Here is a 61,183-nt window from a genome sequence, read left to right on the forward strand (position 1 = left end):
GGCCCTTGTTATGATCTAATTTCTTTTTTTTTAAATAATGCAATATATTTTTATAAGTTGCGCATAGGGTGAACGCAAATCGGATCGGATCGAATATGGTCAAAATTTTAACCTGATTCGCACTAAAATTATCGGATCAGATCGGTTTTAATATCCACAATTTTTTAGTTTAGATCGGATTGAATATCGAATATACTCGCAAAACATAAAAATACTTTTTAAAAGCTTATTTTTATTAAAAAATTAATAAAATCTCGTTTTTCTACTCTTTTAAATATGTTTACTTTTAAAATAATATTAAATATATTTTTTTAAATAATAAAAATAAAATAATATAACATATAATAATTATTAGTTAAAATAAAACATAAAAAGAATATTAATTTTTTTTTTGCGGATTCACAGATATACGGATACCTACATAAAATACGCAATTCGATCTTAATTTATTAGTGTGCGGATCTGATCCATATCCATAATTTTCAGATAAACACTACAAATATACGATTCAGATTCGATCCATAAACATTTAGCAGTATGGTTTTTTTTTTACACGATTTTTTTTCTTTTAGAATATTGTTTCTTTTTTGTTTAACGTTTTTTGTTATGGTAAATAAATTATAGAAAATTCTTATATGATAGATCTTCGTTCTGTTGAAATTATATAAAAAATTTCTTATATGGTAGATCTTAGTTCTGTTGAAAATTTGAAATGTAGATCTTAGTTCTGTTGAAATTATATATTAATTATAGATTATTAACGTTGATATTATTCATTTTTTCAAATGTATAATTTTTTAGTTAAATTTTAGTCCCTTCACCATAATCCTAATTCTATTATCATTAGTCACTTATACAAGGTGTTCGGCAGTTCACACAACTCTAACATGTTAATATTACAAGGAGTTAAACTCCAAAGTGGTCCATGAGATTCACAAAATGTACCGATTTAGTCTCTGACTTTCTAATTGCACTAATTAAGTTCTCCAAATTGAAAAAAATGTATCAAGGTAGTCCCCCTCATATTTTCCGGTCATATTCCTTGCCGGCGAGAGTGACGTGGCGAATGAATGCCACGCTGAAGTGTCTAACGGTTGGTTGATGTGGCAATTGAAAGTTTAAACCCCAATTTAGTCCCTGATCCCCTTTTAAACCCTAACTCAGAACTTCTTCGTCTTCATCATCATCATCATCTTCTTCTTCTTTCCTGCTCATTCTCGTACTCATTGCAAAGAAGGTCAACGCCAAGATCAGAAATCTCAAAGCACCACTTCAAGCTGAGGTGCTCTAATCTGCTGCAACCAACAGCGATCCTGACAACCTAATATCAGTGACACCCAAGCACTTGTCCATGTTCACCTCCCTCAACCTCGTGCCGCACGAAATGGCCGCAGCCTCTCTGTCACTGAAACCCCAACAATGCGACACGTCAACGGCCTCCAACAAGGGACACGCACGAACCAGCTGTTCCAGACCCGAGTGGCCCAAACCGGTGGCTCGACTCAGCACCAGCCTCTTAAGCCCCCCGAGTCCAACCGGGCGATCCCTGACTCAGCATAACCTTGACGGCTCCGTCGTCGATCCGCGGGCAGAGGGAGAGGTCAAGTTCCTGAATGTTGCGGAATTTGTGGAGCAAGACGAGCAGGAACTCGATCCATGGTTGTTCGGGTGAGGGATTCGACCCGGTTCAGGTGCTTGCAGACGAGTCGCCATGATTTTCGGTCGGCGTCGGAGTGGAGGTGGTGAAGGACTCGGACGAGGAGGTCCTCGGTTAATACGCAGAGAACGGATTCAGACATCATTAAAAAAAATAATAAGAAAAAAGAGAAGAGTGAGTGCGGTTTAGTTTAGGCGAGAACGAAGAGGAACAAGAGGCGGAGGTGGAGAAGGGGATGGAGGATGCGTTTGAAGAGTGTGGGGAGAAGGGAAGAAGAAGAAGATGATGAAGACGAAGAAGTGCTGCGCTCCTTTTGAGTTAGGGTTTAAAAGGGGATTAGGGACTAAATTAGGGTTTAAACTTTCAATTGCCACATCAACCAACCGTTAGACACTCCAGCGTGGCACTCATTCACCACGTCACTCTCGCCGGCAAGGAATATGACCGGAAAATATTAGGGGGACTAGCTTGATGCATTTTTTTCAATCTGAAAGACTTAATTAGTGCAATTGAAAAGTCAGAGACTAAATCGGTGCATTTTGTGAATCTCAAGGACCACTTTAAAGTTTAACTCATATTACAAGCAAATTATTTTTTTTTTAAATCTTATAATAACCGTAAAATTCATTTTTACAAAAGGTTTTTTTTCCAATACTTTTGTCATTGTTAATGTTGACCGTTACATTGTTGTTTCGTGAATCATTCAAATCATAAATTGTCAAGATTCAAGAATAATAATAATAAAAAAAACAATATCACTTTATTAATAACAAACTTAAACTTTATCTCTGCACACTAATAATTTCGAAAAGTGATTAATATTTACTTGTATTTATAGTTTTATACTTTCTTTGTCATTTATTCATCACTTCTCTATTCTTTACAATAACGTATAAATATTTTAGTACCTCATTTAACTGTAATAATTTTGTTAAAAACTCATAGTGTCATAATTTATACAAAATAAAATAAAAAATTAAATATTATTTTTCTTGTTAAAACATTATAATTTCTTTCTTACATTTTTGTAATTGTATGTCTAATAGCCAATGAATTATAGCTCAAATGACATAATCTTTCCCTACTTAATTAAAAAGTTGCGGCCTATCTTTGGTAAAAAAAAAAATTATATGTCTGATATATGTATAAAAATATAAATTTTATAATTATTAAAATTTAAAAATTATTTTATATATGCTATAATAACATAATATGACCAATTTATGTTTATGTATATTTATTAAATTAAAAGTATAACCAAAGTTTACTCGATACATTTATCATGTCTATCTATAAGTCCAATTTCACATTACACCGTATTTTCAAACTGCTTACTTTGCTCAGCCCAATGTACAGAGGTGTACGTGGATCGGATCGGATTGGATGTAGCAGAAAATTCGATCTGATTTGCACAATTTCTATCGGATCTAATTGGATATGATATTTTCATTTTTTAGTATTGGATCCGATTCGATCCGATCTGTAAATGTGCGAATCGGATCAGATATATATCGGATATATCCGTATAATTGAACATTCTCTTTTTAATCATATTTCTATGTAAAAAATTCAATAAAAATATTTCTTTCATACTTTTAAACTTATTTATTCTTAAAATATTTTTAATCAAACTTTTCCTAAATAACAAAAATAAAATAATACAATATATGAAAAATAATTACTAACTAAAACATACAAACAAGTAAATATAAGATCAAACATATATATATATATATATATATATATATATATATATATATAGATATATATTATTGTGCGGATCGGATATGCGGATGTAGAGTAGAGATCCGCGATCCAATTCGTAAAAGGTGCGGATCGGATCGTATCCGCAATTTTCGAATTAGAAGCGGATATTTATCGCGGATTTGCGGATACGATTCGATCCATGAACACCCCTACCAATGTATGAAAGAAATCTTGGTGTCATTAAAATTTTAGGTATTGATAATCTTTAATTTTGTAGGGACAAATCACTGAACAATTACAGTGTTGCTAAGAAAGCTGCTACACGACTGAGAGAGACCAGAAAAAATAGAAACATGTGTCACTATGATAGGAGTTATGGCACGTATACAGAGTGTGTGAACTCTCTCTCACTGTCTGTTAATTCTGTTAAGCTCTACCTTTTTTTCTAAATTCAATTAGTTAAAAACTATTAGAAGGTGCTAGAAGCTTCCTCTGTTCACTCTCATTCTCTATAAGTAATAATTTTTATCACTTGTAATACTTAGCTTCTTCAACCAACTCTCTGATTCAATCAATGAAATTCTCTTCCCTTTTCTTTCTCTATTTTCTCTCTTGATTCCCTTTCTTCATTAAATCCTTCTTCTCCTTTAAGTTCACCCTCTGTGGTCTGGTACCTTTTATGATATCAAAGCATATGGTGCCACAGCTTCCGTAAGATCCAAGTCACAAGAACAAGAAAATCAAAGCCACATACAATGGCTCAGGGATTTGTCGCAATACCAATTTCAATGAAGCTGGATGAGGATAAATTTTTGCAGTGAAAAGACCAAGCATTCTCAACAATTGAAGGAAATGATATGCTGAGCCATGTCACAGGAAAAGGAATTCCTCAACAATATGTAGTTATAGATGATGAAACCGATATAGTGTTGAATCCACAGTATCAACAGTGAAAAAGACAAGATGTATTACTCAAATCATGGCTCCTAGCCTCAATGAGCAAGCCATTCACTACACGAATGGTTGGATGCACTTACACACATCAAGTTTGGAAGAGGTTGGAGGATCACTTCACCTCTCAAATCAAGGCAAAGGTAATGCAGTTGAAGCACAAGCTTAGTACTCTTCAGATCGGAGCATCTGTGACAAAGTATATACTTTCGATCAAAGGCACAATTGATGCACTACTCTCTGTAGGAGAGTCAATTAATGAAAGCGGTCATGTAAATGCAATTTTGCATGGCCTAACTGAAGAGTATTCCTCAGTGTATACCTTTGTGTTAGCAAGAGCTCAAAGCATATTAGTGGCTGAGTTATAAGCGCTGCTACTCGCACATGAGAGCATGCTCGCTAGATTCAGGAAGACAGAATAGTTTGTACAAGCCAACATCGCTCATTTTGGCCGAGGAGGATTTAGAGGTGGCTTTCGAGGAAGAGGAAGGAGAATGTTTAAAGGAGGCAGATGTGTCTTCAATGGAGGATAGTTCACAACCGGTAGAGGTCAGTCCAATAGAGGAGGAATGATGCATAACACAAGAGGTTAGATGATTGAGAAACCTTAGTTCTAGGTTTGCAACAAAATAGGTCATACAGTAAGGACTTGCTGGTATAGATACAATGAAGATCCATATGAAGGAGATTATGAAGGTAGAGGATATAGCAATGAAGGATACAACCATGGAAACAATCAGGCTTATAGCAATGAAGGATACAGCAGTGGAAATGAAAATAATTCAGGCTATAATAATCAGATCTCTCAGTAGATTTTGCAGCCTCATGCCAATTTTTGTAATGTTCTAGCAACACCGGCCACAGTTCAGGATCCAAATTGGTATCCCGATTCAGGAGCTACGCATCATATGACTCACAATGAGCAGAATCTGTTAGAAAAGGAGGAGTACTATGGCAATGAACAAGTCATAGTTGGTAATGGAACATGTTTGCAAATTTCCTTTGTTGGTAATTTGTGCATTAAATCTGATTTGAGCTCTAGGATGTTATACTTTGGAAAATTGTTACGTGTGCCTGAAATTACAAAGAACTTGATGAGTGTATATTAGTTCTATTGTGACAATCAAGTCTTCTTTGAATTTCATGATGATAGGTGCTGCATATATAAAAACAAAAGACACTCAGGAGACAGTGCTTCAAGGCATTGTTCACAAAGGCCTCTATAAGTTCACAACTCTTCAAAGCTTACAGTCCATACAACCACCAGAAGCTTTTACTGCATCAGTAGGAAATAAAGATGACTTGCTGATTTGACATGCTAAACTAGGACATCCAAACCATAGTGTTGTGTCAAAAGTGCTAAAGACCTGTCAAATTTCACTTCCAGTAACCAAAGTTGCTTGTTCAGCTTGCTGTGTTGGCAAATCTCATCATTTACCCTTTCCTCTTTCACAAATTGTATACAATCATCCCTTAGAACTTGTACACTCTGACATTTGGGGGCCAGCTCCCATTGCTGATAATAATAGACATTGGTATTTTGTAATCCTCATTGATGCGTTTTCAAAATTCACATGGCTTTATCTAATCAAATCTAGAGCTCCATTAAAATCAGTATTTAATCACTTCCAACAAACGACTGAATTACAATTAAACACAAAATTAAAGATGTTGCAAAGTGATAATGATGCTGAGATGTGAGCTTATCAAAGCTATTGCAGGCTAAAGGAGTTGTTTGCAAGTTTTCATGCCCTCATGTCCATCAGCAGAATGGAGCTATTGAAAGGAAGCACTGTCATGTGGTTGAAATGGGACTTACCTTACTTGCAGATGCATTTATGTCTACAAAATTTTGGGGAGAGGCCTTAACCACTACTACAAAGCTAATAAATATGTTGCCAACCTCAGTCTTAGATGGCATGTCTCCCATTGAAAAATTGTTTAGCAAAAAGCCCTCCTATGAACAGCTTTGAGTTTTTGGCTGCCTGTGTTTTCCTCATCATGGAGCTTATAATAAGCATAAGTTGGACTTCAGATCTTTCCCCTGCACCTTTATTGGCCATGGAACTTCTCACAAAGGCTATAAGTGTCTCACTCAAGATGGAAGAGTCATCATCACTCCTCATGCTGTGTTCCTTGAAGATCAGTTCCCCTTTCAACAAGCAACACATCACACTCACAATCAACCTGTCTCAGACAATCAGGATGCCTCACCTACTGTTCCAACCATTCCAACCATTCCAAGGCCTCTGCCAAGCTCAACTGAGGCTAGGTAGAATCACCCTCAGAAAACAAGTCTTAGGGATCAAGCTTCAAGTCAGCAACCTTCTGCTAGCAATACTTCCTCTCAAGTTAGTTTCTCAGTCATGCATTAGTAGGCAATAGTCATACCCTCCACCAGCTCTCCATTCAGGTCTCAAATGCCAATAGCAGCCTCCTCAAGTCCAATTCCAATTCCCATCAATGATATTAAAATTCTGCTGCCAATTTTTGAAGATCCAGAGCCTGTTCATCCAGTTGCAGCAGTGAACTCTCACCCAATGGTCACCAGGAGTAAAGCTGGCATAGTCAAGCCAAAGGTTTTTCTTGCTAGTGTTGAGCCAAGAACAGTTGAACAAGCTCTCACTTCTCTAGAATGGAAGGTAGCTATGGATGTAGAATATGCTGCCTTGATCAAGAACAGAAATGGAAATTAGTGAGTCTTCCACCAAATAGAGGAGCAATTAGCAGCAGGTGGATATTTAGACTAAAGTATAATGCATATGGAACTTTGCAAAGATACAAGGCGAGGTTGGTTGCTAAGGGTATGCTAAAAAACCTAGCTCTGACTTTACAGAAACCTATAACCCTCTGGTAAAACCTACTTCTATTAGGCTCATACTATCTATTGTTGTATCCAAGTCTTGGCCAATTAGGCAACTAGATGTCAATAATGCATTCATTCATGGTGACTTAACAGAGGAAGTTTACATGAGGCAGCCTCCAGGTTATGAACAAGGAGATATTTTCTTGGTGTGTAAACTCACTAAAGCTCTCTATAGGTTGAAGCAAGCCCCAAGAGAGTGGTACCATAAGTTGGCTGGTGGCTTAAGAGAGATTGGTTTCGTGGCCACAAAGTCTGATATTTCAGTCTTCATTAAATAACTCAGTGGACTAAAGACATATGTGCTTGTGTACGTTTATGATATCATAGTAACCGGAGAATCTCCAAAGCTTGTGAAGGATGTGACAGCAAAACTGAATGATAAGTTTGCCTTAAAAGACATGGGAGACCTCCATTATTTTCTTGAAATCCAAGCAAACAAAACTTGTCATGGAGGTTTGGTGCTTACCCAACAAAAGTACATTAGTGAGGTGCTAAAGAAAGCTAGCATGGTGGGCTGTGCTCCTTGTCACACTCTTCTGCCTTCCACAGTATAGGTCACAGCTCTTGGAGAATCAAGCTTCCATGATCCGTAGCTATATAAACCAGTCATTGGCAGCCTACAATACTTAACCATAATGAGGCCTGAGATATGTTATAATGTTAACAAGCTTTCTCAGTTTGTTCAAGCTCCTCTAGAGTCTCACTAGAAATTGGTGAAACGAGTGCTGAGGTACCTCAGTGGAACAGCTAGCTATGGCTTGCATTTAAAATGGGAGACTTCCTTGGAAATAACTGCATACAGTGATTTGGACTGGGCTGGGGACCCAAATGATAGGAAATCCACCAATGGATATTGCGTTTTTCTTGGGACGAATTTAATCTATTGGGCGTCAAAGAAGCAAACGATAGTGGCCAGATCAAGCACTGAAGCTGAGTACAGGACTATGACAGAGGCGTGGTAGAGCTAACTTGGATAAAGATTATGATGATTGAGTTGTTGTATCCTCTACCAGAGGCACCAATGTTGTACTGTGACAATTTGAGTGTTGTTTTACTTGCTGCTAATCCCATCTTTCACTCCAAGTCTAAACATTTTGAAATAAACTTGCACTTTGTTCGAGACTATATCAATAGTAAGGCAATTTGGGTTAGTCACATTTCAGGCTTAGTCCAGGTAGCAGACATCCTCATAAAGGCAGTGCCCTTTGAGAGCTTCTTTCACTTTCAAGGCAAGTTGAGTGTCCATGATTAGCAACAATTCACCAGTAACAACCATTGCTCAGTTACTAATAAATCAGAATGAAGATAACTAGAGATGATGACGATAGGAGTTATGGTGTTAACCAATGTTCAGCTATCAATAAAGCAGATAACTAGAGATGATGATAGGAGGTATGGCATGTTTAGAGAGTGTGTGAACTCTCCCTCACTGTCTGTTAATTTTGTTAAGCTCCACCTTTTCTTTTCTGTTATTTAGGTAGTTAGAAACGGTTAGAAGGTGCTAAAAGCTTCCTTTGTTCACTCTCATTCTCTATAAGTATTGACCTTCATCACTTGTAATACTTAGCTTCTTCAACCAACTCTCTGATTCAATTAATAATATCCTCTTCCCCTTTCTTTCTTTGTTTTCTTTCTTGATCCCCTTTCTTCTCTGATCCTTCTTTTCCTTCAAGTTCACCCTCTGTGGTCTGGTACCTTTCACACTAAAAATCTATACACGTTAGCTCTGTATATATAGATGTTTTTTTGCATCTATATAGTAGCGCTTCCCTTAATATACGTGGCATAACCATCCACGTCAGCGTGCTACGTGTCGCTGACCGACACGTCATCATATCGTTACACATGGCCAAACCATGAGGTACACGTGTCACCAAAGGTCTACGTCATCAAGCCACATCAACACGTCGTTAATGAAAAATGGGCCAGGGACTAATATGGTACAATTTTTTCAATATCAGATACGTAATTGGTACAATTGGAATCTCAAGGATGATTTTAGTATACAGTGTCAATCTCATAGACCACTTTGAAAATTTAGTCTACGTTCATATGGTATTAGAAAGCTTAGGTTCTTGATCAAGACTCATGGCCATCGTTGCTTTCACCACCTCCAAAGGAGCGCTTACTCCACTACCAGTTAAACTTGATGAAAAGAATTTCGTTACATGGCAACAACTTGCCCTCTTTACCATCCATGATCAAAGCCTCGAAGATCATCTCCAAGCATAAAAAGTTCCATCTCAATATGCAAATGATGCTGCTAGGGCTGCAGGCACTATTTTTAAGTCATACATTGATTGGAGAACTCAAGATTACTCTATTTTATCCTAGCTCCTTGCATCTGTGGATGCTTTCTTCAAGAGTTGGATGGTTCATTGCAAATTTATGCATGAAGTTTGGACCAAACTTCAAGAATACTTTGCTTCTTCAACTCGAACCAAGATCAAGCAATACAAGGTAGAACTAAAGGCTCTCAAGAAGAAGAATTCCCCTACTGCAGATTATCTTGCAAAAATCAAGAATCTTGTAGACTCCTTGTGTGCTATTGGCTATCCTGTCACCATCGATGAATATATTGATGCAATTTGTGATGGTTTCTTTGAGGAATATGGCCCCTATATCACCACAGTTACCTCTAAACCTGATGCACTTACTCTGGGAGAAGAAGCTCTTCTCATCTCTTAAGATGTTATGTATGAAAGATTTAAACAACTCACTCTTGGACAAACTCAAGCTAATCTGGCTCAGCAATTACCTACTACTCCATCTTTTCAACGTGTCTATAATCCTTCCCGTGACAGAGGAGGCCGTTATTCGTGTGGTGGTCGCTCTAATTAGCAACAAGGATCACGCCTTCAATGTCAATTATGTAATAGGTTTGTCATACTGTTCTTTCTTGTTATTTTCAATTTGACCTCAATTACTATGGATCTTCTTCCTCTTCCTCTCAATCTCGATCTGAAAAATGTTTATTTCTTGGGTATGCACCTCAACATCGAGGTTTCAGGTGTATGTTAAAAACTGGTTGAATTTATCTAACCCAAAATTTTGTCTTTGATAATGGGTGTTTCCCTTATTCTTCTCTTTTTTACATCATCAAAACCTCCTGCCACTTCACCTACTACTTCCTCTAATTCTATCTTGTTCTATCCTCTAAAACCAGATTCACCTTTATCATATTCTCTCCCTCCTTCCTCTCATTCACCATTATCTCACACTACCCCTTCCATTCCATCATCTCCTACACTACTTTCCCTTCCCCCTACTATTCCTGTTGGTGGCACTGATGTTCCATTAACACCTTCTGTTCCCAAGACTCCCTCTTTTAACATCCATCCTATGATAACACGATCAAAGGCTGATATCGCTAAGCCAAAATTAAATTTCTCTGCTACTATCACTTTGGACTTGACTCAACATGTCCCTAAAACTATTAAATAGGCACTGAATTCTCCATAGTGGCTGCAAGCAATGCAAGAAGAGCTTACGGCTCTTCATCACAACAACACATGGACCCTTGTTCACCTTCCAACTGATGCTACTATAATTTGGTGGAAGTGGGTCTTTGCAATTAAACGAGCACCAAATAACTCGATTCTTAAAATACAAATCTCGTTTAGTTGGCAAAGGATTTCATCAAATTGAGGGTATGAATTATGATGAGATTTGTAGTTATGTGATTCGCCCCTCTACCATTAGACCTGTTCTTACTATTGCATTATCCAAAGGATGGAAACTTTGCCAATTTGATTGTAATAACGCATTTCTTAATGGTTTGTTGATCGAACAGATTTATATGGAGCAACCTCTTGGCTTCGTGAGCTCCGATAGTGCTGCTGTGTCCCGATTGAACAAAGCTCTCTATAGTCTCAAATAGGAACCAAGGGTCTGGTTTCTTACTTTAAGCTTTACTTTAAATCGTTTTGGTTTTTCTAATACAAAGGCTGACCCATCACTATTTGTTTGTTTTAGTTCTGCCTCTTGTGTTTATATTCTTGTTTATGTAGATGACATTCTCATTACAAGGAATGATAACACTGAAAACTCATCATTGGTTCAACAACTGAAGACCTTTTTTGCACTAAAAGACCTTGGCAACCTACATTACTTCTTGGGTCTTGAAATCTCTTATCCCTCTTCAACTGAACTACACATCTCACAACACAAATATATACAAGGTCTCCTCACTAAAACTGGAATGACCAACTCAAAGAGTGTCCCCATTCCTATGCTAACTTCAGAGAAACTAGCTCAGGGGTCTCTTCCTTTTGACAAGCCAATTCTATATCGCTCAGTTGTAGGAAGCCTACAATATGTGACACTCACACATCTTGAAATTTCTTTTTTCAGTGAATTGTGTGAGCCAATTTATGCAAAATCCTCTACAACATCATTGGATCGCTGTGAAACGCATTCTGCATTACCTCTCTGGCCGTCTTTCTCATGGTTTACTCTTTTCTTCAACTCCTGAGTTTCATATAATTACTTTTTCAGATAGTGACGGGGCTAATGACTTGGATGATCGCAAATCCACCAGTGGTTTCTGTATATTCGTCAGATCCAGCCTCATCTCTTGGTCAAGTCGAAAGCAAACGACAGTGAGCAGGTCATCAACTGAAGCGGAATATTCGTGTTTGGTTGACACTAACGCAAAAATCATGTGACTTCATAAACTATTACTGGAATTAAAGATTCCTCAAAGCATTCAACCAACTATTTTCTGTGACAATTTGAGTGTCGTTTTACTCTCTGACAACCCAGTGCTACACGATCGCTCAAAGCATTTTGAAGTGGACCATCACTTAGTGCGAAATCGTGTTAATAAGAAACTTTTATATATTGTTTATATCTATTATTCATCTCAGATTGTAGATTTGCTTACAAAACCCCTATTCTAAGCTACATTTGAGGTTTTTTGAACCAAACTCAGGGTTTCTCCAAAATTCACCATGAGTTTGTGGGAAAATGTTGGATAATGTACTAGTCGTTATTATTTGTTATAACTGACTTGAGAAAATTTTGCTATGTCAATTATTCTAGAGAAGGACTCAGTCAAAGAGCAAATGCACTGCACTATTATATATACATGTATTACTCACGGTTTGTAACTAAGTTTGATAATAATACAATTCTATAATTCAATTTCATTCTCTCAAAGTCTCATTCTCTGAAGCTACGTTCATAGTGACTTTGATATAAACTTGATGAGTTTGGAAAACTCCAAATTAATTTGATGATGATCAAACATTATTAAAATAATTAATCATAAAATTATTAATTTGATTTTTAATTCACATTTGTTAATTAATAATTTTGTTGCTTGCAGATTTCATCAATGGGCATAAAGAAAGTATGAAGCCCAAAATAGTTGGCAAAAATAATCAGCCTTGTACAGAAAATGTTTTAAAAAAAATTGTGGCTGAATTATTATTGTGTTAGTTGGGCCAGATTTTATTGTGCAAGCCCAAAATAATTCTTGATGCATGACCAACAAAGCTTGGTCCGAAATTAAAAAGAAGGAAGAAAGCTAGATTGCATGCTTTTCTCGGTTACCTACTCCCACTAAGAAATGGATTTCAAATTCAATTAATTTGGTTTTAATGCCTTGGTAACTGGAAAGAGAAAGTTTGAAAATGATTTGATGGCATTAATTGACTTTACACGTTACTAGGCAAAGGGGTTTTGGAAAAAGGAAACTTAATTCATTTTAATTTCTTTCTTCAATTACATTGAAAGGTTTTCTGCATTCTCCCTCTTCTCTCTCTCTTCTCTCACCAGTTTTGGTCATGTCAAGAAGAAGAAGAGTAAGTAAGAGAAATCATGGGAGGAGATAGGAAGAAGCAGAAGGTTAGGGTGATGGCCCTAGCAAAAGGAAGATCTACAGTATGGTGTGGCTGAGATCTTTGCCACAAATGGTAAGATGTGGTGAAGAAGATTCAGGATCACCATACCTAAAAATGGTGGAAAAAATCCATTTCGGTCAAAGAAAGAAGATCTCTTGGGTATGGCTCGTCTCTACTTTTGATCAACTATCACAGAAGGTAGCTACTGTAGCTACGTGAAGGAAGAAGTAGAAGATAGAGCAGATGGAGTTGTCAAGCATCAAGGACTCATCAAGGGTCAGAAATCATTCTTAGGGAGCAAGTCAAGATGGAAGGCCCAGATTGATGAAGCTTGGTGAGAAGGGATGACGAAGAGGTAATTGCATGTTGGATTTTGCATTCGGTTCCCTCTCCCTCTCTCTCTCTCTGGCCGAATCGGTTTTAGTATTGAAGAAGAAGAAGTTAGCTCGGTTCAACCGTTTCAACCTTGAAGGCTTCCCCTTCTATAATAAGGGTGGACAGCCAAGGCTTGAAGCAAGGAGAAAAGAGTGAAAGCACAGAGTTCTCATAGTTTTCCAAGCTAACAGAAGTTCTTCTCCTTCAATGTGTTTCATGTTGTAATTTTCTGTTTAGTTTTGTCTGTCTTGAGTTTTATGGAAAAAGACAAACAGTGAGGTTTGTATGAAAAAGTCATAGAGCGGAAAAAGACAGAGTATACAAAATTAAAAGAAAAAGCCATAGATGTCCTTAGAGGTCCTTTGTACATCTGTGTTGTGTTTCATGATTCTGTGAGAATCCCCTTACAAGTTGGGTTAGCACTTAGCAGTTGAAAGCTTGGTAGGTGACCAAGTCAAGTTCAGGATTAGGGTTAGATTCTGGACTTGTCCCGGATAGGAAGGGTAGTTCCTAGGGAGAATTGGTGTTTGTAATCAAGATGTTATAGTGAAATTCCATCATTGTTGTGATGGAGACTGGATGTAGGCTGCATTACACTTGGCAATTGAACCAGGATATTTCTTGGTGTGATTCTCTCTCTCTCTCTCTCTCTCTCTCTCTCTCTCTCTCTCTCTCTCTCTCTCTCTTCTATTCCATTTCTGATTCTGCTGCGTAGGAGACAAAACTGAGAAATATCTCTTATCTGGTTACGAGACAAAATAAAAATGTCTCTTGACTAGGTACGAGACAAAAATAAGAAAAATCTCCTGAAGCTAGTTCAAAGGACAGAAAGTATCACTCAGCAAAAAGGGGCTAAGATTCAACCCCCTTCTCTTAATCACTGATAACAATCAAAACTGATAGAAAAATAATATAAGTTTAATAAGAAAAAGATATTCTAAAGTAAAAAAAAAAATTATAATAGATTAATCAGTATTAAATTTATAATTTTCATCATGTGTGAATGTCATTATTTTAATTTAAAGATGATTAAATTCTTATTTTACCAATTTTTTTTCCTTGGAAAAACTTAATCCAAGCCTAACAATATATTTTGGTTGTTGTAGCCCTAAATAAGGCAATAAGATGAACTTGTTTGGGCGCCATTATTTTGTTAAAAAAAGATTTTTTTTCAATGAAAAAAGATTTTTTTTTTTTAGTGTGTTTGGTAAATTTCTAGTAGTAAAAGTAAAAGCACTAGAAAAATAAAAAAAAAAAACATCTTTTTTGAGAAGCTGTAATTTACATCTTTTTTTAAAAATCTTTTTTCCTTAAAAAAATATTTTTCATTTAATAAATAAACAAAAAAGTACTTTTATATTGTTATATCCAAACATAATTGATAGATAAAAAGATCTTTTTGCATGAGATATCCAAACATAAAATTACTTTTACTTCTCCATAAGATCTTTTAAAAAAAGATAACTCGAAAAAATATCTTTTTTTAGAAGATCACCCAAACAAACCCTGGATGTGTCTAAATGCAAGAACATGAAAAACATGAATTATTAGCAGAATAATAAACTATATGTCTAATTACTTAGTATAAGTATATTGTAAAATTTTTCATAAACTTAAACTTGCTTATTCGATTAATATATGTAAAATTACACATACACAAATATATCATTCGATACACCAATATTTAAATTCACCAATCTTTAAAAACGTGACATAACAACGTGCTCTGTTTCTTTTCACCCTAATTCTTATTTGTTCATAAGTAAGCAATTCAATGTTTCAACCAAGTAAGAAACCTGTTTAAGTTCCTTGAAGAAGCACCTCTTTCTCCAATGTTGTGCTTTAACTTCTCCATGAGCTTATGAGACCTTGGTGTTGTGTTCTCATCATCAAGCAGTTGATCCACTTTGGCTTTAATCTCACCACGTGAGATTAATCCATTTTCATCCAAATCAAATCCCAATCCAACCTTTAATACATCACAAATGTATCTTTGATTGAAAAATTGGTCAGCAAAATAGGGCCAACACAAGAAGCGAACTCCATTAGTCAAACCTTCCACAGTTGAATTCCAACCACAATGACTTACAAAACAAGCTATGGCAGGGTGGCTTAGCACCTTCTGTTGAGGAGCCCATCCAACTATTTTACCTCGATTCCCCTTAAATTCGTCCGGAAAATATATCTTATTCTCGCAATTGGGATCTTGACGAACAACCCAAAGGAAAGGTCTGTTCATCAGCTCAAGCCCAAGAGCTAGCTCAGTAAATTGTTTTTGGTCGAAAAGAGCAATACTACCAAATGCTACGTACACAACAGAATTGTTTTGTTGTTGATCAAGCCAATTCATGCATGACAAATCTTCTTCCCAGAATTGTCCCAAGGATCTTGGAGCTACACTTTTATTATTATCATCACAGGTTCGGGATAATGGGCCTACTGGCAATAAATTTGGCACACAAGAAAATGCTTGTGGTTCAAGTTCATATGTACTATTGCACAACCACCAGTCAGTTACATTATCTGAATCTCGGAGGCAGTGCAACACATACTCAAACAATCTCTCTTGAACTAAAGAGTCAAACAAATTTAACCACCATATGACTTTGATGTCCATTGCTGGAATACAAGAGGATAACCAAAAGGTCTTTGTTGTTGATGTTGGTGACCCTGCAATTGTAAAAAATTAGAATAAAAAAAAATGACGTGTTTGATATATAGGCAATCAAAAATATAGATAATATTTAACTTATTTTTAATATGTATTTTATTTTTAATATGTATTTTATATAAGTAATTGATTTAAAGTCTGATTTTTTATCTACACTAGTATGATTGAAAGCAATTTGAGTCAAAGAATACTTGTCATTATTTTTAAATTAAAAATATTATCTTAATTTTAAAATATTATAATTTAAAGGATTTAGCTAACATGTGTCTTTAAAGTACATGATAAGATTATTATTAATAGAAAATTTTAAATTTTTTTTAATAAATACAAAATAAATACATTAAAAATTTAAATTTTTGTATTTTTAATAAAAAAAATTTTAATTTATAATCTTAACATATATTTTTAAGACACAAAATAAATAAATTTTAAATTAAAAAAAATTGAGTTGATTTCCAATAATTATTGTTATGGATAACATTTTTTACATTGTTAAATGGAAATGGGATCAAAATCATTAACCACATGAGTTAATACTTATATTGGTCTCTAAAATTACACTTATGCGGTTGCACCTCACGTTATCTAAATTTTGATTTACTTAATTTGGTCTCCAATTTAGCACTCATAACTCATGTTATTTCTTAATCTTATTTTTGTCATAGAATTGTTAATGGCGTGCTAAGATGAACTAAAAGTTACCTACTTACTTCACTAGATTTTTTTTAGGGAACAAATTAAGGTAAAAAAAAATTATTTGTCATGTCAGGTAGTCGTTATGAAGTCTAGCAATACAGTCGTCAATTTATTTTAGCACGTCATTAATATTCTATGATGAAAATATGGGACTAATACGAATCACGAAAACTAAGTTCAAAGATTAAATTGAGTAAATTAATATTTGAGAAAATAATAAATAGGTGCTTGACCTTTTAGTTTGCAAAAATTTAAGTCTCCAAAAATTTGAAAATACATTTAGAGTAAAGGACATTTTTGTCCTTGACCTTTTTTTTCGCGGACATTTTCGTCCTCAAGCAATGAAAAATACATTAAAGCCCCTGACCCTTGAAAAATGTGGACATCCATGTCCTTCCGTTGAATTTAGCCGTTTGCACTGAACGAAAAATGCTGAGCTGGCATACGTGGCGCTGAGGTGGCACGTAACGGAGGCCAGGTGGCATGGAGGATTTCGTAGCAGGACATATAAGTCCTTGGAGACAAAAACGATGCCGTTTCGTCTCCTCCTCTCCAAACGCAGTTGAATCCCCATATACAATACCCAGAAGACCCATACACAATCCCAGCCCTCCTCCTCCTCTTCTTCTTCTTCTTCTTCTTCTTCTTCTTCTTCTTCTTCTTCTTCTTCTTCTTCTTCTTCTTCTTCTTCTTCCATGGCAGTTTCATCGTGCCCTTACTTCCTCTCTCGTCTCACAGACCTCTCACTCCACAACCCTCTCCACCTTCCAAATGAAACAAAAAAATAGACTAATTGTAATACAAAGCTAGTATCACCATCAACAAAAATAATAAGAACAGCCGAGCAGAACCAATAGAGGTTATTAGCAAATGCAGCTAGCTAACAACAGCAGCAACAAAGCTACTAGCTACTCAGAAAACTGAAACTCCCAAAAGGCAAATTGAACCATAGAATTCACCTTCTCATATTGTCAAATGAGGACTTTGGCAAGAACGCGTTTGCTTTCTTACTAAGGTCATGAAAATGCTACTATTGAGTGGGGACACTATTATTGTTATACCACCTTCTCAATGCTGATTGCACTACACTTCTATTAGCCAAAAACCCAAATGTTGCTCTCAACATTGCCAATCCATTGTAACCATTTGATGCTTCTGCTGCAGCAGCCACCTCCTCATTTTCTCTGTGAAATGTATCACATCATTTGCTGCATGATCATGATCAATTTGACTCGCATTCAATGCTTCATAATCACTATTATCAAAACTAAATGCCAAGGACTCCCTATGTTCATGCACCCACTCCACAACCATACTAGTAACCTTCCTGCATCTCCTCACCTTAAACTTAATCAAATTGGGGCAACCAGAAGCAAGAGCTTCAATTCCCACATTGGATATAGGACACCCCTTAATGCAAAGCTTCTTGAGCGCAACACACTTGTTGGCAACACACTCAATCTCAGCGTCACCAACGGTATTAAGCCCACAAAGTGCCAACCTCTCCAAAGCCTTGCATTTGGAAGCAATTGCCTCAAGGCTTGAAGATGTTGGATAGATACCAATCAAAGCAAGTTCCTGCAAGTTAATGCAGTGTTTGGCAACAAAAATCAAAACCATCATCACCAATCCTATTGGTTCTCCACCCATCAACGTGAAGCTTCCTCAACATCCTGCAGTTCTTAGCAACTAGATTGAGACCCACATTTGAGCACTCAGCGATTTTCACAATGTGCAAAGTGTCCAAACCCAAACACTTAGACAAACCCACAAGACCCACATCGCTAACTTGAATCTTCTCAAGGTGAACATCAACCAACGCAGTGTGGAGGTTCCCAATCTTCTCAAGGGTGTCATCCCAATCCCCCAAATATCCAATTATCTTCAAAGATCGAAGCCTTTTCGACCCAATCATAAGGGGTGCGAAGCTCTGGCCATTCACGATCTCCTTCAAGCAAACAGAAGTCACCGACATCGTCCGGAACCAACCACCTCCTCGCCATCGTGGGCCCCACGCAGCCGCTTAACGAAGAGCTCTTCCAAACCCTGGCAACGGCTAATGACAGCGTTGATTCCCTTAATGCCGAACACGCACGAAGCGCAAGATAGCTTCTTCAACGCCTTGCAGTTTTCGCCAACAACGGCCATTCCTGCCTCCGTTATCTCACGGCATCCACGGAGTTTGAGCCACGTTAGGTTAATGCACCGGAGCGAAATCAGGATCAAACTTTCGTCATTCACGCTCGTTTTGGAAGGTGGAGAGGGTTGTGGAATGAGAGGTCTGTGAGACGAGAGAGGAAGAAAGGGCACGATGAAACTGCCATGGAAGAAGAAGAGGGCTGGGATTGTGTATGGGTCTTCTGGGTATTGTATATGGGGATTCAACTGCGTTTGGAGAGGAGGAGACGAAACGGCGTCGTTTTCGTCTCCAAGGACTTATATGTCCTGCTACGAAATCCTCCATGCCACCTGGCCTCCGTTACGTGCCACCTCAGCGCCACGTATGCCAGCTCAGCCTTTTCCGTTCAGTGCAAACGGCTAAATTTAATGGAAGGACATAGATGTCTACGTTTTTCAAGGGTCAGGGGCTTTAATGTATTTTCCATTGCTTGAGGACGAAAATATCCGCGAAAAAAAAAGGTCAAGGACGAAAATGTCCTTTACTCATACATTTAAGTCTTTGACCTTCTCAACACTTGGACATATCGATCCTTCTGTTCACTTGAGTCTATCAGACTCAATAAAAAATCAAATGTAGTTTCTGTTGTACTAACCTACGATACAGATGTAGACTTGGAAGAAGAATATTTAAAATGAGACAAAATAGACTTAGAGATCGATGTGTCTAAATTTTGAAAAAATAAAAAATTTAAATATATTTTTAAATTTTTAAAAATTTAGATGTCCACCGATCAAAATTCAAAATCTATTTGTCCTTTTCTCTTAAAATTTTGAGAATGAAATTAAAACTCGAGGCAAGGAGGAATTTGAGTATTAAGTATTAACTCAAAGTTGGTTATAAAAAAAAGAAGTTAGTGAAATGTAATATTAATAAATTACCATGAGTGTCTAGGATGCCATCAGCAATAAGCTTGGGGACGTTATACTGCAACACAAACATTGATGCTGCCGCAGGCCAAAAGAATGCACCTTTGATTCCCACTTTCTTTGCAACTTCCAAAGCCCAACCCATGAACACATCAGCAACAACGCAAGTTACTTTAATGCCCTCATTCATTTGAAGATCTTCTATCAGCTTCTCAAGCTTTGAAGGCATGGTCCTCAATATGGAAACAGATAACTCTCCTAAATTGACTCTGTCATGTTCAGGTCCCAACCCATCTGGGATTGACACCAATTTTATTGGTGAAGATGAACCATTGTTGTTCTCCATGGATCTCACCACTCTCTTATGGTTGAAGTCTGAGTTGACAAAGATGATATTGCATCCATGATCAACCAGCTTATGTGAAAAGCTCATCATGGGGTTTACATGCCCCTGAGCTGGATATGGAATAACTAGTACTGTTGGAGTGCTAATCATGATGATTATGTGGCTTTCTTTCTTTAATTTCTCTGCTCTAATGAACTTGAAGCTTCCAAGTATTTATAGATGGAGCAATGTATTTAATTTGTATACGGACTTTAATTTCGTGTTTATTTTTGACTTTTTGTTTTCTTTTTGGCAGATATTTTAGAAACACACTAAATTGGTATCAAGAACAGATGATAATTCATTTTGGACATATAATTGTCTATCTGGAAAAGGCTAAGATAGCCATGATAAATTAATAATAACACAATCTTCTACTAGTTCCTTTATAAACTATAGGAGAAAAGGAGAGAGTATCTTAGATTTTCAAAAAATTTAAGTCTAGAGAATAATGAAGTATATAATTGTAATATCTTTTATCCATCTTTTTAAATAAGAGTTTTTTTTTTGTTTCTTTAAATTTTTTGTATAAGGTTTTTTTTTTAATTTGTTTATACTTTTTTTTTTCTTTTAAGGGATAGGAAGAATTAAATTTTATACTTTTTATTATAAAAGTTGATAACATTCATAAAATTACTTTTTTCAAAAACTTAAATTAATAGAAGAAGACACATAAATAGTTATTATATATCTAATAAAAAAAATTTAAGTCATTTTCATAATTTATATTATGACTGGAGTATTATTTTGGAAGAGGTAAATACTAAATCAGTACTCAAAAGATTCTAACGCTAATAAAATGATATTTTATTTTTGTTATTGACAAAATAACTACCGAAAAATTTTAAAATTTGACAAAATCACCCAACTGTGAAAGGATGACGTCATAGTGAACGAAAAATGTTGAAATGGTCGTTGGTAGAGAGATCCGATGATGGCATAGAACCCCGACGACGTTTCCAGTAACCTTTTTCTTGGTGTTCTCTTCCTCTTTTTCAAGACGCATCCCCTTCCGCTATGGTAGTTGAAGAAAAAGGCCGGCATGCTGCAAGTGACAGAGCTTGAAACAAAATTTTGAGGGGGGAGGAATTTAACATAAAAATTTAATAATAATATTTATATTAAAATAAAATTTATAAATATAATTATTTTTTAAGTTTGTTACTAACAAGATAATAAATAAATTCTACTGATAAAAAATATAAAATAATTTATAATAGTACTCTTCGAGTCTTTAGTAACTTAAAATCTTCAATAATTGAATCAGAACTAAACTTTTCAGCAATTTATAATATTTATTGAATTTTTTATCAATTTATACAAATACAATAATATCAATACTTATTAAATATTCTAATATTTTTTATCATATAAAAAATTAAATTAAATAAATAATAAAATATAAAATAGTATTAAATTAAATAAATAAAAATTACTTAATTTTTTATATTTGAACTCAAAGATAGATAGAGTGTTGCTTGTTAAATAAAGAACTACGAAATGCAAATTGAGAAGCTATTTTTTTTTATTTGATTTGATTGTTAGAGAGTTAAACCCCATTTTGGTCCCTGACTTTTCAATTACTACAATTTGATTCTCGAGATTCAAAAAAGTGCATCAATATAATCCCTCGTGTATCTTCCGTCGCTGGAATTCAACACTGTTAGTGGCGTAGCTCAAGTCTTGTCACGTTAGACATATTAAAACGACGTGGTATGCATTTTGGTGCTAAAGAAGGCACTAAATGACGTCGTTTGAGGGTTTGAACAATACTAAAACGTTATATCCCTCCCTTTTGATATTGTTCAAACCCTAAAATGACATCATTTAGTGCTCTTTTAGCGTCAAAACATGTACAACGTCGTTTTAATATGTCTAACATGGTAAGACTGAGCTATCTCTCTAACGGTGTTGAAGAGGGACTACATTTGTGCACTTTTTTTTAATTTGGAGGACCAAAGTGTAGCAATTAAAAAGTCAGGGACCAAATTCGCAATTTCAGGGACCAAAATAGGGAGTTAACTCGATTGATTGTGAGATGATCTTTTTTTTTATTCTTACATTTTTTTGTTAGATAAATTTTTTTATTTGATTTGATTTTATCTTTTAATTTTGATGTGTTGTGAAAGTCAACAAAGGTCAACCCATATCAGTTCAAATTTAACATATTTTTAATGTTTAAAAGTTAAAACTAAAACCTATTATGCAATAAAAGTAAGAGGTGTATTTGAGCTACCTGAACTATTTTTTTATTTTTTGAAAAAGTATTACTAATTTTTTTATAAAAATTTGGGGCCATGGCCCGATACGTCTCCACTAAACTCTACCCCTACATGCCGCTGAACCTCGCCGCATTCTTCGTGTTCGTCGCTTCTTCTTCAACACGCCGCTGCATCCCTTTCTGCCAGACCACCATGGCAGGTCGCTGCGTCCCCTTCCGTTATGACAGTACTTCGCCGCATTCTCGTGTTCTCTGCTTCTTCTTCTTTAACATGCTATTGCGTCCCTTCGCGTTCCTTCCGTTATGGCAATATTTCACCGCTGTGTCCTCTTCTATCATGGCAAACCAGAAACAGTGAAGTTTTTTTGTCATCATCGAAACTCTTTTTGGACGGCCACATCAATGTTTTCTGTTCACTATGACGTTATTCTTTTACGGTTAGGTGATTTTGTCAAATTTTAAAATATTTCAAGAACTATTTTATTAATAACAAAAATCAGGTACCATTTTATTAGTACTAAAATCTTTTGAGTACCGATTTAATATTTATCTCTATTTTAGAGTGTAAAAAATATGAATAATTTTGGATGATCATCACTTATATTTATCTATATTTTTAATTATTTTGGTAATATATGTGCGTAACGATAATAAATAAATACTTATTTAAAATCAAAAGAACAATAACAAAAAGTTACCGCTAGAAATTAAAATTTTCATTTAAAAGTAAAAGATAAATAAGCTTCTAATTATCTTTTATAGAAATATATTCTTAACCAAAATTTAATACTCATTAACCAAGTTACTGTCACTGCTTTTGTTTCAGAAATATAGATTCAAACTCGGATTTCGAAACAATTCGTGGTTCAGATCGACGGAAATATCAAGGAAGTAACTTTACTAGTGTAATTAGTCAAACAAACTTTATTTAGAAAGTTGTTACAACGGATTTAAAAACAGTTATAACTTACTTTTCGTAAGAAAAAATACGAGGAACTAATATAATTGATGTATAATATATACAATAAAAATATTTTTGTAATTAAAATTAAATAATAATTATATTAATTAATTATTATTTATTTTTAATTTTAAATTCAATCTAAATAAATTATCTATTATACACCTTGTATAAATATTTTATTGGTTTCTAATAAAATTCTGTCCGTAATATATATATATGAATTGAATCATTCTCATCATTAATGTTAGTTTTGGAGAAATTGTTGAGCGAAAAATTTTTAATAATTTTGGTTATTATTTAAATTATATAAATATTAAATTATTTTTTATAAATAAATTTTGTTAATTTATGCATATAAATTTTAAAAAATATAAATATAAATTGTATTAATTTATGTATATAAATTTTGATAAATATATATACAAATTATATATTTTTTGTATATAAAATTTTTATAAATATATGTATACATTATTACTGATCAAATACAAACTAAAAATAAAAATATTTGATAGTCATGTAATATGTTTTTTTTTTTTTTTTGCATATTACTCAAGAAAACTATTCTCTGTTTCTCTAACTCTTTGTTTGTTCTATTATCTTTCTTTGTTCTTCACTTTGCTGAATTCATTAGAGTCTTCAAGACTCTTTTAAATGGAAAATGAATGCCTTGGTGTTGAAAAATCCAAAAGTTGGTCTATGATATATCCAGCAACTAATAACAACTTTAGTAATCAATTTCTTCTAAAGAATTCCTCATTCATTTCTTCTTCCTCTGAAAATCTGTTGTGGGAAGGAGTCCCTTGTTTTAAAAAATCTTCACGTAGCTTCCACATGACAATAAAATATCATAAAAGCTATGTTGTTAGATAAAACTACATAATGATTATTATACATGCCTAATCAATAATCAGCTTGTGGTTCACAATAAAATTCTTGATATATGGTGATTAAATATGTGTTCTATTAAGTCTCATGGTTTTTAAAAGAGAAAATTTCACATTTTTTTTTCGTTAAAATGACATTCTCATCTCTTCTATTTGTAAAATGTACATTTTTCTTTTATAATTTTTAAAAAAATTTTTCTTTAATCCATTTAAATTGTGTTAATTAAGGCTAATTTTATCTATTTTTTATAAAAAAAATTGTCTTTTTAAAAAAATACCCTTCAATAAAAATTTTATTTTTTTGTCATTCAATTTTGGACTTTTTTACTTAAATAAATGAAACAGAAATCAATTTTACTGGATTCTCCTAAAACAATTTTCCAAACGTATTTTTCCTATTTCTAATATTATCTAAATCGTTCTAGAGTGATAAGGGTTATGAAATATGTTAAACATGGCACTTTAGGACGATTTATTCATATATTGCCTAATTCGAAATAGCCATAAATCATGCCCGGGTGTTCATGGTTACAACTTGAGTATAAATAATCGTGCCACCCTGGTAGGATTTACGTGATTTTGAATTAAACCACTAAGGTCTATCACGATTAATGTGCTTCTAGAACCCTAACAATTATGGCGCAATTTATGTTATCTTTGCCAAACCTAATAGGCCTGCCACGATTCACATGCAACGTAGTAAAAATTCACAAAATTCTTATTAAAAAATGTTCTAATATGCTTATTCAAACTAATATTCATCAACATATCAGTAAAATAGCCATGACATCAACCAACTCAACTAAATTTACATTTCGATGACTGACCTCTTTGTCGATAAATTCGGCAAGATGCGCAATACCATTAAGGCGGTACATATCTCCGTGGTTGCCCGCCATCCTTCCTAAATTCCTCCTACTCCACTGCACAACCCACCCTTTGTGTCTCACTATGCTGGACAATGGTGGATTTGGACCGTCGTCAGTGAACGTCCAAAGCCTTCGCTCACTGCCACCTCCTCCACAGTGTGGGCTGTCTTCCTCCCAACCCTTCTCTTTCAAAGCTGGCTAAATATGGTGACTCCTCCTACACCAACGTAAGTCGTCGCTGTGTGTTAAGGGAAGACTCAAGCAATAACTCGTTGCAGCCACCTTAGGATAACTCTTCAAGCATTAATCGTCTTTGGACTTTAAGGATCTTCAAAAAGATCATAAATCGTACCAGACTACCCAGGTTACACTTTTGAACGTGAATTATGGCAGGCTTTTGTGCTTTAACCCAATTTCACGTGAATCATGACAGAGAGGGGCGATTTATGTCTAAATTTAACCCTCTCAGTCCTGTGATGATTTACACATATTTCTCCTAGGCAATACATAAATAAATTGTCCTAGGGTGACATGTTTAACATATTCCATAACCCTTATCACCCTAGCTAGGACGATTTACATAATATTAGAAAAAGAAAACACATTTGGAATTTTGTTTTAGGAGAATCTAGTAAAGTTAGTTTCTGTTTCATTTATTTAAGTAAAAAAGCCTAAATTTTGTTTATCAAAATACCCTTTAATAAATTATTTTTTTATTGATTAAATTATATTTTTACCAACATATTTTTTAAAAATTTAATAATTAAATTATTTTTTTCTAAGATACCCTTCAATAATTTTTTAATTATTAAATTATAATTTTATCAAAATTTTCGTTAACAATTATTTTTATATTTACTATTAATTTTTTTATATTAATATATATTATTTTAATATTAGACAAAAAATTTTTGGTAAGATTATTATATATTAATTGTTATACATATTAACAGTAGTAATATTTTTTATTTAATGTTAAAATAATATATATTGATATCAAAAAATTAATAGTAAAATATAAAAATAATTGTTAACAAAAATTTTGGTAAAATTATAATTTAATAATTAAAAATTTATTAAAAGGTAGGTTAGAAAAAAATAATTTAATTATTAATTTTTTAAAAAAATATTTTGATAAAAATATAATTTAATCAATAAAAAAATAATTTATTAAAGGGTATTTTGATAAGTAAAATTTAATAAAAAAAATAAAATTTTTGAAAGAATATTTTTATAAAAAATAATTTATTTTTTCTTGAAAAATGAATAAAGTTAATATTAGTTAACACAAAAAATTTAAAATGAATTAAATAAGAGGTTTTTTTAAAGCTACAAGAGAAGAGAATATACATTTTATAAATAGAAGAGAGAGGTGTGTCATTTTAGCATCTCACAAGAGAGAAAAATAAATTTTTTTCTTTTTAAAAAGACAAATATAATTATATGACTAGACTATGTAATATTTTATACTGTTAATATATCAAAATTAAATTGATAATATATACATAAAAATAATTATATGTTAATTATCAATCATAAAATATTCCTGTACAATAAAATGACAAGACTAATATATGATGATTCAAGAAGCACATGATTTAGGCAGGATACGGGCAGGGTCCATGATCTTGAAAGTGAGAGTTTTATTTTTATATAGATATTATATTATATTATATAATATTGATGACAAATATTTCTTTTTTTATTTTTTGTATTAAAAAAAATTAGAGACTTCAGATTAAGAAATTAAAATTTGAAAAATAAGAACTATAAACTTTGTTTGAGGCTAAATAAATTTGAGTATCAAACAAATATTCGTATATTATTTTAGATGCATATCGTTTCTAGTTTTGTACATCACTCGATCTCTTCAATTATTTTCGTTTGGGATCATATGAGATGATGGCTTTAGGGCCACAAAATTGGGTGTAATGGCTGGTATATGATAGCTACGTACCTCCCTTTTATTGAATTGGTATAGTAGAATGTTTTAGAATGAATACATTGACAAAGTAAACAAATTAAAAAAAATAAAAGATTTTGTTATCTTTGAATAAAGATAATTGAATTTATATATGATAAAAGCTACAAAAATATTTTATAAATATATATCATAAATTAATTATCAAATTAATAATCATATTTGTATTATTTGAATAAAGTATAAATTTTATCATTAAAGTTTTTAAAATTTTAAAGATATTCTTAATATTTAATTTAATTTAATTTAAATATTTAAATAAATTTTAAATTTATCATTAATATTTTAACCGTCAATAAATAGTCATTTTTTTCTTTAATTTTGTTTCTATATCATCATCTACTGTACCACCATCCCATCGTTATTAATAATACTTTAACACCATGTTGAGTTAAGAAATTAACTAATACAATTGATGATGATAAACATTATTTTATTGGGCAAAGTAAATAATTAGTGCTGATTGTTAATAATTATATGTTGATAATTATTTATAAAATGTTGCAGGCCAAAACTTATTATTGCAGTAGCCCAAGAGGATGAACATAAGAAACAAATCTGGTGGGCTAAAATGCAAGCGAAGCCCAAAAGAAACAAAGCATAGAAAGCAACGGCTGAATGAAAAAAAATCTGATCCAAGCCCGATTGCCTCTCTCATTCAAACATCTCCAAATCACTCTCACCTAAAAGCAACGTTCAAGCTTAAGCAAAGGTTAAAGGTAACCCATTTCCTTATACATGCACCTCAGTTTCTTCTCCTCTTCCCAACTATCTACTAGTCCGAAAATGGAATTCATGGAAAAGTTGATTTCTGCTCCCACTGCTGTGTATCTACGGTCACAAGTGAGTCTTGGATATCTGTTTTATGCTTTCCTATGGCTTTTGGTCAACAAGAGAAGGTCAGAAGCAAAGTCCCTAATTTGAGTAAAAATGGGAGAAAGTGAACGGTTGGGTTGGTGAAGCATATTGCTCAAGAAGTTGATATAGGAAGAAGAACCCAGCAACATGCAAGGAGATAAAAGAGGTTTGCTGTTCATTCAGAAAGCAAGGAGAGATAACCAATGTTATTGAGGTTTTTTTTTGTGAAGAGTTCCCTGAAGAAGTTCCTTTACTTGGATAATGCTTTCTTTCAAAGAAGCATTCGGCTAATATTGAAGAACAAAATCAGAGACGTGCAAGTCTGGTTTATCACATAGCAAAGAGGCTATTAATGAAGTCAATCTCCTTCATGTTTTACAGATTGTAATGTACTTTTCAATGTTTATCTTTCTGTAATTTCTTGAGTGAAAAGGCATATTGAGAGAGCTCAAGAAAAAGCCATGAGTGAAAAAAGGCAGAGTGATACACTTGAGAGAAAAGCCTAGAGTTATTTTCAGATTTCTTTAGGTAAGTTTGTGTCTTGTATCCTGTACCAGTGAGGTACCCCTTTCTTAGTTAGGTTAGCACTAAGAGTGAAGAGTTAGGTATTAGCATAGCCAATGTTAAGTTAGGTTAGAACTTGAGTGTGAAATGATTGTATCAATCCTGTGGAATTGGTGTATGTAATACTTTTAACTATAGTGGAAATTCTTCCATTGTTGTGGAGGAGACTGGATGTTGGTTGCATAGCACATGGCAACCGAACTAGGATACATGCTGGTGTTAGCTTCTCTCTTCACTGCTATGTTCTGTTTTCTGATATTCATGAGACAAAAATAAATTGTCTCATAAGATTTTCGCTGCTGAGTTCAAACAGAATCAGAATTGAAAGTTTGCTTTAAAGGGTCATTTTAGTAACTCAAAAGAAAGGCATAGATTCAACCCCCCTTCTCTAAGCCTACTACAACCTTCAATTGGTATCAGGAGCTAAGGTCTCAAGAATCAAGCTTCACCTCTTGGAGCAAAGATTCAATGGCGAACAACTTGGGCACAACCACAGTTGCCTACACCCTCACTAAAGGCCAGTCAAACAACCGGCCACCTTTCTTCAACGAGAAGAACTATGCCTACTAGAAAGAGAGGATGGGGATCTTCATCCAATTCATTGACTACAACATATGGAAGATTGTTGTGAGCGGTCCCAAGATCCCAACAAAAACAAGTGCTGATGGTGTGGTGACTCCAAAAGAAGAAGCTGAATGGAATGAAGATGATAAGAAGAAGATGGAGCTGAATGATAAAGCAATTAACCTTCTTCACTGTGCTATCAGCTTTGAAGAGTACCGAAATGTGTCTAGATGTAAGACAGCCAAAGAAATATGGGAAAAACTCTAGCTTACACACAAAGACACTAAACAGGTCAAAGAAACGAGAATTGATATGCTACGAAAAGAGTACGAAATGTTTAACATGAAGGATGGAGAAAGCATTGATGAAGTGTTTGAGAGATTCTCAATCATAATCAACAACCTTGATGCTATGGGTACAAACTACACAGAACAAACCCTAGTAAGAAAACTCCTTAGAAGCCTCACAAAAGAATGGGAAACCACTGCCACTGTCCTAACCGAGAGCAACAACCTAAGCACTATAACCTATGATGAGATGAGAGGAAAACTTCTTGCTTATAAAACCACACACATAAACCCAGACTCAAAGAAAAAGGGAATAGCCCTCAAATCAAAAATAGAACCAAAAGAAAGTGAGTCTAGTAATGGTATTTCAGATGATGAGCTTATATTTTTTGTTAGGAGATTTAGAAGGATGATGAAGAACAAGGGCAAGTACAAGGGTTCAAACTCAAAGGAACACAAGATGGACTTAAGTAAAGTGATGTGTCATCATTGCAATGAGGTTGGACATTTCAAGCTAAACTGTCCAAAGCTCAAGAAGGAGGACAAGGCAAAGAAAGAAAGGAAAAGAGTGCTCATGGCAGCTTGGGAGGATCTTGAGAACGACTCCAATGAAGAAGAAGATTCTGAAGGTGAAGATAAAGACTGCTTCATGGTTGGAAACAATAATCTTGATGAGGTAAATTACTATGACTTATCTATAGATGATTTACATGCCATTATTGATGATCTCACTCTGAATACCTCAAAACTGCTTAATAAGTACAATAAATGCATATCTGAAAAAGATGTGTTAAAAGTTGAAAATGATTTTTTAAAAGAAAAAGTGAAGAAAACTGAATGTTCTTTGGATATTGTTGAAGAAAATAGATTTTTAAAATCTAAACTTGAAAAATTAAAAGGAAAGCACATTGTGGATCCTTCTCAAGAGTTGATTGCTGAAAATGAAAGATTAAATGATATGATTAAAAGGCTGAATGGTGACTTAGCAAAATTTGCTCAAAGTTCTAGTAACTTGGACAAATTACTTGCAAGTCAAAGACTATTATTTGAAAAATCTGGTTTAGGTTATGTAACCAAGGAAAGTGCAATTTTTAATGATTCTTCTATGAAATTTGTGGCTTCTTCATCAAATACTAAATTCACATTCAACAAATATGGTATTGGACATGTTCCCATATTTAAAGAAAAATTTGATGAAGTTTACACAAATGAAACTGAGCCTTCACCAAGAACCGAATCTACTTCAATTAGGCCAGGTTTTGGGTTCAATTCAAAAAATGAGGTAGCTTCCAAAAACACTATATTTTACAACAAAACCTCATATTCGAAAAGCCCTAATGTTCCAAAAAATTCTGGTTGGAACACTTTTGCAAAGAGGAATAATTTCAACAAAAATCAGTTTGTCAAAAGGAAAGCACCTCTTCCAAAAACCAGAAAATTTCAGCACTTTAATCATTTTCAGAAATATGCACCTGAAAATCATTATTTTAATTGCAAGAAATTCGGTCATTCACATTCACAATACTTCATTGAAAAGAGAATTGTGGGAAACCAAATTTACAATGTTGTTTGTGATTTCAATGCACTTGTGCAACCAAGATGGATTAACTTCAAAGGATCCAAATTAATTTGGATACCTAAGGTTACTTGAAGTCTCTCATGCAGATTTGCCTAGCATCCAAGAACAAAAAGGATATGTGGTACTTACACAGTGGATGCTCAAGGCACATGACTGGGAGGTCAACTTACTTCATCAAACTAAACAAGTATGATGGAGGTTTTGTGATCTTTGGAGATGATGGTAAAGGTAAAATAATTGCTGTTAGAAAAGTAGGTAATGAACACTCTACTTTCATTGATGATGTATTTTTGGTATGTGGGCTGAAGAACAATCTTTTGAGTATAAGCCAGCTGTGTGATTTAGGTTATTTAGTGACTTTCAAAAGACTTGAATGATGTGTTGTAAATGAAAAGACAAATGAAGTGCTATTTGTGGCCAAGCGTTTTAATAATGTGTATGGACTTACTTTTGATGAACTAAAGGATCAAAATGTAGCTTGTTTTCATTCTAAAGAATCTGAAAAGTGGCTATGGCACAAGAGATTGGGTCATGCAAGTATGTTTCAAATAAACAAACTTGTAAAGAAAGGCTTAGTAAGAGGTCTTCCCTTGATAAGGTTTGACAAAGACATCACTTGTGATGCTTGCCAAATGGGAAAACAAACAAAAAATTCATTTAAACCAAAGGAAGACATCTCTACTAAAAGGCCACTTGAATTACTACATATTGATTTGTTTGGTCCAACAAGAACTCAAAGCTTAGGTGGTAAACATTATAGTTTAGTAATTGTGGATGACTATTCTAGGTTTGGTTGGGTTTTATTTCTTGCACACAAAATGAAGCCTTTTCGGCCTTTGAAATCTTTTGCAATAAAATTCAAAATGAAAAGGATTTAAAGATTTCTTCAATAAGAAGTGATCATAGAACCGAATTTGAAAACAATTTATTTGAATCCTTTTGTGAGAAATTTGGAATATCTCACATCTTCTCTTGTCCAAGGACATCACAACAAAATGGTGTTATGGAAAGAAGAAATAGAAGCATACAAGAAATGACAAGAGCTATGCTTTGTGAGAGCAATGTTCCAAAATTCCTTTGGACTGAAGCGGTTAACACAGCTTGCCACATTTTGAATAGAACAATCATAAGGAAATTTCTGAAGAAAACCCTTATGAACTTTGGAAAGGTTACCCACCAAACTTGGACTACTTGCACATCTTTGGATGCAAATATTTTGTTTTGAATAACAAGGATAATTTGGGTAAATTTGATCCAAAGGCATATGAGTGTTTGTTTGTAGGATATTCCACAACTAGTAAAGTATATAGAGTTTATCATCAAGATGCTAGGATTATTGAGGAGTCTATACATGTTACATTTTGTGATACTAACTTGGTTCAAAGTATTTTGGAAGATTGTGATGCAGGGAATCAAGCTCAAAAGGACAATGAAACTGCTCAAAACCATGAAAATGAAAATTCTGGACAAGCTGAACCAGAAACTGCAGCTGCTGAAAATTCAAGAGACAATTCCATTTTGTCTCATGAATCTGAAGAAGATCCTAAAACCAACAGTATCCAGAATCCCTTGGTATCTGAATCTGCCTCCAAGTCCAGCAGATCTCATGAATGGAGATTCCTGAAGAATTATCCTGAGAAATTTGTCATTGGGGATGTCTCTCATGGGGTTAAAACTCGGTCTTCAACTAGAAAAGGCAAATAAAGGGACAAATATTGTCCTTCTCTCTCAAATGGAGCCTCAAAATGTCAAAGAAGCCCTCAGTGACCCTTCTTGGGTAAAAGCAATGGATGATGAGCTTCTTGAGTTTGAGAAGAACCAAGTGTGGACCTTGGTTTCAAGGCCAAGTGGAAAGAAAGTGACTAGAACCAAGTGGATATTTCGGAACAAGTTAGGAGAAGATGGCAGCATTGCAAGAAACAAGGCAAGGCTAGCGGCACAAAGATATGACCAAGAAGAAGGAATTGACTTTGATGAATCATTTGCCCCTGTTGCTCGAATGGAAGCCATAAGACTTCTCTTAGCTTATGCTGCATTTTGTGGTTTTAAATCATATCAAATGGATGTGAAATGTTCCGTTTTGAATGGTATGATAGATAGAGAAGTGTATGTGGAGCAGCCACCTGGTTTTGAAAATAAAGAACTTTCTAACCATGTTTTCAAATTATCAAAAGCTCTCTATGGTCTAAGACAAGCTCCTAGAGCTTGGTATGAGAGACTTAGCTCTTTTTTTTTGAAAAATGGTTTTCAAAGAGGCACCACAGGCACAACTCTATTTATCAAGAATTCTAATGATTCTTTCATTCTAATCCAAATATATGTTGATGACATTATTTTTGGATCAGCCAATGAATCCCTTTGTTCTGAATTTGGAAAACTCATGACAAGTGAATTTGACATGAGTATGATGGGCGGACTTAATTTTTTTCCTTGGGTTGCAAATTAAACAAACTGAAAATGGTATTTTTATTCATCAAGAGAAGTATGCCAAGGAACTAGTTAAGAAATTTGGTATGGAAAATGCCAAACCTATGGGAACTCCCGTGCAGCATAATTCAAAATTAGACAAGGGAGAAACTGAGAAAGATGTGCATGAGACTAGGTATAGAGGAATAATTGGTTCTCTTATGTACTTAACTTCCTCTAGACCCGATATTGTGCAAAGTGTTGGAATGTGTTCAAGATTTTAATCTAAACCAAAAGAGTCTCATCTTTCTGCAGTTAAGAGGATCATTAGATATGTTCATGGCACATCCAATTTTGGCCTTTGGTATCCTAAGATTGATGATTTTTCTGTAGTCGGTTATTGTGATGTAGATTTTACTGGTGATAGAGTTGATAGAAGAAGCACTTCAGGCTTATGTTGCTTCCTTGGAAAGTCCTTGAATGTTTGGTAAAGTAAGAAGCAGCCAACAGTGGCTTTATCCACTGCAGAGGCTGAGTATATAGCTGCTTCTTCTTGTTGTTCTCAGCTTATGTGGTTAAAAACACAGCTTGTTGATTACAAGTTAAATGCTGAAAATATTTCCTTGCTATGTGATAATATGAGTGCCATTAATATTTCTAAAAATCCAGTTTTGCACTCTAGGACTAAACATATTGAAGTGAAATTTCACTCAATAAGAGAACATGTTCAAAAAAGGGATATTAGTATTCAATTTGTTAAATCAGAAGAGCAATTTGCAGATATCTTCACAAAATCACTAGCTGAGGACAGATTCTGTATGCTTAGGACTAGTCTAGGAATTTTAAGCCATGATTCTTTGTTTGAAAATTGCTGATATGTTTGTTAGAGTTTTTGTCTCGTAAACAGGTATGAGACAATTCTGGGCAAGTGAAGAGCGTTTCTCTCAATCAGCGTGTTCTGGACTTGTTGCACTTGCAGATTTTCCTAGGCTAGCCTAAAAAATCAGATCATGGGTTGTCCAATATGTTTCCTTAATTCTAACTACCTTTGGGCCCAATATGAATGTTACATTTTTTTATATTTGTTTTTGTTGGCTTGTTTGTTTCAGATTTTTTTTAGAAGGTCTTTTTGTTTTATTTTATTTTAACTTTAAGTCCAATAAAGGGTTTTTCAAATCTTGAATTGATTTCCTTTTTAATTTTTAAAATAAAATAAAATCTTTCTCTTTTGTGATGTCAAGTCTTTTCAAGTCATATCAAAAGGTGATGCAGTTGCATGGTTTGTGAAAGTTTTTTTTGGTACGGTTACCAATACTCCCTCTCTTCCCTCCATTAACTTCTCCTCAACCCCTCGGTTTCTTCCACTATCTTTATTGCTTCTCTTCCCTTAAAAACTAGAAACAAATCAAATGAGGAAGAAAGTCATTGCAAAAAGACTACAGCGTGAAAAGATTCATAAGCTTCCTGCAAATCCAAGACCCTCAACACGCTCTCAGGTCCAAACTTTCACTCCCTCACCTTCTCCTCCTACCTCTCCTCCTCGCACAAACCCCATGGCACGGACCAAGACCACACCCAGATATCCTGCCTCTTCCAAGTCGACGCCACCTCCAAAGGCTCCTCCCTCAATACTTGATTCTTCAAAACCAAGCTCATCCAAAGGCAAACGTCCGGCGGTTGAGGAACCAGTTCCCGAGCCAACTCAGCCTAATTCTAGGTCGGTTCCTGTGCATTCTCAAAGAGGTAAACCTTATCCTCCTCTCAAATCTGTTAGAGAGCCAGACATTGATCCTTTTGCTCATAAATCCCACTTCATGACATCACACTCAAACTATAATCCATATAGATTTAGGTCTGCCATGAACAATGATTTCTTTGAAGGAGTTATTAAGTACTGTACCCTGTGTCCCTCTTTTCTTGCTGACTTACCAACTTTGAAAAAGAAAGGTTTTCCTTTTGTTGAAAATCTGAAATTTTTGGATTGGAATCATCTCTTTAAAATCAAAAAGCCTGTTTATCCTCTGTTGGTTCAAGAGTTTTATGCAAATCTGACATATCATGAAGGGACTGTTCACTCTTATGTTAAAGGCCGAGACATTGTCTTGAATAATGAAACAATCAGTGGTGCATTGAAGTATACTGATGTTGGGCCTTGTGCTTATACTTCAGTTAAGTGGGATGAAGGTGTTGGTATTTCTTACAATGATGCATTGGCTCACATTTGTGAACACGTTTCTTTAATTGATGGAATCACATCCACTCACAAAGCCCTAGGATATGAACGTGTTCAGTTACACCGAATTGTCAACCACATAATATTTCCTCAAAGAGGTTCATATCAAAGGGTTTCTTTCACTGATACACTTGTTTTGTATGCCCTGATCACAAAAACAGAGATTTCTTTTGCTTATTTGATGGTTAGATACATGTTTGATTCTGTTAGAAGTGAGAAAGACAAAGCTCTACCCTATGACATATTTCTAACTTGTGTTTTGGAGCTCTTTGGTGTTGACTTGTCCAATAAGGAATATGAAAACAAACATTCATATCTAAAAGGGGGTGGTTTAGTGAAACAGCAAAAAGGACCTACTCGTTCAGAGAGAGTGGTCTTAGATGATGATGATGATGACTTTATTCCTGAGGAATCTCCTCCTTCTTCCACCGAGGGTACTTCCATCTCCACTGGACAAAAATTCGCTCTGCTGAATGTTGTCAAAGATGTAGTCCAGGAGTTTGTCTCACAATCAAATCACATGATTGCCTTGAGCAAGGAACAAAGGAGACTAGCAAGCAAATATGAGAATTTCCTCCGGAAGTCAAGAGATAGAGTGGCTGTGTTCATTACATTCATTGACAACCTACAAAAGGATGAAGACCCTGCCACTGATGCTGATGAAAAAGTTGACTCAGAAAAAAATGGTTCTAATGCCTAGGATTGTCTCATCAAGCTGCTGCTGACTACTCCTGTTTTTGTCTCATAAAAACTGTCTCTTTTGATACTTTGGGACTTATGTTTGTTATTTTTGCATAACTGTATGATGAGGTACGAAAGTTGGTGAATTAAAAATTATTAAAATGGTTACGTTGCAAGTATAGTTCTTAACTCACCGAAAATCTGCCTATCAATTTAGAAATATGTCACAGAGAGTTTAAATTAAAAATTACTGGGAGTTTTAAGTCCCAGGTCGTCTCCCAACGAGTTGCAGAAAGTGTGCTATTTTATTAATCAGATGTTCCAAGAAGTTGAGTTAAGTAAATTGGAAATTAAATTGAGGAAATTTAATTAATATGAATAAAAGCCTTGACTGGGAGTTGATTAGTTGGAATTTCTGCTATTGATGGAGTGATTTTAAGATTAATTTATAATTAATGGTTGTTCTGTTTGGTTATCCTTTACTAGGTAAAGGAAAGTCAAACAAGTTGGAATGCTAGATCTGTTCACAAGTTGCAACCCACTCAGTTCAAAGGGATTGATGTTAGTGATTAGATAACAATCCAATAGTTAACCCAATTACAATTTTTCTTTCAATCCTTCCAACTCAAGAGTTCCTTTCAATCAACTCCCCATCAAGTGAGGGAACTACTCACTCATTGTAAATAATAAATCCATAACACATGAAAGGGAATTAAAAGAAGACATGATTATTGGAATGGAAAATAAATTTAAATGGAAGAAATAACCCTTGTATTAAATAATCATGAAAATATCCAAATGACAAAATTGAACAAAGCAAAGAACATGGAAGAATAAAACCAAGTTAAGAGAACGAACTAGGATGCGAAGTCTTGATGAGGAAATAACTCTTCTCAATGTTCCAATGCTAAGACCAATTGAAAATTAAAATTCTCAAAACATAGAGAGAAAAACCTAAGGGAGTAAAACTAGATCTAAAACTGTCAACTGTATAGAATGAATGCTGTTCTTTTGTTTCTGCATATTCTCTGGCTCTAGTCTGCTGTTCCGGGCCGAAAACTGGGTTGAAATAAGGTCCAAAATTGCCCCCAACAAATTCTGCAGATTATGCAGATCGCACATGTCACGCGATCGCGTCATCCATGCGAACGCGTCATTCACGTTTTTCCTTGCCACGCATTCGCGTCGTCCACACTACCGCGTCACTTTAGCTTTTCCAATCCGCGCGGCCGCGTGTGCCATGCGGCCGCGTCACTGCGATTTGCGCTCCTTCGCGCGGTCGCGTGAGCCATGCGACCGCGTCACTTCTCGCTGGTTATCTCCTCAAATTCTTGTGTTCCTTCCATTTTTGCTAGCTTCCTTTCCAATCTCCAACTCATTTATGCCCTGTAAAGTCTGAAACACTCAACACACAAATCACGGCATCGAATGGAATAAAGGAGAATTAAAAATAAATAATTAAAGTCTCTAGGAAACAGTTTTCAAACATGTAATAAATTCAGGAAGGAAATCTAAATGCATGCTAATTTAATGAATAAATGGGTGAGGATCATGATAAAACCACACAATTAAACACAATATAAACCATAAAATAGTGGTTTATCACTGTATAACCATAACTACTGCTGCTTTCAGTTTAATTTATTTGATATTTTAGATTGTGCTCTGACACTTTCTTGCAGGGTTTAAGGTGATGTTTTCATTGATCTTGCTTATTGTCCACCCTTGATGACAAAAGGGGGAGTATATATGGCATGATATTTAGCATGAGCAGTGCATGCAATGAATTTAGTGAATGTTGTAATTTTTTTTAATTTAACTGCTGCTACTAAATTGCTGTGCTTTTTGATTGATGATGCCACAATGGTTTTCTACTGCTGTAAATTTTTTGGCATGAGTTTTGAAACTTACTTTTATGAGATGTTGCTATTTTGTTACTGTTCCTAATATCTTAATGCTCTGTTTGATGAGATTGTAAAAATACTTAAACCTGTAAGAGTTTGCTGCATCTTTGTCTAAGTATTTAGCATTTATTTGGTTCTAAATAAGTAAATACAAACAGGAGAGAAAAGAAGAGCATAAATCCAGGGGGAGCTACTCTTGAAAAGGAAAGGGGGAGCAACATAAAAGCAAATGACAAAAATTAAAGGGAGTTCCTAAACCTTACTCAAATTAATTTCCTTTTGATTATTATTTAAAGTATGTTTGTCATCAAGGGGGAGATTGTTGAGTGAAGAAATTAACTAATATAATTGATGATGACAAATATTATTTTATTGGGCAAAGTAAATAATTAGTGCTGATTGTTAATAATTATATGTTGATAATTATTTATAAAATGTTGGAGGCCAAAACTTATTATTGTAGTAGCCCAAGAGGATGAACATAAGAAACAAATCTGGTGGGCTAAAATGCAAGTGAAGCCCAAAAGAAACAAAGCATAGAAAGCAACAGGCTGAATGAAAAAAATCCGATCCAAGCCCGATTGCCTCTCTCATTCAAACATCTCCAAATTTCTCTCACCCAAAAGCAACGTTCATCTGTTCCCTTTTGGTCAGAAATCACAGAAGTGAGAGAGAGAGCTTATTCCCTAAGCTACTCACAAAAGAAGAAAGAAAGAGAAGGTTAGAAAAGAGAGGTTGAGGTCAAATCAGCAAAATCAAACCATATCAAGCTTAAGCAAAGGTTAAAGGTAAACCATTTTCTTATACATGCACCTCAGTTTCTTCTTCTCTTCCTAACTCTCTGCTAGTCCGAAAATGGGAATCATGGAAAAGTTGATTTCTGCTTCCACTACTGTGTATCTACAGTCACAAGTGAGTCTTGGGGACCAAGTAGCTTCCCAATGGCCAAGATCTGAGTTTACCATTGAGAATCTCTGTTTTATGCTTTCTTGTGGCTTTCGGTCAACAAGAGAAGGTCAGAAGCAAAGTCCCTAATTTGAGTAAAAATGGGAGAAAATGAACGGCTGGGTTGGTGAAGCACATTGCTCAAGAAGTTGACCTAGGAAGAAGAACCCAGCAATATGCAAGGAGATAAAAGAGGTTTGCTGTTCATTCAGAAAGCAAGGAGAGATAACCAGTGTTATTGAGGTTTTGTTCTGTGAAGAGTTCCCTGAAGAAGTTCATTTACTTGGATAATGCTTTCTTTCAAAGAAGCATTCGGCCAATATTGAAGAACAAAATTAGAGACGTGCAAGTCTGGTTTATCACATAGCAAAGAGGCTGTTAATGAAGTCAATCTCCTTCATGTTTTACAGATTGTAATGTACTTTTCGATGTTTATCTTTTTGTAATTTCTTAAGTGAAAAGGCATATTGAGAGAGCTCAAGAAAAAGCCATGAGTGGAAAAAGGCAGAGTGATACACTTGAGAGAAAAGACTAGAGTTATTTTCAGATTTCTTTAGGTAAGTTTGTGTCTTGTATCCTATACTAGTGAGGTACCCCTTTCTTAGTTGGGTTAGCACTAAGAGTGAAGAGTTAGGTATTAGCATAGCCAATGTCAAGTTAGGTTAGAACTTGAGTGTGAAAGGATTGTGTCAATCCTGTGGAATTGGTGTATGTAATACTTTTAACTATAGTGGAAATTTATCTATTGTTGTGGAGGAGACTGGACGTAGGTTGCATAGCACATGGCAACCGAACCAGGATACATGCTGGTGTTAGCTTCTCTCTTCACTGCTATGTTCTGTTTTCTGATATTTATGAGACAAAAATAAATTGACTCATAAAATTTCTGCTGATGAGTTCAAACAGAATCAGAATTGAAAGTTTGCTTTAAAGGGTCATTTTAGTAACTCAAAAGAAAGGCATAGATTCAACCCCCCTTCTCTAAGCCTACTACAACCTTCACACCATCCTCCACCACTAGAGGTGTTCATGGATCGGATCGTATTTGCAAATTTGAGGTAAATATCCGCATCTGATCCATAAATTGCAGATATGATCTGATCCGCAGTCTGATCAGATCGGATCGGATCGTTTCCGATCCGGTCCGATCTACACTCTTTGCGGATCAGATTGCGGATATCAATTATGCATCCGCGTATTCGATCCGTAGATCCGCACAATAATAATTAAAAAAGTATATATATGAGTAAAGTATCATTTTTGTCCCCAACATTTGGGTAAATCCTATTTGTGTCTCTAATGTTCAAATCGTCCTATTTGTATCCCAAACGTTTATAAAAGTGATTTAATGTTATCCTACTGTCAATTATACTAATAGATCAGATTATATTTTTTAGTTATTCTCATTTGGATGTATTCATTCTCAATTAGGCTTCACTTGGATGTGTTCGATTATAATATTATACCCAAAATTTGTGTTTAAGTTCAATTATGTCCCTAAAAAAAGTGAATTATGTAAATGTTGCAGGGATTAGTTTCAACTTTTAATGAGTTATTATCCGGAGTGGATCAATCGGTTCTGACCCAGACATTTGTATTCTAACTTCAAGAAGAGCTTTTTAGAACTCCAACTAAAGCTCATGATGTGTAATTGACGGCAGGATAATGTTGAATCACTTTTATAAATGTTAGGGATACAAATAGGACGATTTAAATGTTAGGGATACAAATAGGACTTGCTCCAAACGTTAGGGACAAAAATAATATATATATATATATATATATATATATATATATATATATATATATATATATATATATATATATATATATCGTATTATATTTACTTGTTTGTATGTTTTAGTTAGTAGTTATTATTCATATTATAACACCCTACCACACAGAGCTTTACGCTTAAGCTGTAAAACAGAGGTGGTATGGTATTACAACCTCTAAAATAAAATATATATAGATAATAGCAGAAAGAATATAATATTTGAGGAGCCTTGAAAAATGGATGACACAAAAATCGCAAAAAATAAAATTTAAAAAAAAAACGCAACACTCAGAATCGAGATAACGTGCGTGCGAAGAATACTAGATTTTATAAGTATAAAAAAAAACAGAAAGTAGGAGTAGAGGGTCAATGATACAAAATAACAAGCTCCTAAATCAGCCTGCGAAACCAAAGTTGGCCGGAGAATATTTACATACATATATACATATATCCCAAAACCCAAAATACATAGACAAGGCCCTAGCTCTCCATAAGCCTCTAAGAGGAGCAAAATAAACAAGTTATTCGGAGACAAAGTTAAGTACATATATACATAAACTATATATCAAAATGAAATCCAGAAAAACACTACGCTTCAGAAGTCCAGACGCCTAGCGAGGTGCCTCTCGCCCTGCATCTGAAAAATAATAATATTGTATGGAATGAGAACCGGGGGTTCTCAGCATGGTAAAGGTGCCATACACATAATATATAAGGTCTTGGGAATGCCAGAGGCAATCCTAGAACGTCGACACTCAGATAAAGTTTATAGAAATAAAGCAGAAACCATAAATCTAGCTTTCTAAACTCAACCAATTTCCTTATAAATCTAGCTGAAACTCAGCTAAAACCCTAAATCTCTCTGCCTTCCCTCCATTCCTCCATCTCCGGTGAAGTTACAAGGACAAACAAACAAACAATAGCACACACAAGTAGGATGCAAGTAATACAAATAGCAAGTATAACAGTTAGCATATTATAATAATTTAGACAAACCCAATTAATGCACAATCAGACAAAATCGTACAAATGCATATGATGGATGTCTATCCTACTGGCCGTGAGCTCACGCGTCGGTTACTTTGCCAGAACCTGAAACATCTGGTAGCTAATCCAGACATTTGTCTCTAGGTTTCACATCTCCAAGAGGATCATAAACGAAGGAGAGTGCCTTTCCACCTTCTCCTGGAGGTTTCATGAAGGAGAGTGCATTTCCACATCGAAAGAATGTGCCTTTCCACCTTGCAACCAGAGAAGAATGTGGGAGAAACAATACGAAGGAGAATGCCTTTCCACCTTTTCCACATCCACATCACGACAAGAGAGGGAATCCTCCATCCCCAACCTTGCCATTTGAACACATTTTCAAGTTATCACGCAAGCAGGATCGCACCCAAACCTTGCCATCTCGACCATTCCGGCCACACACACATCTCGACCATTCCGGCCACACACAGTCATCTCCAATCTCATCATTTTCAACCTTTACTTCATCCCCAAATTTTCTTAATTTCCTAACTCCATTTTATTACTAAGCTTACTATCCAAATTTAGAATTAACAGTGTCAAAACAGAAGTTTAGGAAGTCAAATTGGCTTTAGAAAAATAAGATAATTGTTTGTTAAAAATAGGGGTATGCGTACGCATTGACCTCTTTTGGGCCAAGATGCGTATGCATGCACTTGTCCGCGTACGCATGTACGCTGGACAGAATTGAATGCATGCGTATGCCCATATATGCGTACGCGAAAAACCATTTTCTGGGTACTATGCGTATGCATGCACATGTATGCGTACACATAGGTACCAAACCGAATCTACCCAATGCATATGAAGGGGTATGCGTATGCATGCAAGGTTATTTGGCCAAAAATTTGGCTAAATCTGAAATCTACATAATTTGTATTTTAAACTCTGAATTTTTGACGCACATAACTTTTTCGTTTTAAATTATTTTTCATCCGTTTTTCGAACAATGTAAAATTTAGGATTTTAATTTAAAATTTAGAATTTAATATAAAATATTTTTTGTTGATTAAGTATTAATTACAAATAATAAATTTGATTAATCATATAACAATGTTTTTTAATTATAATTTGTAATTTTAACATAAAAAAATATTAGAACTCAATCGCTTAAATACTAATCTAAAAAACTTTACAAACATAAACATATTTAATAAGATAATAATATAAAGGGTAACGCTAGGGAGACAATGAAATATGTCTACAATGGCTACAATGGACTGTTTAGAAGGCCCAATTCAGTTTAATAGAGTAAATTAACCCATTAATAACCCTGATCTATTCTAGCTGTTCAGTTAACCATACCACACAATTTTAAGTAATTACATTTTTTTCCAAAATCCTAAATACAGTAGATTGAGGCCGTTCCACTCCTTATCCAAAACCCTTGCAATTGTTGCAGAGAACCTTGACCAGGAAGACCCATCAGTGCTGCGATCGTCAACCACGGAAGGCGAACAGGGAACGGAAGCGCACCCACCGTGGCCGTCGAGAAGACCCCGCCGTGATCGCCACCGAGGCCGTTCGTGCTCCGCCTCTGATCAGAACTGAAGGGGGAGTGGCTGCTGAACATCCCGCCGTCACTGACCCAGAGTCCGTCCGCCCTCCGCCTTCGATCAGAGCTGAAGACAGATGAGCAGTCACCCCCGAAAGGAGCATTCGAACCGTTCTACTCGCGTGGGCGACGTCATTGCCGAGCTGTTGAACATCCGATCCGAGGAAACCAACCGCGTGCTCGTCACAGGGAAAACATCTAACATCATCAGCGCAAGATCCTAACCATCTAAGGTAAGTAGGTGGAGTTGTTCATTTTTCGAGGGGTTATCGCTGTTGCATGTTGTATTATAGATAGATTTTGTTGATGATATGAGTGATTAACCATTGTGAGAAAGCTTTGGTGCGATGATAGCATCCCAGAGATTGTGGAGTAGGTAGTTCATTTACGTTATTGCAATTCATGGTGATTTAACTTTAGCCCGAGAAAAGGACGAAAAAGTTTGTTAGTTTTGGTTTCATATCTGTTTAAATTATTTTTTTTGTCTGTATCTGTGTAGACCATGTGCATCTAATTTGACGTTAACTTTCTTGACCATTGTTGAATCTTCGTTGATATTTTCTCGGATGGTTAATTTAGTATGATATTGGATGGTTAGTCTTGAAATTTTGCTATAGTTTGGACAATTTTCGATACCAAATATGTTTCTCTTGTCACTGTAACCATATAATTTCTTGCTCTTTCTGATATTGCTTTGTAATAACAATAAAATAATTTTATTCTCAGACCCTTTAACAAGGTAATGTCTGCTATATGGACAAAGGAAAGTGTTGGTGGCTTTGCGATGCATCTTTGTTTCCTGCTGTTTTGTGCAAAACAAGACTGACTTTTTTTCTTTAATCTATTTAAATCCTGCTTCCGGGTACATGAGCCGAATAACAATAATTATTTTTTCTTTTTTTTTGTGTCTCAGGAAGCGGTAAAAGAACCACACTGTCTCAGGTTCAGGCCTTCTACAATACAAGCATACTAACCTACTAGTAGGTGAATCCCCTTTGTTGAGTTTTCCTTATATACTAATTCCCACAACATGCATATTGGTTTAAACAACTTGATATCACGGTGTTCACTTTCTATATGTTTGTATTTGGGTTGTTTGGTGACTTTTTAGATTCTGCCGGAAACATGAATCTTTCATCTTTGTTCAAACCTATTGATGAACAGTTAAGTGTCGTCGCTGAATCTTGTGCTAGGAAGAGGAATGAAACCATAAATGTGTCTTGGTGCATCTTATAATTTTTAAACGATCTTGTTCATTATGTCATTAAACAATTTATAATGTACACGCTTATTTTATTTTTTGGTTTTGGTTTCATATATGTTTAAATTAATTTTTTTTTCTGTATCTGTGTGGACCATGTGCATCTAATTTGACGTTAACTTTCTTGACCATTGTTGAATCTTCGTTGATATTTTCTCGGATGGTTAATTTAGTATGATATTGGATGGTTAGTCTTTAAATTTTGCTATAGTTTGGACAATTTTCGATACCAAATATGTTTCTCTTGTCACTGTAACCATATAATTACTTGCTCTTTCTGATATTGCTTTGTAATAACAATAAAATAATTTTATTCTCAGACCCTTTAACAAGGTAATGTCTGCTATATGGACAAAGGAAAGTGTTGGTGGCTTTGCAATGCATCTTTGTTTCCTGCTGTTTTGTGCAAAACAAGACTGACTTTTTTTATTTAATCTATTTAAATCCTGCTTTTGGGTACATGAGCCAAATAACAATAATTATTTTTTCCTTTTTTTTTGTGCCTCAGGAAGCGGTAAAACAACCACACTGTCTCAGGTTAAGGCCTTCTACAATACAAGCGTGCTAACCTGCTAGTAGGTGAATCCCCTTTGTTGAGTTTTCCTTATATACTAATTCCCACAACATGCATATTGGTTTATACAACTTGATATCACGGTGTTCGCTTTCTATATGTTTGTATTCGTTGGGTTGTTTGGTGACTTTTTAGATTCCGCCAGAAACATGTATCTTTCATCTTTGTTCAAACCTATTGATTAATAGTTAAGTGCCATCACTGAATCTTGTGCTAGGAAGAGGAATGAAACCATAAATGTGTCTTGGTGCATCTTATAATTTCTAAACGGTCTTGTTCATTATGTCATTAAATAGTTTATAATGTACACGCTTATTTTATCTTTTGATTTTTGTACGGTTCTTTATTGTTAAATAAAAATTTCAATTTTATATGCTCATGTCGGAGTACATATGAAGTGAGTAGCTTTTTTGTGAGTCATTTATTCGCATGCCCTCTTGTGAAGGTAGAAAACAGTATCTGGAGCTCTCTAGTTGATGAATTGTGTGAAGGTAGTTTTCCTTGATGATTGGTATGCATGTAGTTGACAACTGTGCTCCTCGTCTTCGTTTGTTAGTGATATTTGAAAGCTGTTTGGTTAGTCATTGTGAGAGGGAATTGGAAGGTTGGTGTGGTTGATAGACATGCCCTATAGTTATTTGGATCATTAGTTAAGTGTGTGGATGGTCAGTTATATTGTGTATTTGCTGATATATGTGTTTATGAATTAGTTTTTCATCCTAATTATATATGGTTACTAACGGGAAGTTTTCAGTTTTGATATTTGTTTATCTTCCATAACATAGAAGATATTAATACAAGGCTATAATCCTTGATGTCAATATTTTCTTATCTGCCTCGATGCATCAGTGTTATATTCTCGTGTCATATAGCTCCAATAAATAACCATGCTGCTCGAACAAATCAATCTCTATACCGGCTGAACTCAAACTCAGATGGGTAAAAAGGTATCGACCAGATTACATCAATAAATGAACATATTTTTTTATGACGTTATTCTTATCCTTTTTGGTTTTGCTCAACAGAAACTAGTAGAGACGCGGTGCTCACCTTGCTACATTAATAACTTATTTACCCACTTAGAACGACAACATGAGCAAGCTAAGCTGGACGAGATTGAGGCCATAGGATTCGGTTTCCTGCACCGCGTACCACAATGGCATGTGAAACAGAGCATCATGCTCCAACTAGCCAGGTCTTATGACGTTGACACAAACACGCTCATGTTGGACACAGGGGACATTCGCATTAGCGCCGAACTTATTGGCAATGTATTCGGCATACCTTCTCATGGTTAGTGATAGTTATGTAGGATGTAAAAATTTCTCTGCCTAGTTTACTTTCTCCATTGTTGACACTTGCTGATTTGTGGCAAATTGTTCCATTCCTCGCAGGCGACCCAATCCCAAAATTCCAGAAAAAAAATTCATCGCATTTGGCAATTAAGGGGGAGTTTCAGAAGAAAACAACCCAACTGCGTGAGTTTGTCTTTGCTTGTCCAATGGATACTGAGCAACAGAGGATGAGTTTTAGAAGATACTTTATCATGGTTGTTTTGAAAATGTTTCTGAACCCCACAAGCCAGCAAACTATTTCGCCGTGGCACCTCCCTCCGATATTAGATGTGTCGAACCCTAGAAGGTTTCATTGGCCGTATCACATATTAAAGTGGCTGCGGGATGCGATAAGGAAATTCCAAGACGAGAACAGGGAAACATGTGGCGGGTGCATGTTCGTGTTGCTGGTAATGGCAATAAATTACTTAAATTTAAAACCAATGTACGACCACCGTAGGTGTAATTCCTAAAATTTAAGTCATTTCTCTATAGGTTTTGTACTTTCAGCGCTTGAAGCATGGTCCGTTGCATGCATGCCGTGTACCTGAACCCTGGATTGTTAAATGGACCACTGATGAACTTGATAAGAAGGCCGATCACGTTATCTCACATGTTCAATATATAATAATGCATTTTATTAAATCTAGTTGAACAAAAAATGCAATTGGTGGTTCAAGTTGATTTTTTGGAATCTCTTTTTTGCCCCAATGTTGAACACACAGGGTTGCATAGTCAAAAATGCAAAGGACAAGAGAAAGCAGAAGAAACATTGTTCGAGTAAACTTGTTAACGAGGGAGGAAGGTGTAAAAAGCCCCGCAAGGACACTGACCAATCACCGTCTACCAAAGGGAAGACTACACCTCATCCAAGTTATAGGAAGGCAGAAAAGGTGATTTGCTTTCCTTATGAAAGCTCGTGAGCTCAATTAATTGGATCCTTATTTATGTGATATGATGGTTGATCGTTATCATAGAATTTGCAATTACAAAATTGTAAAGTAACTTCAATATGTGGCTGTATGGCTTGTTTTGATATATGGTGTTTATAAAAGAACGGTTGGGAGAGCTGAATTCAATGACCGTGTATGATATTTACATGTTTTTATGTAGAAAGCTTGTTTGAATACAGTTGTTGTGTCTTATTTTTATTAAGGTTTTATTTGAGTTCAGTTTGTTACTTAAACAGGAGATAATCACTATGACAGCCTTATCCAAATGAGACTAATTTTTGTTGAAGGAGCTTAACAAAGACATGAAACCACCGACTTGTAAGGGAACATTCCGACCAACAACAGAAGGAAGGTTTACATCTTGCGAAGCGTGAGGACGAAACACCTGCAAATAAAAAACAAGAAAAATGGAAACAGTTATGCTCTTTCATCGTACTATACCAAGTAAAAATAGAAAGATGAGATAAAGCCAAACATGTACCGGGGGTGATTTCTTGTGATTCCTCCGAGCTGAATTCTTGAAAGACTTTTCAAGGGCAGCGCCGAGCCTCTTACTCTTTGGCCTGCCCTTTGTGGCGACCTTCGATGGGCCTTGGATGTCATCAACACTAATGTCATTTGAACTCTGTGAGCCGAAGCTGGCGTGGGCATCAGACACGGTCTCGGACCTCTTCTTTGCACGGTGTGCTGCCAACTTGGTCCTTGTTTCATCCAAAGCAGCATGTAGCAATGATGTTTCGTCATCGTCACCGACGAACTCTTGAGCAACATTATAGAACTGTGCACAAAGTCCCATGAATGCAACATGACTCTCATCCGACCGACTGACATCATGGCTACTCCTGACATACGTATGCTTGCACTTTACTTTCTTGCTCCATCGAGGGAGAACATAACAGGGAGGTACTTTGTAAACTTTATACGAGTGAAAAACTTCAAGACAGTGATAGCACAACACACCTGAACTCTCAAACAGATTGCACTCACACCGAACCTCCTGTGTGGTCCGGTCAAAATGTAGATCGTACGAAATGCAAATTATAGTATCGTTGACTAATTTCTCCTCTTCTACCCTGATGGACACCGATGGCCCATCTTCAACAACGATAGAGACCCTGCAATTAGCCTTTTTTATGAACTCCGTTTGAACATCCCTAAACATGCTGGTAGTGTACTCTTGTTGAAACTGTTTCTCAATAGGCGAGCTCGTTGCACAAGAGATAACACCCCTTAAGTCTGCCGCATCATCCTCCAATTTCCTCTGCTCCTTCACTCCAAGCACATTGTCATATTCGTGAACAAATTGAACCAAGCTAGTTTTACTGTGTAAGTATCCACCGTAGAATGCGTGCATGCTCTCACTTCTTTGCGTACTCCTCATGGCAGCCCAAAATTCACACTTGAAGCATATCGGGACCCACATGCGCCGGTCATCATACAGATCTACAAGAAATAAAGAATCCCAATTTAAGCATAGAAACCTTACACCAAACATATTACTACAACTGAGAAATGACCATCCACAATCACTAATAAATTAAACATCCAAATGTATACTATAATGAACATCCATATAATTGTCATCAACAGTAACTGATAAACTAAACATCCAGATGCCGAATAATTGCAATTAAAGCGTGTGGAGTAGTCGTAGAGTAACAAACCTGACAGCCATGTGTTGTTATGTAAGTTGTACTCATCTATAAAATCAGCCCAGTTATCTTCGAATGACTCCTCAGTCAGAGAGTTCCACACAATGTCGTTTAGGTCATCATACAAAGATCTGTACCGGCGGTAACCCCCAAACTTGAAAGGTAACTTCTTCGTAATATGCTAGATGCACCAACGGTGGCGTGTGTCAGGTAAAGTATTTTTTATCGCACGGTAAATGGACTTACATTGATCGGTTATGATACGCTGTGGAACAGTACCAACGCACTTCACCCATTGGCTGAAAACCCACTCATAACTTGCAATTTCCTCATTTCCCAGCAAAGCACAACCGAGGAGGGTCGACCTACCATGATGTTTGACCCCAACGAACGACACAAACGGTAATCCATGCCTACAAGAAGAACCAACCGGATATAAGAAATGTTAATCACGATCGAATAGAGTTTTACCAACTAAAGGACCAAACACCAACTTAACTACTACATACCTGTTTGTACTGTAGGTGCTATCAAAAGACACGACATCTCTGTAGTATTCATATGACGCCCTACACCTTGCATCCACCCATACTGCACTCCTAAATTTACAATCTTCATCCAGCTTCACCGCGTAAAAGAAGTTCGGATTGATCTCCTTCATCCTCATAAAGTAGCTCATCATCTCCCTGACATCAGCATCCACGTTGCTAGTTCGGAGCCTCGCTGTTATATAGTTTCTTAAATATTTTTCTGAGAATCCCAGGTTAGACGGCCCTCCAGCCTCATTTGCCAAAGCTAGGAAGGTCTTATTTGGTCGAATCCCAGCCTCATCGTTATTCTCGATCACGCACTTCGCATGCATGCTCAGCTTCCTATACTCATGGTAGTGAACAGCCTTTCTCGCTGAACAAGGATGCGAGTGCCTCAAGTCAACCTTGAACAAAATCCAATCTTGCATGTCTTTGTCAAACTTGACATATATCCTTGCCTTGCACCCAGCAGCAAAAATTGTATTCTTCCGTATTGGTGCTTTGACACGAGACCCACAAATTCCGTCGCGATTACAGTGGATAGCTTGGTTAACGGGTATCTTTGTGATCTTGTCATATGTTGTCGTCCGTATCTTAGTTGCAAATCCTATTTTCTTGGCGTAGGTAACATAAAAGTCATTAGCCATCTCTAGCTGCGCAAACCGTATGCCAACTCTTGGTATCTCATCTTCTTGAAGGCAACCATGATCTGGTAACTATAATTTAGATTATTTTAGAAAAATTAGTTACCATTACGGACCAAATGAAACATGCGAATTGTGACTAGAAAAAATTAAAGTAGATTTTAAAACCTCGTCACCAAGCTCCATCTCTTCACTTCCAACCTCACTAATATCCGACGGTTGCAGGGCCTATAATTTAGACAGAAACACAATATATGAAAGGAAATAAAATTATTATGTAATAATAAAATTATTAAATATTATGTAAATAAAACCTGAAACAGATGCAGTAAAAACACCACAGCAGCTAGAAATCATGCTAATCATCATACACATTTTAGCTTAAAAACAACTGCATGGAAATAACAAGGATGGTACTACAATTATTTATTCCATTTTAACTATTATTTAAGGGCCTGTATCATCTTTTAGTGGCTTCTTTTTTCACTCCATGAACAAAATTTTTTTCATGTTTATTTACATACACACACTCTTTTTTTCAGATGCAGGAAGAACATAAGCACCTCATTCATTATAAATCACTCAAATAACTTCATAATTGGTTAATCTATGCAAATGTAGGATACACATAACCATATAATCCCATGAGCATGAAAAATATTAAAATAACATGCAGGAAGCCTAGGAGCATGTATCTAAAAAATATGCACTGAGCATATAAACATACCATCACATGATTACAACACTCATATAAGCATTCCATAGTTAGCATGTTACAACTATAAGTAGCATTCACTTCAATTCAGTAAACAACTTCAGCCACTGCATCACCCTATGGTTATCTATTTTACATACTTGCATGATTATCATGTAGGGATAACATGTGCACACCATAGATAAAAATGCATTCATATAAGCATACCAAAAAATTAAATTATGCTATCCCATCATTCATATAAGCACATAAGTCCATAATAGGATGATTAGCAAATGAAGATGCCATTTAACATGAAGACAGCATACATTCATATACAAAAACACGTACAAAAATATGCTTCCTGTATATAATCATATAAACATGAAATGATTAATTAATTCCAGCTAATCCTCAATGCATGTAATGATACCATTAAATATAAAACAAACATAAAAATTAAAGAACTCATTTACATTGTGACTAAACATAAAAATTAAACTCAAAATAAACATCCATGGCACAATTTGAGGATCATAATTGCTCACCTTGTTCGACTGCTGATCGTGGCCTGCGACATCGCCGGCTAAGTTTTCTCTATCGTATGGTAAATTTTCTGAAATACCAGATGCTACAAAAACTAACGGTTCAACTATATTGACCTCCATTAATGAATTTCGGCAAAGTGATGTGCATAAAGGAGGACCCTCGCTTAAAACACGTTCTTCTTGCGATTCTGCCATTCTAACTGAGTCAAAACCGGCTGCGTTCTGTGCGGAGGAGATGGCGGCGCTGGTTGGTTAGCTGTTATTGTCGGTGGACTGTTCGATCGTATATGAAGGAGGAAGCCGATCAAGAGGACGCAGTGGTGGGTAGTGGACTGGGAGGTAGAAAGATATGCATGGGGCAGCCGTTTGATCGAAGAAGATATGACGTAAGAGATTCTCGTTTTAACCTAATTAGCTATTTTGATACTATAATTAAGAGTGATTCTATAAATTTCAAATTTTAAATTAAAAATAATACAAAATTAATTAATAATCCATGATCTATTCTTAATTTCAATTAAACCCTCATTGTATGCATTGTACAATAATCTATTGTTTCCTTATACTTTCCCTTCGTATATATATATTATCCTTATTCACAATGCATGGGGTATCAATGTGCACAATAATGTTAAAGATTTGGTTCAAAAACCATTTTGATATAAATTAAATTATTAGTATTTGAAGTCTATGGTATATCCAATAATTTGAGTACAACACTTACTTTACTTATTAAAGTGGAAAATTACTGTAACCATAACGATTGTAGGTAGTCTCTAGAGATATGGAGTTGAACTTCTAATACATTTTTTTTTATGCTCGAGAATAATCATTTGGAGTGTAAATATTTACAAATGAGTCTAATTCAATTGAGAGATATTTCACATGTATAAATTTTTTAGATACTGTATCCTTGGTAAATATGAAACTTGTAATAGTAATCACGGCTCCATTAATACTATAGCAATCTATAAATATCTCTAAAAAAATACGAGTATGCTACGTGCACATTAAAATTAGCCACTAAAATTAGTCATCAATATAAAATATATGTTGAAATATAAATATATTAAAAATAAATTAAATCACACATGTATTTATACATAAATATATTTGTGACTAATTTTAGTGGCTAATTTTGATGTAGAAATAGCATTTTTAACAAATATATTAAAAATTTTCTAGTTGCATATTTTAAAATCCATCTAGTTAGTATAACTAAATTTGTAACTAAATTCTTACTTTACTTAGGAGTAACTATGGCATAATTCTTTTAAGGGTTAAGTACGATTTTGGTTCTTAAGGTATAGGTCAAAAATTTTTGTCGTTCTTAATTTTTTTTTGCATACAAAATCCTCCCTAAAATTTAATTTGGTTTTAAAATCGTCTTTATCTTAGAGACCAAAATTTTACGGAGGTGGCGGCAGAAACAGAGGCAAAAATGGATCGTAGACAACTTCTTCTTCTTCCCTTCCCTTTTCTTCTTCGTTTTTTTCCTCTTCGTAGAAGTAGAAATACTCTATTTTTCTTATTTTTTTATTTTATAATATTTTTTTGTTATAAATAATTTGGTTCAAAATTTTAAGAATTAAATAAAAAATAATTTTAAAACTTGGTTTTAAACCTTAGAGACAATTTTATATGCCAAAAAAGTTAAAAACAAAAAAAAATTTCGACTTATACATTAAGAACTAAAATCATACCTAACCCTTCTTTAAATTAACAATTCTGTTAGGGAACCAAGAGGGGGTTCAGCCAACTCCTGCCAACTTTTTAATACGCTGGATCTCGAAACTCATCTTAATAAAAATAAATTAATATACATGGATGTTTCTTCTGCTAAGTATCAGAATGTTTCTTTTTCATACTAAATGAATGTTTTTTTTATATATTTTTCGAATTTTTTGTATTGTAAATGTGAATGTTTCTATTTTTTTAAAAATTTTATAATTTATTTTTAAATTTTATAGATATCTAATTATTTTTGCCAAAATATAACTAGATATTTCTTTTGTTAAGCATTAGGATGTTTTTTTTTCATATTAAATGAATATTTTTTTTATATTTCTGTAATTGTTCAAGAATAATTTGTGCTTCACCACTTCTTCCTTAAACAATTCTTGAAGTTGAACCAAGTGCAAGGCAGAGACGATTGGATGTGATGGAATCGCGATTTGACCGATTCGAAGACCTGTGCCGCTTGCTGCAGGAGATGCTACATAGGATCAATGCACGAGTGGATTCCATGGAGCAGGGCACTCGGATCCGTCACAAATGGAGTTCTCCGGCGTCGCACCAGGCCGCCATTGGCTTGCAGGGGAGTAGAACCGGCCCGGAGCAGTAGAGAAAACTGAAACTCTGATTTTTCGCGGCGAGGATGCGATGACTTGGATTGAGCGTCTGGAGCAGTTCTTGCTCAAAGCGGTGCCAGAAGAGGAGTGGGTCGCAGTGACAATGTTTGCCATGAAAGGCCGCGCGTTCACGTGGTTCCAACGATGGAAATTGACCGCGTCGACGCTGCAGTGACAGTCCCTTCACGTGGCGTTACTGTGTCACTTTCAACCTGAGAAGTTGCAGAGTCTTGGGTGAAAACAGAGGCGAAGAGTGCTTGATGGTGAGAGAAAAGGTGTGTGTGTGTGGTTATTGGAGGTGGGTAGGTTAAGATGTGAGAGAAGAGGAAGATTTTTATAAATTTTAATTAAATTTACTTAATCAGTTTTAAATTTTAAATTTAAAAAATTTAAAATTAATTATCAATAATTATAATTAATTGAATTATTTACTTTTTGGCTAGTTAGACACCTGGTTTCTTATACTTTTCTTTAAATTAAATACTATACTCTCTCTATTCTCTAATACGCTAGCTTCATGAATCATATCTTGATGATGTTACATTCACTACCAACTATACACCAATATTTTGGAAGAATATATAAAATATTGAAACCCAATATAATTGATTAAAGTAAATATTTATTGTTCAGAAAATAAGAAATAAATAGCTTTTTGTGTAATTCAATAAGGTTTAATTATTAGAAAAATAATGATGCGACATTTATTTTTGATAATGTCATTTATTCCTATTTTTGATAATGTCTATAATTTAACTAAATTTTAACTAATTTTTTAAACCTAAAATTTGTAATTCATTCCTTGTAATAAATAAAAAATTTTAATTAGGTTTATGTTAACCATTATCAATATTCTTAATGTAATGATATTATAAAATATTTTAACAGTCATCCAATTATTTTTATTTTTTGAATAATTATTTACGTATTTTGTATAAAAAATAATTAGTTTTGTAATATGACAATATGTAATTGTATGCCTGTGTACCGTTTTATACCGATTGCACTGTCTGTGCATTAAATTTTTTTTCTTTGGTAATAGGCAATGCATTAAAATTAAATTATTAGAAAAATGCATATTCTTTTGTTTTTGGTATTGAAGTATATTCTCGTTTTTGGTCATAAAGTATATTCTTTCTTTTGTCAATGAAAATGAACTCCGATTATCGTTAGATTTCCAAGCCCACAAGGACGCAACAATTGATTTTCTTTTAGACGGGCCAGTTATTAGTTTTTTAGATGATCCTCTCTTGCATAACTGGCTTGGGCTATACTTCCTTTTCTTTTTGTCATATGGGCTGTCTCCTCTTGTTAAAATAGCATTTTTTTTTTCTTGAAAAAAATCTCATTTTATTTTGTACGCAACAAGTATAACATAAAATATAAAGTAAAATGAGAATTAAATCTTCAAGAATTTTTTGTCAAAAAAAAAAAAAAAACAAAATAAGAATTTTGAATTTAGATTAATTAGTTCTTGAAAAAATAGTATTAATAAATTTTTGGATTATACTACGCGTACACTAAAATCAGTCACCAAAGTCAGCCACCAGTATAAAATAGTAAATACATGTTGGAATACAAAAATACATTGAAAATAAAATTAAACCGCACATATATTTACACACAAATACATTGGTGGCTGATTTTAGTGGCTAATTTTGGTGTACAAATAACATTTTCTTAAGTTTTTTATGATAGCAAATGGTTGACATGTACGTCTTTCTATTAATAAATAGTGCGAAACGAAATAAAATTGTCTATGTATTTCGTTTTCTACAATACCGCATATTCTGTTGCTGCCACTTGACTATGTGAACGATGTAGTTTTATCAACTACTCTTTATTTACCACGATTTCTATCAAAACAGGTACGTAAAGGTTTGCTCAAAGAGTTATCTACGTGACAATTTTTCATAAATAGATATGTTATAGTAGTTAACTATATATATAAGCATTACTGTTAAGTTTGACGTGATGAATTTGATAGAATAAACATAATGTGTCTATCGTTTATTATCGTAAAAGATCAAATTGATGTTTTTTTTTTTTAAAAAAACTAATTAATCCAAAGTCAAAATGTTCAACTACCTAATTATCACTTTACTCTAAAATAATATAATTGTATCTAATTTTTAGCTAGAAAATATTGTTATTATTCGTAGGATAATTTTCGACATGGGTAAAGGAGATATTTTAATTTAATTAATGTAGATTGGTCTAATAGTTAGTTTATTAGTCTGCTTTAGTAAGTGTTGGGATTTTGAATCCCATCTTATATATGCAATAATCTATTGACTAGTGACAATTCATAAATGAAGCTCAGATTTGCAACAAATTCCTAAAAAAAAAAGAGAGAGATATATATTTTGAGAAGAAGTCAGTGTAAGAACACCAATGACAAAATTGTGAAGACTATGAGTTGGAGAAATATATACTTTAAAGAAATTGTAAAATGGCGATGCTAGAAGATGGATTTCACATACAAAGAGATTCAAAATTATTGAGGGACTCAGTTGACACACTAAGCAATTAACACAATTAGAAATGTAAATATAGATTATAGAGAGTTTCTCTAAGTAAATCGCAAAATAGTTAAAACTTTACTCACAGAATATATATACTTACAAACTTATTCGACTTAGATACATAAACAGTTTATAAATTATCTGTCACAGGTAAATTTTTGTTATTCTCAACATTTTAGTTCTATTTTATATTCAAATTTCTTTCAATATTCAAATTTTTGCCTAAGTCAATTCTATAATTTTCTTAATTTCTGCAAAAATAAACAAATTAAATCCTTAACACTTTTAAATTCCATAAACGTTTGTCTTACTTTAGAATTCAGTAAAATCTAAGAAAAATACTTGATGATATAATTTGAACCGATATTATCTTCTTTGACTTGTTTCCTTTTGATACTTATGTTTTATTTTTTACTTTCTTTCTTTTTAATGCATTTCTTTGGTTGGTACCTGTAGGAGATATTAAATCTTAAACCTAATCGTATAGAAACACTTAACTTCTTGAAACCTCCAATGATAGATGCAGTATGCACCATTTGATTGTCTCAAAGACATGTCATTGCCCATGCAATGCAAAAATTGATGACCAATTCTATTGCTTTAATTAATGTAAATAAATCCAAATCATTCTTTTATTCGTTTGTTATGATTAAATATATAATAATAGATTTTCGCAAGTCTTATATGGTACACATGCAGTGAATTTCAAAATTTTTAATTGAAAGCAAAGAATAATGGAATTGTCAACTTCAACAATATGTGATATATATTAATTATTTATTGTAATAATTGCAACATTTTATACCAAGTCCATACATACATAATCCATTGTTGTTGTTGTTGGTATGGTAGTAGCGATAAAAGCAGGTAGCTAATTAATAATTACCGATTACAAGTCAGGATTTGCAATCATGATAAGGTAGGAGCAAGTTTATTATTATTACGAGCCGTAAGGCGATTTACTAGCCTCTCTAGAGCTTCCACCAGTGTTGACAAATCACTTCCCTTGCCTCCGATATGCTCATCTATGTATTCAATCCATACACAATGACGCAGAGTAAGTAGAGTTAAAGTTTATTTGAATATGAAATAAGCTACGTGTTTATTTTTTTAAGACTCTTTGAGAGTAAGAGGTGCATCTTTAGCTTGGCCAACTAAGGTGAGTTTATGGCTATTTTCACCATAGTGGGGTTACTAACCTCGCCAACATTGGTGAATCTAAACTATGTCACCATAGTGGAGTTGTTAACCTCGCCAAGATTGATGATCCAAGCGACGTCCCGGCGTCAGTTTGGTATCAGAACAAGGTCGGTCCTCGTGGTTTTCACTTTGCTTTAGTAGAATTGTGGATTCGTTAATGAGATCGTCTGCTGCCACGAGTCTTGTAAAATTTTATCTGATTTGTGAGTGCGGGTCTTTGGTGTGGAGTCACTAATATGATCTTTTGGTGTGGATTCATCAATGAGGTCGATCAATTTTTTGGTGTGGATTCATCAATGAGATCGATCATCTGCTGTCACAAGTCTTTTCATGTGAGAGTTCTTTCAACCCAGAGAGAATAACGCAGGAGCAAGTAGAGTTAAAGTTTATTTGAATATGAAATAAGCTGTGTGCTTATTTTTCTCTAGACTCTTTGAGAGTAAGAGGTGCCTCCTTGGCTTGGCCAACCAAAGTGGGTTTATGATTATTTTCACCATAGTGGAGTTACTAACCTCACCAAGATTGATGAATCTAAACTATGTCACCATAGTGGGGTTGTTAACCTCACTAAGATTGGTAATCCAAGCGACGTCCCAGCGTCACACACTCTCTTCATTACTCATGCATCATTTACAATTTAACACAAGATATTCATTCAGTTCACAAAATAGATTGTAACAAATAGACTGCAATTAAGTATAAGATAATAAATAATTAAATGATTGTACCAGAATATATACTAAAAATATTAGAGACGATATAACTATTTATGTATGTCTTCTATTAATTTAAATTTTAAAAAAAATATAATTTTATGATGACATAGTATCAAAGTTTTTATGATCGAAAGGTTGAGAGTTTTGTTTGAGGAGGCGTGTTAGAAATATAATCATTTATGTGCCTTTTTTTATCAGTTTAAAATTTTAAAATAAGTGATTTCATAACATGGTATTAGCGTTTCTATAATCAAAAAATCTGGAATTTAATCTTTGAAAGAATTTAAGCATAATACAAAATAAAATTATAACCAAAAAGATGTTTTTACAATTTTACTTGAAAGGATGTATTAAAAATATAACCATTTATGTATCTTTTTTTTTTCAGTTTAAACTTTTAAGTAAAGTAGTTTTATAAAAGAAAAGAAAATCTTGCTAACTAGAACACTTGTTAAAGTGTTTAATAAAAGGGAATTTTATGAAAACAATTAAATAGATGAAATTTTATATGCATTTATAATACTTGTTAGCAAAATTCTTTTCTAAAAAAAATAATTATTTTATTAGTCTTTATTATTTTATTAATTTTTTAATTAAGTCTTTATAATTTAAAAATTTATAACTGAATCTTAATTATATTAGATAAAAATTTATAATTAGATACTTATTAGTTGTTATTTTTTTTAAAAAATGCAATAATTTTAAAATATTTACTTTTAGAATATTCTATAATTCATACTACTTTAAAAAAAAAGTTTGTATTTCTTACCAAAAAATAGTTAGAAAGGACCTAAATGAAATTTTAATCTAGTTTAGAGATTTAATTATAAACTTTTAAAATATAGATCAAATTTAAAATTTAATAAAACTATAAAGATTAATAAAATAATTAAATCTAAAATTTATATTTAACTATGTTAAAAACATAGAGAGAATAACAATATAATCATAACTTAAATTTTTATTATTTTGAATTAATACATTTTTTATATATAGTTATAATTTTTATGATCTATGTATTTATATAATTCCAGTTTTAATAAGTGGTTAATATATCAACAAATATATAAATAAACTATTCCACCTTTATGAGGGATTTTTTTAAATAAATAAAATAAATATTTTAATTACGAATATATATTAATTTGTGAGTATTTACAGATTTTTATTAAGTGACTTATCTTGTTTATAGTGTAAACAAGATAAGTTTAGTCATATCTCGTTTATAATTTACACTGTAAACGAGATAAAGCATGAACACATGGCAACATATTATGTTTACAAACGTAATACGTGGGAAATAGCTGTTTAGTCATATCTCGTTTACACTGTAAATAAGATATGACCAAACTTATCTTGTTTACAGTGTAAACGAGATACGTGAGAGTAAAAAATGTTTACACAATAAACGAGATAGAATAGAACAAAAATCAACCTCTTATAAAAGGATTAGAAAACTGTTGGTATTCCTCAGAATCTCTCAATTCTTCTTTCTCTTCCATTTTTCTTCGAAAAACTTAGCAAAAATGTCTAGTGGCAGTGGTTTCTTTGTTGTGATGGTGTATCCCCACTGTCAGATGAAAAATAGTGACAGCGGGATTATATTTGAGCGTGAGAGTCCTGCGTTATTCAAAACTCGAAGAGCAAATTCGTTGTCCGAGTTAAAGAGTATGGTACGGTATTGACGCACGTCGGCGATGGTGAGAGAAAAGAGGTTGGTAGAGTTAGGTATAGGATGCTAGCACCGATGCGGAATGGTATATCTCAGTTTTGTCTATTCTGACTCGATGGCGATGAGCATGTGCACCTAATGTTTGACGCGCACAGCAGAATTATGGTTGAACAAGTGATGGATCTTCTGCGGAGGTTCGTGATGTTATTGATGGTGGTGCTGGCGGCTCAAATTTTATACCGGATGACCCTCTGCTCGCACCATGACCATTGCACTATACTAGTCCAGTGCAGGACACGAACGTTAAGGATAAGGATTTCGACGAAGAGTACGTTATCGATATCCACGAAAGTGGTTCTTCTGACAATGACAACGATGATGAGTTCATACTTGAGACTCCTGTTGGTGGATCAGTTCGATACCTTTTGCCTGCTCCGCGTCCAATTCCAGAGTGATCATTTGTATCCAACGACTATCATATATTAGATTTGGATGCGATACACGAAAAAACTTCATATTCGAATATGGGGGCCAACGATTACAACACTAACAGTGGTGTGGAGTTTTGGGTTGGTCACAGATTCAAGAGCAGAGAGGCATTGCTGCACAGTATGAAGAATTACAACATTTGGAGAAGTACCAAGTATCGAGTAGTCGAGTTGGATTGGTTAAAGTACCACGTACATTGCCGGCAATTTACGGAAGGTTGTCCTTGGAGTCTCTGTGTCGCCCTCCGATAGAATTTGGGATATTGGCGAGTGTTATTGTATTTTAATTCGTTGTCTTATTCGTCGTTCTTATTTTGGTTATATTTTAATTCGACTATATTTAAAATGGTTAGAGAGGTGCGTAAATTCGGCAGACCACACGTGTGTCTGGCCCCTACCATGTCATAGGATCGCCGACAGCTGGACAGCGACCTCATATGCAGAATCATCTTGCCACTCATACAGTCCAGTCCATCAGTGACCATTCTTATTCTACAGAGTACAGTGAGATAGAGCTATCACTTCAAGCCATCGTACA

At 34.5% G+C, this 61,183-nt stretch overlaps 3 protein-coding genes and 1 pseudogene across 3 annotated transcripts; 1 reads left to right on the forward strand and 3 right to left on the reverse strand.

Moving 5' to 3' along the window:
• Window positions 1-15,029: 15,029 nt before the first annotated feature.
• Window positions 15,030-20,398, reverse strand: LOC110262463 (UDP-glycosyltransferase 83A1-like). The gene is made up of 2 exons (XM_088484549.1): window positions 19,830-20,398; window positions 15,030-16,072 (listed from the first exon to the last, which is right to left on the reverse strand). Exons 1-2 carry the CDS (start codon window positions 20,311-20,313, stop codon window positions 15,174-15,176), a joined length of 1,383 nt encoding a protein of 460 aa, XP_088340675.1. The 5' UTR covers window positions 20,314-20,398; the 3' UTR covers window positions 15,030-15,173.
• LOC107621396 (F-box protein SKIP2 pseudogene) lies at window positions 17,614-19,441 on the reverse strand (annotated as a pseudogene).
• A 9,021-nt stretch (window positions 20,399-29,419) lies between the features above and the next one.
• Window positions 29,420-34,314, forward strand: LOC107621395 (uncharacterized). The gene is made up of 3 exons (XM_088494662.1): window positions 29,420-30,073; window positions 31,063-31,136; window positions 34,290-34,314. The coding sequence occupies exons 1-3, from the start codon at window positions 29,423-29,425 to the stop codon at window positions 34,312-34,314; spliced, it is 750 nt and encodes a 249-aa protein (XP_088350788.1). The 5' UTR covers window positions 29,420-29,422.
• Window positions 34,315-47,896: 13,582 nt separating this feature from the next.
• On the reverse strand, window positions 47,897-51,888 carry LOC107621394 (protein FAR1-RELATED SEQUENCE 5-like). The gene is made up of 6 exons (XM_021114700.1): window positions 51,694-51,888; window positions 50,620-50,679; window positions 49,787-50,523; window positions 49,524-49,690; window positions 48,107-49,068; window positions 47,897-48,010 (listed from the first exon to the last, which is right to left on the reverse strand). Exons 1-6 carry the CDS (start codon window positions 51,886-51,888, stop codon window positions 47,897-47,899), a joined length of 2,235 nt encoding a protein of 744 aa, XP_020970359.1.
• Between the last annotated feature and the right edge of the window lie 9,295 nt (window positions 51,889-61,183).

The sequence above is a fragment of the Arachis ipaensis genome, chromosome B10 (genome assembly GCF_059453495.1).
Source record: "Arachis ipaensis isolate K30076 ecotype BB chromosome B10, ASM5945349v1, whole genome shotgun sequence".
Classification (NCBI taxonomy): Eukaryota; Viridiplantae; Streptophyta; class Magnoliopsida; order Fabales; family Fabaceae; genus Arachis; species Arachis ipaensis.

What these genes read in the sequence shown, in the direction of transcription:
- LOC107621395 (XM_088494662.1), top strand. Translation starts at nt 29,423, where the DNA reads ATGCTACGAAAAGAGTACGAAATGTTTAACATGAAGGATGGAGAAAGC. An exon ending in GAAACAATAATCTTGATGAG is followed by an intron (nt 30,074 to 31,062) that starts GTAAATTACTAT and finishes TCTCTCATGCAG; the next exon opens with ATTTGCCTAGCATCCAAGAA. An exon ending in TCAAGGCACATGACTGGGAG is followed by an intron (nt 31,137 to 34,289) that starts GTCAACTTACTT and finishes TCTCGTAAACAG; the next exon opens with GTATGAGACAATTCTGGGCA.
- LOC107621394 (XM_021114700.1), bottom strand. Translation starts at nt 51,888, where the DNA reads ATGGCAGAATCGCAAGAAGAACGTGTTTTAAGCGAGGGTCCTCCTTTA. An exon ending in ACGATCAGCAGTCGAACAAG is followed by an intron (nt 50,680 to 51,693) that starts GTGAGCAATTAT and finishes TCTAAATTATAG; the next exon opens with GCCCTGCAACCGTCGGATAT. An exon ending in ATCACAAGAAATCACCCCCG is followed by an intron (nt 48,011 to 48,106) that starts GTACATGTTTGG and finishes TTTTATTTGCAG; the next exon opens with GTGTTTCGTCCTCACGCTTC.
- LOC110262463 (XM_088484549.1), bottom strand. Translation starts at nt 20,313, where the DNA reads ATGATTAGCACTCCAACAGTACTAGTTATTCCATATCCAGCTCAGGGG. An exon ending in TGGCATCCTAGACACTCATG is followed by an intron (nt 16,073 to 19,829) that starts GTAATTTATTAA and finishes TTACAATTGCAG; the next exon opens with GGTCACCAACATCAACAACA.